This window comes from Dendrobates tinctorius, unplaced genomic scaffold (genome assembly GCF_039654945.1).
Source record: "Dendrobates tinctorius isolate UK_male_01 unplaced genomic scaffold, ASM3965494v1 ptg000116l, whole genome shotgun sequence".
Taxonomy (NCBI): Eukaryota; Metazoa; Chordata; class Amphibia; order Anura; family Dendrobatidae; genus Dendrobates; species Dendrobates tinctorius.
The window spans coordinates 48,497,928-48,570,016 of NW_027361784.1; positions in this window are offsets into that span (position 1 = coordinate 48,497,928).

The following is a 72,089-nucleotide window of genomic DNA, read 5'->3' on the forward strand; positions in this document are numbered from 1 at the left end:
GGCGCATCATGATGCGCACACACCGCGCATCATGATGACGTCAGGCCGTCAATCAACTGAACTTCCGATTCCGATGCCGAATTCCGATATTGAAAAAATATCGGAAGTCGGTATCGGAATTCCGATACAGCAAGTATCGGCCGATACCCGATACTTGCGGTATCGGAATGCTCAACACTATTCATCTCTCATCTCCATATACTGATTGACATAATACTATGGTACCAAGGGTAAACCAACTAATCTCCTACTATACATGTGGAAGAGAGAAGAACAGTCCTAACTAGCATCATCCATTATGTTACCCAACCTTCAACCTTATGTTGGGGTTGTTTATGCTATATGTGGCAATCTAGTGGTTGCATGTTCCTCTCTGTCAAAAGTTTTGCTCTCATGTTGCAACACAATATTAAATTGGTATGAAAAAAGCTTCTCGAACTTATTGGCATCTACTCTTGGGGGAGGTTTTTCATTAGACTTTAGAAAATGGCTCAACGGATACATTTCCATTCAACCCTAAGAGCATAAAGCTGGACATACACATTTAGATGGCTGTCTGGTTATGCAACCATCTCGGCCATCTCTGCCATACACAGGAGCCAGAGCTTGTGTTCTCTATGAGAAACTGCCAACAAACATCTCTGCTTGTGGCTTATGCACAGAAGAAAAAAATCGGTCAGTAGTAGAGATGAGTGAACTCGAACTGTAAAGGTTAGGGTTTGCACTGGGCCCCTTATGCCCAGTGCTGAACTCTGAGGGTGGACTTCTCCTGAAAGTCTGTTTTACAGTTTGGGATGGAGAGAGAGATTGATTTCTATGCAGTTCGGATTCAGTTTCAAGTTCGGGGACATTGCTATATTGATACTGCAGTCTTATACTCCCATCTGAAGTGGGCAAATTTTGCTGCCATCATAATACTACAATTTTTTCCAGCAGTGACACTTTATACATCATTTATGTTGCTAAAGATGTGAATCAAAGCACAAAGAAATTATTTGGCTACAAATAGCATTGCTATATTGATACTGCAGTCTAAGACATTCATCTGAAGTGGGCACATTTTCCTGCCATAGTAATACTGCAATGTTTTCTCAACAGGGATATATCATACATAATTTAAAATGGGAAAGGCGCATGCTAAAGGATGGTGAGGTGGACGTGATGCTGATGGTGAGCGCAGAAGCCGAGGCCATGGCCAAGGTGAAACTGTGCCTGCCACGGGAGCACAACAAACACACTCAAGATGTCGTCCTAGCTTCCTGTCCCACTTTGTAGTGGTGGGGGTGCAGAATACCACTATTGAAGCCAGACCAGTGTGAAAATGTTGAATGGATAGCAGATAATGCATACAGTCACTTTGCCAGAACTACCCTGTCTTACATATGGTCCAGTCTCAGTAGCCATTATTCTAGACCACATAATCCTCATCCCGATCCTCTTTCCTTCCACTTGGACACTCCGAAGAGCTGTTCACATTTCCATTTATAGATTTTAGTCTCCCGTCCTGCCTGTTTCAAGAGGGACATGAGGATTGGGAAAAAATGCTTTTCTAAGGATCCACCTTCTAGTTGAGGAGAATTTTTTTAAACCAAAAAAAGCCAGTGGGTTCTGTTAGTATATGATCTAGTGCCTTGTTGTGGGCTGTCAGGTGGCCATCACATAGGGAGTTCTCACACTGCATACAGGATTCCACAGCTGTGACAGGAGACTTTGTACAGTAAGTACAGAAGATCTTGGTCTCCTCCATATCAGGCTGAGTAGATATGAAACGCTCCACTATATTCCTCAGCAATGTTGATGAAATAACAGTCCTTGATGCTGGTGCATTAAACCGATCTCTTTTAATCAGGGCTAGTTCAAATATATTCTTTTCTCTAATAATACCACTCTTATCTGCAATTCGTCTATGGTGAGATGTTGCAATAGGGATAGTGTATGACAGGTATCTAGTCATGGATTATTGCCTTATAAATTCTAAGCCTTGCTGCTGCTTTATTTCATGGACTCATAGACTGATTAATTTTTTTATGGTGATCTGTACTCAGAAATTCATCAAAGCTTCCAGTGTTACTTGCGTTCCTCCAGACTTTGTTGCTGCCATGTACAAGATCTTTTCAGGGCCGGTACAAATACTTTATATTTTTTCCAATAATACCGCTCTTATCTGCAATTTGTTTAGGATGAGGTGTGGCAGTAGGTGTAGCGTATGATAGGCATCTAGTCATGGATTGACAAATAAATCCTAAGCTTTGCTGCTCCTTTTCCATGGACTCATTGACAGATTCATGTTTTCTTTTGCAGTGTTTTGTACACAGAAATTCATCAAAACAGGCAAAATTAACTGATTTAATGTGTCCTTTCACAGTGTCTCTCTAGCATCTGTATGTAAGAGGTAGTAGTGGGACACTTTACACCACTGGAGTTGAAATTACCACTTTTGAACTCTTGAAGGCTTTGTTTCCATCTATTTGTGGGTGATTCTTTAAATACGTTTGGGGTCATATTCCTGCTGGGAGACCCATGACCTAGGATGCAAACCTAGCTTTCAGACCCTGGGCACTACTTTACGACTCAAAATCCTTTGGGAATCTTCACATTTCATGATGCCCCAAACACAGTTAAAGCAACCAGAGCCAGAGTTAACAAAACAACCCCAAAATATCTTTGAACCTCCACCATGATTCACTGTAACTACTGTGTTCTTTTATATGTAGGCCTCAAAAAATGTGCTTTACCAAAAATCTCTATCTTAGTCTGATCTGTCCACAAGACACCTGCTGGCCCTCTATAAGCTGTGAGGGCCACCTGATTGCACTCAGACAATAGTGAAGCCCACCTGCTGGACCTCTAACAATAGTAAGGACTGCCTGATGACTCACTTACAATAGTGAGGCCCACCTGCTGGTCCTCTAACCATAGTAAAGGCCGCCTGTTGACCCTCTACCAATAATGATGGCCGCATAATGTCCCTGAACAAAATAAATAAATTAAACAGGATGTGTCTTATCATGTCTCACACACCACATGGACATAAAAGGCATTACAATGATAAAATTACATTTCCTGGTGAATGTTTTTTACACCATTGAAAGCAATGCAAATTTGCAAAAACGCAGCAAAAACACTGCGTGTGAACATCGCCCAAGGTGTGGAGGAACATTTTTTTTCCTCTTATTTTGCCTTATTTACAAGTCATTATCCTGGAATGAATATTTCTTAACATTTTTTTCCTGTCAAATCCATTTTAACTGTGGTTTTGTATAATTTATTGTCAGTCCATACAAGTGGTGTAATATTCTGACAACATTGTTCTCAGCAGCGATCTGCGAGTCAGAGATGCATCCAGTCGTCTTCCCCATGCTGTTCCCTTGCCATTTCAGTGCTGTTTCCATCATTGTCAGCAGTTTTCAGACCCCCTTCAGACCTCCTGGGGTGGCCACCGTAATAATGCTCGAGTTTCCCTTTGACTTCCATTATATTTGTTACTTGGGTCGAGCAACCGAGCATTACGATTTGCGTGACTCGAGTAACGAGTACCCGAGCATTTCAGTGCTCACTCATCACTATTGCCCATCTCCTCCGGATCTCTGCTGGACCGCATCAGTCAGAAAGATGGAATCCCAGGACCACAGCACGCACCCACCTTTACAGTGCAACCAGTTCTACGGCTATTTACTCCGTGGCCCCTCAGTGTTATCATAGGAAGAGCAAACCTCGCTGCAACCAGACAAGTAATGAGTCGGAAAATTAAGAGAATAGGGACTGATTTCTATGGTTGTCACAGGGTCAGGACACAGGCAGAAAACCTCTTCCAATAATAGGTTCTTGACCACGAAAATCTGAACCATGACCAGATTAATGAAATCCTAATACAGGTGGATTTTATGGACCTTCTGGGAATTCTCCTCTTCTGTTCTGTTTATTACTGTTCTGATTTTTCTTTCAATTTCTATTTATTGTTGAAATTAATCATTTTATAATCTCATCTCTCAATCATTATATATTGTGCAGATTATTACCTAACCGATGTCGCGCTCCTTAGAGGATATTATGTTATTTCTATATGTGGATGGATATTACACAAGGAGTGTACATGAATTACATAAATTATACATCGGCTTTAATTAGTGTTTGTTTATAGGAACGTGTCTTCTCCCTACTCTATATGCTTATTATACCTCTGGGGGTTTCATCATTTCATGAATTGTTCTAATTTCTGTAAAATAATCTAATAAAATTGTAGTTGTATATTAGTAGCAGGTTTATGATTTCCATTTACTGCTTTACATGAACTTTCAGCTGTGTGTTACACCGCTCCGCCATATTCACCCGGCCTCCGCCCCCACGCCGCAGTCGGCCTCCGCTCCCACGCCGCAGCCTCTCTCCACCTGACGGCCGCGGTGGTCACCTGAGATGGGCTCGCGACCGATGCCTTCCCTGCATGCTATGTGCATGCGCCATAGGCCGCGGCCGCGCCTCCTTCCTGCTTCTTATGCTCCGGCTGTGCCCTGACCCGGAAGCACCTTTGGACCAATGGCTGACCAGACGGGGCCATATCAGGCCGCTTCCCCCTGAGGGAGGCGCCTGATCATTGTGTTTCCTAACACTCTGGCCTCGCTTCATCGTGTGCACTCTGCTCCTGCAGTTGCAGTGTCGGCTGCTCCTCGCAGCAGCTTCTCAGTCTGGCTACCCGTGTTCCTTGTTCTCTTCCGCAGTTCTGTCTCCAGTGTTCCTGCCGTCCTGCTACAGTCCTGCCTTCAGTGTTCCTGCCATCCTACTCCAGTCCTGTCTTCAGTGTTCCTGCCATCCTACTCCAGTCCTGCCTTCAGTGTTCCTGCCGTCCTACTCCAGTCCTGCCTTCAGTGTTCCTGCTGTCCTACTCCAGTCCAGCCTCCAGTGTTCCTGCCATCCTACTCCAGTCCTGCCTTCAGTGTTCCTGCTGTCCTACTCCAGTCCTGCCTTCAGTGTTCCTGCCATCCTACTCCAGTCCAGCCTCCAGTGTTCCTGCCATCTTACTCCAGTCCTGCCTTCAGTGTTCCTGCTGTCCTACTCCAGTCCAGCCTTCAGTGTTCCTGCTGTCCTACTCCAGTCCAGCCTCCAGTGTTCCTGCCATCCTACTCCAGTCCTGCCTTCAGTGTTCCTGCTGTCCTACTCCAGTCCTGCCTTCAGTGTTCCTGCCATCCTACTCCAGTCCAGCCTCCAGTGTTCCTGCCATCTTACTCCAGTCCTGCCTTCAGTGTTCCTGCCGTCCTACTCCAGTCTCAGTCTTACTCCAGTCCATCCTGAGCCGCCCCTCTCGGTACCGGCTACCGTGGTACTCGAACCCCTGGGCCTGCTCCTAACGGTCCCTGTATAGGGGTCGGTTCCACCTGGCAGCTCGCCCGGGGACCCTCGGTGCCACGGCCCAGAGGGTCCACTCCCGGAGTTTCCTGCTCCAGGCCACCCACGCTAACACTGTTTCAGTCCTCTCTTATGTCTGACTTACCTGCCCTCCTTCCTTATTGCTGTGCTACCTGACATTTGCTTGCTGTTTTTTGGAATTATAAAGGATATTAAAATGTGGTTACCTGGAACTATTAGAAATTTACTGCTTACCTGCCTGTTGTGCCCGGCACTGATCTCCACCGGCACAGACCGCTCCTGCCAGCGATTCAGCAGCTTTTGCTGAGATTAGATTGGCAGAGCAGAGCTTCTCTTCTACTCTGCTCTGTTGACAGGGTAGGACTACAGATGTCATGCTGATTGACAGCTGCCTCCCCACTGCCTAACTGCAGGGAGATGTCTGTCAATCAGCATGATACCGGGAGTCACAAAACGTCACCAGAGCTACCTGGAAGAAGAACAGCTTCTCTGTTGAGGTGGAGCAAATGAATTGCCAGCAGGATTTGTCGGTGGTTGCTCTGTGCCGGCATTGGGTTAGTTTTTAGGCCCTTCATAAGAAAAAGTTCTTGCTAAACCTTTTAATTTATTAATTTTGTTTTGGACCGGCACACTGAGCTGTTTGGGATAGCACATGTTCTGCATAAGCTAATGAATTTGGTGAATGATAGGGCACAGTACTTGTCAGGAAATGGACACTGTTGTCCAGACAGAGCCAGTGAGACATTAGGGTATTTAGTCTGGGATTTTCCTCCATTCATGGACATTTTCATGGTGCATGGTACTCGGCAGGAAATTATGTCATTGTTCTAACTGAGCAGGTGAGATGTCGAGGTATTTAGTCTGGATTGTCCCTTCTGTCATAGTCATTCTCATGGTGCACAGTGCTTGGTAGGAAATTGACAACATTGTCCAAACAGAGTAGGTGAAATGTTAGGGTATTTAGTCTGGGCTTTCCCTCCATCCATGGTCATTCTGATCATACATGATTCTTGGCAGGAAATTGACATTGTTGTCCAGATAGAGCAGGTATTACGTTAGCGTATTTAGTCTGGATTTTCACTCTGTCCATGGTCCTTGTCATGATGCACTGTGCTCAGCTGGAAATTTGCAAGGTTGTCCAGATAGAGTAGGTGATATGTTGGGGTACTTAGTCTGGGTTTTCCCTCCATCCATCGTCATTCTCATGGTGCATATTGCTTGGCAGGAAATTGACATCGATGTCCAGACAGAGCAGGTAGAATGTTAGGGTATTAGAACATTATGTCTGGGTTTTCTCTCCATCCATGGCCAGTTGCAGAGAGGATGTAGCGTATCAAGAGTGCGAATGCTGTTTTGATGATGTGATCATATGAGGTCAGTGTAGGAGATTGTAGCAGGCAGAAGAAAATCTTCTAAATTTAACTAATTAACTGTATGATTATTGTCACGAAACAGTTGTCGGGTAACCTGAGACCAGGGTCTCCTTCCCTGTCCCTAACACTAGAAATTGCCCTAGCTCATCCTTCTCCCCAGGATACTTCCAAAGGTGAAAATGTCGGGGCCTCCACCCTTGCCTTATCTCCTGAGTCAGCCCTGTGTCTGTTCTCTTCCTCCACCCAGGGAAGAGGGGCGCTACTGTGCCCCGTAGTACACCAACCCAACAAACAGTGTAACACAAACAAAGGTTAATAAAAAATTCCACTCATACAAAATATTCACTCACATATAACAGAGGACTGAACCGGGGTGTGATGGTAGGGGAATAAACCAAAATATAGAAGATAAGGAATTATCACACATACAAACCAAGCAACAGTCACTAATATCTCCTCCAGCTCTCCTCTTAAGAACTCCTCTCCCTCCGTTAGCCATGCAGCAATAAAGCTAGCTCTGACAAGGATTTGTATCAGAGCCCAGATTATAAAGGAAAAATGAGTGGCTAACCGAGCTCAGCTGTGAGCACAGGGATTTCCAACATGGCTGATTAACCCTTGTTCTGCCAAAAGGTATAAACACATTTAAAATGAAGGAGAAGTGCGTCTTCTCAGCGCTGAAGTAGGATCAATCAGACGTGCGGTCTTCTGGCTCCACACTGTCACAATAATCCCTTGACAATTACTTTTCTGCCTGACCCCGTAGACCCCCGAAATTTAATTTTATTATGTGATTCTATCATTGTCCCTGACTGCCTAGTTTTAGTTTTGATCTTGCTAGATAGAAACATTAAAATTATCCTATATGTATTTGTGACAATAAAGCAAAAGACTAAATAATACTCCATAAAAAAGAATAGCTTTACATACGGCCAAGCAAACACTTAAAATATAAATAATTTTATTGAGAACATGATAAAAAATAAGGTAAAAAGTGAGCGAAAATACCACTGGTACAGACAAAAAGACAATTAAGTGGGTACACCCGGAAAGTGATTACCCTTAAAATCAGCACGCCCTGGACAGAACTGAACAAGTTTCTCGGGTCACCATGATGGTGCAAAGAAAACAGAGGGTCAAGAAGACCCCTTTATTGTGCTGTATTTGGAGAAAGTGAGATAGGTTCAGCAGGGCACATCTTGTTTGCAATTCTGTACAACGGACTTTACCGATTTCTTACTGAACCATCTAATGATCAACTTTCTCGATATCTCCTTCTCCAAGGTCGATGATTTTCTGTTCTCCTTGCTGCTTGTATCGAAGCTCAATACCTTTCTGATTTTACCATATTTGCCGGAGGGAAAGCCTTGAACAGATGGAAGGTGTTACTGTAATTATGTCCTTCTCTAACTACCGTCCTTAATTTAATATTAAATGATTTTCAATCTTGATGCATAATTATAACTCAGAAGAAAAAAAATGTGCAGGAAATATCAACTAATTACAAAGAGCGGTAACATTAAAGAGGACAAAATGAGGAAAGACCCTCACCTATTCCTATGTTAATACATGTTATCGCAACATGATATATTGCAACTAGTGTTGGGTGAACCCCTGGATGTTCGGGTCAGGCGGGTTCAGCCAAACAGTTAAAAAAAGTATGTTTCGGGTACCAGTACCCGAACTGAAACCCGGACCCCGACATTGGTTGTTTGCCACGCTGTCATGCAGTAAGGTCACTACCTCCGGTCAGAGAGCTGCGGTTCCCATGCTGTTAGATGACAGCATGATCCAGCAGCTCTGACCAGCGGTAAAAAGTTTACCTCCACAGAGGCATCAACTGATGAGAGAGTACTATTCCCATCAGCCTACACCTGCTGCTACTAATAACAGCGAGAGCAGGCACAACTGATGGGAGCATTAATCAGCCTGCGCCTGCGCTATAAATAAATAATAATAAAAAAATGACGTGGAGTCTTTATAGTTTTGATAACCAGCATGGCAAAACTAATAAATGTGGGCTGTAACCCTCAGCTGTTAGCTTTATCATGGCTGGTTGTCAAGAATAGAGAAGTCATCATGCCGTTTTTTTAGATAATTTAAATAAATAATTTAAAAATACATTGTGAGGTCACCCCATTTTTAACAACCAGCCAAGCTAAAGCAGAAAGCGGGGAGCTAGTATTCTCATGCTGGTAATGGGCCATGGATATTAGCCCCCCATCCTAACAATAGGCACTCGCAGCTGCCCCAGAGAAGGCACATCTATTAAATGTGCCAATTCTGGTGCTTTAACTGGCTCTTCCCACATGCCCTGTGGCGGTAGCCAGCGGGGTTCATATTTGTGTGGTTGATGTCACCTTTGACATCAAGCCCAGCAATTAGTAATGGAGAGGCATTTATATGACCTGCACCCGCAGGTATCATTTACTCGTAGATTTCCTGGAGCTTCACATAAACTTCTCCTGGGTGTCTCTAACAAAAATATGTGCCCAAACACGAAAGTGTCTATCATTTTTTTATGTCACTTTTACATATATGGAAAAGGGAAAGAGTGGAAATTATCCAGCAGGACAATTGTGCATTTCTGAGAAGGATCCTGTGTATACATCAGTCTCCAGTAGCACAAAATGTCATGTTTGACACCATGGTGGACATAGACTGCAATAACATTATGAGGGCCCTTTGCAGCTCATCATAATGCACAATTCTACCTGCCTTTGAGGTGAAAATGGGCCCCTTTACCCCATGGGCCCCTATGTGCAGGTTGCAGCAATGATTTGTCCAGTCCTTTTTGGACACACACATACAACACTTGTCCCAATTAGGAGGAAGATGACAATGGGCATCATTCATTTCTTGGAGTCCATTTACAAGAGCCAACTGAGTCCATTAAACAAGCTCCAGTCAGCAGTTGTTTTATGTCCTGTTTTAGAGATCCACCCAACTGCAAAAGCACGAAGCAAGATCATTAAAAAAGTGTTCTGTACATGTTTTCAGCAGTGCAGGAAGATATGACAGCGGTAATGATGATTTTTAACTCGGCGTAAAAAAGAATAATCACACTGGATCCTGGGCCCCTCTTGTACTTTATGGTCAATGACGTTGTGGGAGCCTGGTAATCACAAGAGGTGCCCAGGATGGCAGCATTCGAGTGCTGGCCAAGGAAGGTTAGACCGCCTGCTCCTCCCGCCATGGAGTGGACACTGGAGTATTGAGAATCTTTTACTCATCTCTACCGATGGATCAGGATGGCTACCATTTTGTAGGATTTGCACAAATCAACTCCCAAAAAATGTTCATTCGGCACACACCAAATTTTGGAAGAAATTGATTCCTTTGAAATCGATTTGATCATCTCTTGTAACTTTCTTTTAGAGACATCCTCTCCTATAGTTTATAAGCTAGCAGAAGAGGGAAGAGGATGAAGATTTGAGGCTCTGGTTTGTCCTTGTGGAAGTCACCAACTGGCCACGGAGACATTTGGACCAGGGAGTGCTTCTCGGGACTAAGAAACATCCTCTCTAGTGGCACCTATTGGAGGTGGTGACCTTATCAGTCATTGTTCAACCCTTTATCGAGATTTGCTACATGACTAAGGATACTGGGCAAATAAGAGTCTCCTCCAAAAGGAGAGTACACCCGGGGTCATCACCAGCAAAGATTAAATCGCTAGTTGATTGGATGAGGGGTCGTTGACAAAGGTCATGATTACAGGACCAGATTACACACAAGCTTTGCTTGTAACCAGATGGACACATCAGTTTGCATGAGAGCTGCTTGCACCAAACAAAAAGAAAATTTCCAAAAAAAGATGATCTTTTATTGCATTGAAGTGTAAGGAGGTGACAGAAGCCATCATATGCCTCTGCCTCTTTGGACATTGTTCATATGTATTATGTGCGGCTCCATAGCGTTTGTAAATGTTAATGTGTATGCACTTGATATGTGTTTTGCATAAGATTAGGGATAGCATAGGACCATAGTGGGATATGAATAGTGGGGGGCATACTAGAGAATGTTAGGATAGTATAGTTAACATTAGGGGTTTTCCAGATGGGAGGAGTTATAGATGAGTGCAGTACAGAGTAGTGGGATATAGTGAGGGACTTCCTGGTTTAGAGTCAGTTGAGATGCAGCAGTGGATAAGTACAGTCTGTCAGCCGTGGGGATAAGGTTGCTTTGGCAAGAAGGGGCCCCAGGCTGAGTGGCGTGCAGGTAGTTACCAACTTAAACGGAACCATTCCAAAGAGGGTCTGGGGCCTTCAGCCGGGATTAGGCGAAGATGGGACGGCGAGCCTTTTTACCTTTTCCTTTTGAAATCGGACAAGGGAAGTGGGAGGAAGCTGGTGGGCCTAAAGGCACGTACGACACAGGAAAGGGATTGTCCAGGAAGAGCATTGATTACCAGGATGGGACAGGGTATGTCCAGGAAGAGCAGTAATTGCCAGGACGGGACAGGGATTGTCCAGGAAGAGCAGTGATTGCCAGGACAGGACAGGGATTGTCCAGGAAGAGCAGAGATTGCCAGAATGGGACAGGGATTGTCCAGGAAGAACAGTGATTGCCAGGAAAACAGTGAAAACCCTAAGAATGTCACTATGTACACACTGTGCTGCATCTGCTTCTGATGAGTAAAGTTGAATTGCTAAGAATGTACATTGACTCTGGATTTGTTTGTGAGACCTGTGGATCTGGAGCTGGAATGACAGAAGTAGAGGGTATTCCATCAATAAATGTGAGTGTTCTGTTGGGTACGCTGCACATACAGCAGAAGGGACATTGTACTTCATTTGTGGGATGCCGGGGTGTGGGAACACTACAGCTCATTGCCACTACTACCACCTGGGCCTCCTTACAGAAACAATAATAATAAAATTGCAAATATATTCATACCCTTCAGATGTCATTTCATGAAGTCACTGCCTGTCTGCTTAGCATCTCCCAATTCCCTCGTGTCCTCCTCTCTCTCTGTCTCTAAGTGGCCTCTAATTAATAGGATGTAGTGTACATGAGATCTGCGGTTTTGGGTAGGTGTGAGCTCCGTGCTTCCAGGGACTCTCCATCTGTCTCCTTCTCTCCTACTGTAAAACCTCTGATTCATTAAGGTGCCATCATATTATCACAGTCCTATCGTAGGAAGTGTCTTCTAATCTTGAGAGTCAGTCATCCGTGGTTTTCTCGCTGACTGACAAGACAATTCTCGTCTGTACTAATGGCTTTAACCATAGAGCGCTGGGACCTCCCGCTCTGTTTAATTGACTGGCTATTATTTTCCTTTGACGTTACGAGGACTTCATGGAGGTTCACATTTACAGATCTCCGCTGTGCCATGAATGAAGATGTACTGGTGAAATTCTGGTGAACTGTGACACTTAGAAAGGAACTTTTGTGATAAATGTACTTTACCATGGACTCTGGTAATGTATTATGGAGTTAAATGGGGCTAAGCTGCAATGCCACACACAACCTGCGGGCAAGGGTGGCACACTAGTACTGCAGCATATACCTAAATGGGTGCAATGCCAAACACAACCTATAGGCAAGGGTGGTGCTCTAGTAGTGGAGCATATACTTAAATGAGTGTAATGCCAGACACAACCTGTGGACAAGGGTGGTGCTCTAGTACTGCAGCATATATTTAAATGAGTGTAATGCCAGATACAACCTATTGGCAAGGGGAGGCACTCTACTACTGCAGCATGCACTGAGATGGGGCTAAGAGGCGATGCCAAACACAGGCTATTTTCAAGGGTGGCACTCTAGCATTGCAGCATATACTTAAATGGGTGCAATGCCAGATACAGCCTATGGGCAAGGGTGACACTCTAGAACTGCAGCATGCACTGAGATAGGGCTAATCTGCAATGGCAGACACAGCCTATAGGTATGGGTGGCGCTCTAGCACTGCAGCATATACTTAAATTTGTGCAATGCCAGACACAAGCTTTGGGCAAGGGTGGCCCTTTGGTACTACAGCATGCACTGAGATGGGACTAAGCTGCAATTCCAGACACAACCTTTGGGCAAGGATGGCACTGTGTTACTGCATCATGCACTGAGATAGGGGTAAGCTGTATTGCCAGAGGCTGGTGCATGAGCGCAAGTGTGTCATTTACATACATGCCACCACTTGCAGAACAGACGTGCGCAGCCTCAATGCAAGTGAACTGAGTGCGGCTGAATACAGTCTAGTTGGAATATGTACAAGTCACATACTGTGGTAGCATGACCATTCATTCCTGGCACCGGTTCCGGAGAATACTCACAGTGTGCAGTACGTGCAATGTGAGGCTTAACAAGTCTGCAGTCTCATATGGTGATTGCAGACTTGTACCTAAAGATCGGACAACCCCTTTAAACAGGACTATGCTGCAATCGGAGACACAGCCAGTGCATAATGTTGGTGGTCAGATACCATAGCGTAAACGTATATGATGGTAAATGGAACTTTCATCAGCATACCTGCCAACAGTCTGGGATAATCCTGTGAACCGGAGCACAAAATCAGTGGGAATTAGCAAAAATATTCCTAGGAGTCGGCATTTGGGTGTCTTCTTTGCATCGGTGTGGGTCATATGTCAGAAAGCCCATTAGTCACTGAGCAGTGATCAGACTCTTGTGATGAGCCGTGCACCTGTGTGATTTCCCAGCTTTGAGGCCGTGTTCCCTCGTAGTGTAAATAGTATCTTTTTCCAGTGAGTTTTTGGGGCAGAAAACCTGTTGAAAACTTTTTGAGGATTGTTTGGAGCAGAAACTGATAAAAAAAACTCTCCAAATGCTCCTCAAAAATTGAAAACTGCTAACTCATTTTTCTATGAGGATTTGGAGAGATTCTACTTAGTTCCTGGTTCAAAAACTTTGTGTGAACACGGTCTAACTGTCCAAGCAAACTGAATGTCATTTCATGAAAAAAGTGCTTTCTAGGCCTGGAAAGATGTAGTTGAACTGTGCAAAGCATGAAAAAATACATGCAAAAATGCAGTTACATTTCTAAGTGTAAAATCAAAGCTTTTCTACACTACAGAAATTGCACTAAAAATGCTGCTTCAAATATGCAAAAAAAAGTCTATTAAATAAAGGAAAAATGCATAAAAAAGTTGCAAAAATACAATAAACAGAGAAGATTGCGTAATTTGGGGAAGACACCAAAATGCAGCAGTAAAAAAAAACCCACATCATTTCTGCTACATGTGAATACTGCCTGGAAGAAAGTAATGCCAGTTTTCCTTCAAGGATGAAAAGCATTTTTTTTTCAGAAGTTGAAAAATAAAGATGAAAACTCTTTTATTTCCTGACATGGAGTTAACTTTTAAGTTTTTAAAATAAAATCATTATAGGAATGAGAAACCAAGAAATTAATTATTAAAAAATATTGTTTCCTGAATCTTTAGTCTTGGAGAAGATCTGAAAACAACAAAGTTTCATTTCCGCTGATCAGACCCATTTTTGTCTGGGAGAATGTTAGAAGCCCCTCCTCTAAGCAAAAGGGGGGGAGTTTAGAGATCTTTTGTGCCACTGCAGACACCATAGAGGGGGGAGGCTTCTGCTGCAGCCACACACAGGAAGTGTGGAGGAGGAGAAGAAGTGCTCCATTGATCTACTGAGACACAAAGTGAAAACGTCTTTATTCATCAGTTTTGAATTCAGCAGGAGTCAAAATATGATGGAAAGAAATGGAATAAAATAAGAGGGGGAAGTGCTGGGAATTGTATTAATTTTTGTATCCATGTTCTATCTTTTATCTTCTATCTTCTGGATGATACTCACTATGTTTTAGCTGGCACAAAGTTTTGGGAGGATCTAAAAGTTGGGCTTATTTGTGCAGTGGCAGCTCACACTGTCAATCAGAACCCTTCTGTGTTTTCATGAGAATTTTTCCATACTCCATAAAAAATATGCACATTGAACTTCATGTCATCGACCTACAGATGGCAGTAGAGGGACAGTTTAATTATTTTGCATAATTTCCCAGAGAGCATTGCCTGTAGGACTGTGGTAATGGCCAGATTGGGGGGTGGTCCACTGCTTACCGCGCACAGACGACACAGAGACAAGACGGAGGCAGATTTTCAGGTACAACAGGTCCGAGTTTATTGGCCGTCCTCCTGACGACCGTAGCAATACACCGCAGCACCTTTACAGCTCTCCATATTCAGGCCCGGGTACCTGCACCTTCCTTCTGTCGTACTGACGTTCCTCGCGGCTCTTTCACTGGGGTTGGCCTAGTCCTATCTACCGCCAGCGCTTCACCAGTCTGAGGTCGTCGTCAATTTGGTACCCCCGGGGCCTCGTCTGTTCTGAGGTTCTTCATGTAGGGGCCATCCCCCTGACTTCTTTTCTCCTCAGTCCCCTGGTCGAGCTCTCCTCTACTGTTCATTCTCCTTCACTGTCTCTTCTCCTCCTGAGCTCCTCCCAGGACTGGAGCCCTCTGGAACCCTCTCCTGTCCTATTTATCTCCCTCCTCAGGAAATCCCCTCCTGGGTTCCTGTCTCCCCGCCCCCCATGACTAAGCGGTTTCTAAAGCCATAAGCAGCTGTCAAGTCCTGTACTCACGCTCCCCCCACCATCTTGTGGTCAAACTTAGGTACTGCACTCCTATTCCATTTTCCCCCAGCTGTTTCCCTTCTATTATTATAAACATCCATCTACAGTGCACCCAGCGTCCCTTCTTCCTACAGACAAGTCCGTCAAGTCACCTTCCCTACAGGACGTCCTACCAGATGGATCTCCACTAGTGTTGAGCGATACCTTCCGATATCGGGAAATATCGGATCGGATTGGATCGGACCAATACCCCAAAAATATCGGATATCGCCGATTCCGATACCGGAAACCCATGCAAGTCAATGGGGCACAAATATCGGAATGAAAATAAACCCTTTCTTTACTTGCACATCAAGTTCGGGAGGGGGGAAGAGTGTGGGCGGTGCGTGGGCGGAGACTGTGCGTGTGTGTGTGCAGGCGGGGTCTGTATGGGCTTCTCAGGGGTCTGTGCGGGCCTGCCGGGGGTCTGTGCGGGCCTGCTGGGGGTCTGTGCGGGCTGCCGGGGGTCTGTGCGGGCCTGCCGGGGGGCATTGCGGGATGCCGGGGGTCTGTGCGGGCCTGCTGGGGGTTGTGTGTGTGTGCAGGCATCGTCTGATGGGACTACAAGTCCCATCGGGCTATGCCTGCTACAATGACAGTGATTGACACATTAGCCAATGATGGGACAGTAGTAGTCCCATCATCCGGCTAACGTGTTGAATGGAAAAAAAAATATACATACTACATACATACTACATACATACAACATTCATACAACATACATACATACATACTTCATATATACTACATTCATACAACATACATACATACTACATAATACATACATACTACATATATACTACATTCATACAACATACATACTACATAATACATACATACTACATATATACTACATTCATAGAACATACATACATATATACTGCATACATACTACATATATACTACATTCATACAACATACATACATATATACTGCATACATACTACATATATACTACATTCATACAACATACATACATACTACATAATACATACATACTACATATATACTACATTCATAGAACATACATACATACTACATACATACTACATATATACTACATTCATACAACATACATACATATATACTGCATACATACTACATATATACTACATTCATACAACATACATACATATATACTGCATACATACTACATATATACTACATTCATACAACATACATACATACTACATACATACTTCATATATACTACATTCATACAACATGCATACTACATAATACATACATACTACATTCATACAACATACATACATACTACATACATACTTCATATATACTACATTCATACAACATACATACTACATAATACATACATACTACATTCATACAACATACATACATACTACATACATACTTCATATATACTACATTCATACAACATACATACTACATAATACATACATACTACATATACACTACATTCATACAACATACATACATACTGTGGTGTGACAGGTGATCGCGTGGTTAATGGGAGATATGTCACATGGAGGGATGCTCCCTGCGATGCAACCCGGAGTATTTTGCCTATAGTGTACATGAGCACTAAAGATGTCATTTAGTGCACTGGGTGCGGAATGTACTCCGTTTTGCCTGAAGATATGTGTATGTTCAGGACCTGTGGTGAAGTCCTGACCATGTGACCAGCTCATGTGATCCATACCTCACCTATGGGTGTGGTTACAGGGCTATGTAATTAAGGTGTTTGGCACATGTGAGGAGGTCTGGCAGAGTGTGGACAGACTTCCATGTGTCCAGGTGCGACACTACAGAGAGTGGTCTGTGTTCCAAGGAAGGAGAAGCCTTCCTGTGTCTGCGGCTGCAGATAGAGCGCTGCTCTGGACATTGCCCTGACCTGTGTGCACAGGACCTGAGGGAACACAGCCCAGCTAAGGACTGTTTATGTGCTGTCTCTGGTTTATGGAGTAATAAACCTGGTGAAATTTTAAAGGAACGTGCCTCATGTTTGACTCCCACCGCACCTAAGCGAGTCCGAATCCTTACAATTGGTGACAGACTGCGGGCAGAGATTCCCAGGAGCACAGACGGTATGGAAAATCGTGAGTAATACTGACCGAGGTCAGAGGAAATGACTGTATGGAGATTTGTGGGATGCCTATGAGGAGAAGAGGTACCCGAGAACCTGTGTGGCTGACACCAGCAGGTAACGGACAGGAATCCGTGTTGCACTGACTAGTGTCAGTGAGAGACTGTGCTTGTGGTTTTTTTTTCCCTTTTCCTCGCTTCTCTGCAAAAAAAAAAAAAAATCCTGAAAGTGCTTGCTGTGGCTCAGTACGCTCACGAAGGTCTCGCAGCGCAGGGACCTGATGTTTTTTCTTTTTGGAATCTCCTATTTGAGCATTGGTAGCAGACGCTGTCTGTCTACACCATCCTGCTGCAGCTTTATTACATATGTCTAAGCGGATACAGTAGTTGTGGCTTTACACAACTATAAAGGGTGAGTACCCTGTATTATTGCTGCATAACCCATTATACCTGCACTGGTAAGGCCCTATGGGCGCACTTTTGTGGCTTTTTTATCTTTGAGGGTGACAAGCGGCTTCCAGTAACCCGGCGGGGTTACGAAGGTGACAAGCGGCTTCCGGTGGATCGGCGGGTCCACGAAGATGGCGCAGCAGGAGCTGCAGTGACACCAGCCGCTGTGTATGTGTGTGAACAGCAGCCGGAGGTGCCGATGATCAGTGACAGCAGGAGCTGTGGTGGTGCCAGCAAGGACTTGTCTGGTATCGTGAGAGACAAACTGTGTGGTGTGAACTGTGGCCTAAGAGGTTCTGCAGGACGGACATGGGGAAATCCCAAAAGGGAGTGGTAACCCAAAAGGGGGCGGTGACCCAAAAGGGAGTGGTAATCCAAAAAGGGGTGGAGTCCCAAAAGGGGGCGGTGACCCAAATTGGAGTGGTAACCCAAAAAGGGATGGAGTTCCAAAAGGGGGCGGTGACCAAAATTGGGGTGGCAACCCAAAGCAGGGTGGTGGTCCAGAAAGGGGCCAAGTGTGAAGAAGTGACAGCACTGGGTGACTCAGTAGGTATGTCTGGAGTACCGCAGTGTATGTGCAGGTCTTTTTCAGAATGTGGAATATCCTTTCCAGGTAGTAATGATGGGCCACAGATGTGTACAGTGTTGCTGCACCGGGACAGCACTGGGTGACTCAGTAGGTATGTCTGGAGTACCGCAGTGTATGTGCAGGTCTTTTTCAGAATGTGGAATATCCTTTCCAGGTAGTAATGATGGGCCACAGATGTGTACAGTGATGCTGCACCGGGAAGGAGCCTTTGGTCGGCTGGAATCAGAGAATCAGGTGACTCTGACAGGAACTCCTCTCACTTTCTCTCTGTCCGAGAAAAACGTCAGGGTTCGCTGTAAACACGGGGTCACGGTGAACTATGCAGTAGACAGAGTAGTGTTTGAGGGGACCAAAGGTGGTGAGTGCCAAGGGGGAGGGATACCACGGGACTTAGTCTATGCCTGGGAGAGGGGCCGGGACTTTGTTTTGTTTGATGACGTTTGGTCGGACGATGGAGATGCTTCAACTGTGGGGCCAGCGGACACTAAGATAGTGACGGCTCCTGACGTAGACAGGTCAGAGGTAGAACTGACCGGAAGGAGAAGGACATCTGCCCAACTTACGGACCTGACGTCTCGTGACATGACGGATGGTGGGCTGGGAGATGAGACGACTGTGAGTAGCTCGGTCAGTGAACCAACACTACAGTGCCCCTTCTGGCTGGATGGAGAACGGGTGATGGGATTGTTAGACCCTGGGAGTCCGGTATCTGTGCTAAAAACCACTCCTGGACGTTCTGTGTCGCCTGGGACGGTGACGAGAGTGAATGGCTTTGGTGGGGACGATAAAGAACTTTTGACAGCATACCTCTACATTGACACGACTGAGAGTTCCACGTACCATGTAGTGACAGTAGACCCAGACTTACAGTCTACTATGGTAATAGGGCGGGACTTAGAAGCCCTGTGGGACTGGTGGACAAAAGGAGAAGTGTCTGTTGATATAATGTGTATGGGAGGTAATGGTGTGAAAAGTCCGCCTCCTAAAGTTGACAGGCCTAAGTTAAACATGACCAGAGAGAACAGTGCGTCGGCCCCACTTACAGACATGATGTCACCTGACGGGTACCAGAGAGAGACTGATAGTGGTGTGGTAATTAAAAAGAGTGGACCTGACACCCGAACAGAGAGCAACATGAACATTTCCCATGCGGTGGGGTGTGACACAGGTACCAGGCGTGACTGTAATATGTTATTGCCAGTAGCAACCACTAGGGCTGAAGACAGTGTTTGTCAGACAGAAGCACGAATCCAGTGTAATGACAGTTTGCACCAGGTAGAAGCGCACCTACGAGACTTGGAGCAAGGGCGCGAAGAGATGTGTCAGCAGCTGGCGAGGGAGTGTCTGAAGGTGGCGAGTCTGGAAGTCGCCAACTCCACGCAGGTGGAGCGGTTGCACCACCTAGAGTCCGAGCTCTTGGCAGGCAAAGCACTGAGACAAGTGACTGAGCACAGAGTGGATGAGCTGGAGAAGGAAGTCTCTGAGCTCAGAGGTCACCTGTCAGCGTGTAAAACCATGAACAAGACCCTGTTGGAAGATATGGAGGTGCTCAGAGAGGCCCAAGAGAAGTATCAACAGGAGATTCTCAGGAGAGAGGATGAGCGTCGCTACCTGGCAGAGGAGCGAGATAAAGTTCTGCAAGAACTCAGTGGAGTAGGAAAAGGTCTTCTACGGGAGAAGTGGATGGGCGAAGACGTACAGCAGCCGTGCCCGCCTGATAGCAAGGCAGAACTGCCAAAGCCCATCTTGGAAAAGGGTCCTGAAGACTGTAAATCTCAGGAAGATGGTGAGCCAAGGGCTGCACAAGACAGTCATCCAATCGTGACAGATATCTTGAGGGAAGTGTCCGTAGGGAACCCAGAGCCATCTGTTCAGGGTGAGAGCAAGTCCACGACCTTCAAGGTTGTAATTGATGTACCAGAAGACATGCAGGAAGCCTGTGCTGAGGAAGGTGTGCATGAGGCCTTTAGGAAGGCTATAGAAGCATGTAGTGTGATCTGGGCACCAGAGACGAAGCAGCTGGTCATACTGTCATCTAAGGAAGTCACAAGGAAGCGGGTTACTATCCTGAGGGATATGCATCTACAATGCCTCCGCACAAGGCAGATGATCCTGTTGGGAAAAAAAGAAGCCGCTCGATGTCTAGAGTGTGCGAGGAAAGTTCAAAGTCAGCAGGGCATTGCAGAAGACATCATTCAAGTGCTCGGAGGTCTGGTGAGGAAAGTCATCGGAAGGTTTGGGAAAGTGATGCAGGACATGGTGAACAGGTCTGGCGTGATGAGAGTGAGGATTCCGGCTAATGACGAAACCCAGGACAAGGGTGAAGATGGGATGGTTCCATTCCTCGTTGTCGGGTCCATGGAGAGCCTTGGGAATATCCGGATGCTCCTGGAGTATCGCGTGTCATACCTGAAAGAAGTAGAGCAGCTAAGACTTGAGAGGAAGCAGATCAGTAGAGAGCTGGAGGAAATGGAAAGAAGATGGCCGCCTCCTTCAACTCGCGGTATAGAAAGGCAAAGAGGTTCACTTAAGACTGGAAGTCCTAAAGATGGAGATAAGAGAGTACATAGAGATAAATGGAAGGGCTGCTCTCGGGACCTTATAGACCTTAGGAGAAATGGCCAGCAGAGAGAGGACAGTAGGTGGCCTGATGGAAGAGGAAGTAGTGATGCCTCAGTTAGCTCAGAGCTGAGTGACCTAGGCAGGAGACCCTGTAGAAGACGTGGTGACAAAGAGTCAGTCCAGACAAGAGGTATGGGGGCAAGGGAGTCGCAACACCATACTGACCGCCGGGGATGCGGGTGGTCTGACGTGGGCCCATCTTTATCAAAGAACAAGACTGAGTCGGATAAGGGATGTCTACTGAAGAGTTCACTAGCAGGGCCTGACTTTGATAGACGATTTGACTGGCAGAGACGACCGAGAAGGATCTCTGGTCGAGTAATAGAAAGTGCCAAGCCCCACGGCTTTAGGCAGAGGAGGGGGATATGTGGTGTGACAGGTGAACGCGTGGTTAATGGGAGATATGTCACATGGAGGGATGCTCCCTGCGATGCAACCCGGAGTATTTTGCCTATAGTGTACATGAGCACTAAAGATGTCATTTAGTGCACTGGGTGCGGAATGTACTCCGTTTTGCCTGAAGATATGTGTATGTTCAGGACATGTGGTGAAGTCCTGACCATGTGACCAGCTCATGTGATCCATACCTCACCTATGGGTGTGGTTACAGGGCTATGTAATTAAGGTGTTTGGCACATGTGAGAGAGACTGTGAGGAAGTCTGGCAGAGTGTGGACAGACTTCCATGTGTCCAGGTGGGACACTACAGAGAGTGGTCTGTGTTCCAAGGAAGGAGAAGCCTTCCTGTGTCTGCGGCTGCAGATAGAGCACTGCTCTGGACATTGCCCTGGCCTGTGTGCACAGGACCTGAGGGAACACAGCCCAGCTAAGGACTGTTTATGTGCTGTCTCTGGTTTATGGAGTAATAAACCATGTGAAATTTTAAAGGAACGTGCCTCATGTTTGACTCCCGCCGCACCTAAGCGAGTCCGAATCCTTACAATACATACTACATATATACTACATTCATACAACATACATAAATACTACATACTACATACATACTACATATATACTACATACATACATACATACATACTACATATATACTACATTCATACAACATACATACATAGTACATACTACATACATACTACATACATAAAACATGCTACAGACATACAACATACATACTACATACAATACATTCATACAATACAGACATATAGACATACAGTACATATAACATAGAGTACATACTCACCATCACTTGTCACTTTGATCAAAGAAGCCAGTGTCATCTGTAAAAAATATTAAAATAACAAACAACCAATATATTCCCTGATCTGCAGAAATCCACGAGTGTCCCACAACAATCTCCCGTGGAGAACAGCAGCATCAGCTGATGCAACCGCTCTCTAGGGGCCCCAGGAATACAATGACAGGAGGTAGGTATCCTTCCGCACTGTATTCCTCCTCCACCATTGTAAAAAAATAGTCCCTAGTCTCACTTTTGGCATTGCTGTGTGAGAAAGTTCCCACGCAGATTTTGCCATAAAGTGAGACCAGTGAACTATAGTAACCTCTCAGTGATGCACTGCAGGAGATCGTCGTGGGACACTCGTGGATTTCTGTGGATCAGGGAGTATATTGTTTGTTTGTTATTTTAATATTTTTTACAATGAGATGACACTGGCTTCAGGGATCAAAGTGACAAGTGATGGTGAGTATGTACTCTATGTTATATGTACTGTATGTCTATATGTATGTATTGTATGAATGTATTGTATGTAGTATGTATGCATGTAGTATGTATGTTGTATGTATGGAGCATGTAGTATATATAGTATGTAGTATGTATGTATGTATTGTATGAATGTAGTATATATGTAGTATGAAGTATGAATGTAGTATATGTTGTATGTATGTAGTATGTATGTATGTTGTATGATTGTAGTATATATGTAGTATGTATGTATGTTGTATGAATGTAGTATATATGTAGTATGCTTGTAGTATGTAGTATGTATGTTGTATGAATGTAGTATATGTGTAGTATGTATGTATGTTGTATGAATGTAGTATATATGTAGTATGTATGTATGTATGTTGTATGAATGTAGTATATATGTAATATGTAGTATGTATGTATATTGTATGAATGTAGTATATATGTAGTATGTATGAATGTAGTATATATATAGTATGTAGTATGTATGTTGTATGAATGTAGTATATATGTAGTATGTATGTATGTTGTATGAATGTAGTATGTAGAATGCATGTTGTATGAATGTAGCATATATGTAGTATGTATGTATGTTGCATGAATGTAGTATATATGTAGTATGTATGTATGTTGTATGAATGTAGTATGTATGTTGTATGAATGTAGCATATATGTAGTATGTATGTATGTTGCATGAATGTAGCATATATGTAGTATGTATGTATGTTGTATGAATGTAGTATATATGTAGCATGTATGTATGTTGTATGAATGTAGTATGTAGTATTTATGTATGTATGTTGTATGAATATAGTATATATGTAGTATGTTTGTAGTATGTATGTATGTTGTATGAATATAGTATATATGTAGTATGTATGTATATTGTATGAATGTAGTATGTATGTAGTAAGTATGTATATTGTATGTATGTTGTATGAATGTAGTATATATGTAGTAAGTATGTATATTGTATGAATGTAGTATGTATGTAGTATGTATGTATGTTGTATGAATGTAGTATATATGAAGTATGTATGTAGTATGTATGTATGTATGTTGTATGAATGTTGTATGTATGTAGTATGTATTTTTTTTTTTTCCATTCAACACATTAGCCGGATGATGGGACTACTACTGTTCCATCATTGGCTAATGTGTCAATCACTTTCATTGTAGCAGGCATCGCCCGATGGGACTTGTAGTCCCATCGGACGATGCCTGCACACGCACAGACCCCCCGCACAGGCCGCACAGACCCCCAGCAAGCCCGCACAGACCCCCGGCAGGCCCGCACAGACCCCCAGCAGGCCCGCACAGACCCCCGGCAGGCCCGCACAGACCGCGGATCATGATGACATCATTTCAGCAGCCAATCACAGCCATGCCATTACTAACACAACTGGCTCATTGCATTATGGGAACTTCCGATTCCGGTATCCGATATTGTAAAAATATCGGAACTCGGTATCGGAACTCCGATACAGCGAATATCGGCCGATACTCGATATTTGCAGTATCGGAATGCTCAACACTAATCTCCACAAAAAGAATCAGTACCTCTTCATGGGTCATAGTGACCAAACAACCTACACTAGCAAAATTAATTGTCCATTGCCTCCTATGTGCTATCTGGCCAGATATGAGTAAGTGGAGTAAATATGTCAGCCCAATCTCCTTTATTCTGCAGTTCCCTTCCATGATATATTTATATGGCATTCAGCTTGGAAATTGCTTTATTATTGCCAGGCTGCAAAGGGTAAAACCCATATCATGACTATAGCGTTCAGGTTCTTTATTTGCTTCCAGCACGTTCTAACCTTTTCACAATGTAGGTCATTTTATCAGGGCTCCTGAGCTTTCAATCCACATACTTCAAGGAGTGACCTCCGGATCCAGCACTTGCCTTCCCGGGAAGTAAACTCCTTTCTTGATCTCTTCTCAGAGTTTGGATTTATCTTAACTTTTCTCTAAGGAAACCTTTGTAGAAATACCAGTCCAGTTTCTCTGTGACTAGTAGGCTCTTTAAAATGATAATTAGAGGTGAACGAATCCATTCTAAATTAATTGAATTCACTACCATAAAAAATTTTGGAAATTTGATTGGCACGAATCAGAAAGAAGCTACAAAAACCCTCTTATAATAGAAGGAACAAAACGAAGAGGAAAACCAGCAACCCAATGGCTTGGTACTATAAAGATAACAGTGGAGAAGACCCTGGTGGACCTATGTAAGCTTGCACTAGATCGATCTTCCTACAAATCGTTCATCAAGTCACTATGCCAAAGACCGCTAAATAATAATAATAATACGCCTCTCTCTTTGGATTTTCCCATATCTGTTCAGCCAACACACTTCTCTTCCCTCTTCCATTTGGTCCACTTTCTTTTTCTTGTCGTCCTGGTATTCTGGTGGTCGGGTACCCTCTTCAACCCAACGTATTCATGTAGACCAAAATGGAGATAAAAATTAAAAATTAATTAACTTTCCTCCTTAACCTCACAGTAACTTTGTAGTGACACCAGACCAGTTTATCTGTGTCTAGTAGGCTCTGTAAGATGATAATTAGAGGTGAGCAAATCAATTCTAAATTATTCAGATTCACTACAATAAAAAATTTTTGGAAATTTGATTGGCGCGAATCACAAAGGATCTAAAAAAAAACATCTTGTAGTAGAAGAAACAAGGCAAAGAGGAAGACCAACAAGCCAATGGCTTGGTACTATCAAGATAACGGTGGAGAAGACCCTGGTGGACCTATCTAGGCTTACACAAGATCGATTTTCCTACAGAGTATTTATCCATCAAGCAACCATGCCGAAGACTGTTAAATAATAATAATACTCCTCTCTTTTTGGACCTTCCCATATCTATTCCGCCACTACCAATCCTCTTCATTCTTCCTTTTGGTCCTCTTCTTTTTTCTTGTCCTCCTGGTCTTCTGGTCTTCTCGCTTACCCTTATTCAGCCCCATATAGTCATGTAGACCAAAATGGAGATAACATAAATGAGCTGCACCCCGTGTGCTCCCCTGGGATCCAACACATGTCATTGACATGCATTGTACCCCACTTAACCATATAGGGTTTAATCAACAGTGGTGCCAGATGGAAGACCGGAAATAGAGGAAAAAAGAAGAGGCGCAGGTACGGGAAGACCTGAGGATAGATGGGTATGAGAGATTATTTTTCCAACTCCTCTACAGTTAATTTGATTTGGATTGAATTTTTTTAATGTCCCCTTACCCCAAATTAACAAATCTGGCAGAATTGAATTCCGGGAGATTTAAGGATAAATTATTTTAGATAAAAGATTTACATAATGTGGTCTAAAATGATTTTTCATTATTCTTGGCATGACAACATTTTTCATCTATACTATAGCAGTACTACAGTATTTATTCACAATAAGCCGGCATCCTTTGTTCATTGGAATCGGCATAGATGTCTACTAGGTAAATTCTTAAGAAATGGCTTTAAGTGGTCCTAAATGTCAATCAGTGTAAGTGCTGCTACTCGCACAGCGTTCGCTTGATAGTTGTGTGGTGAAATGCAGCAATAAGAACATCCTTTATGCATATCTGACTCCCATGGAGGTGTGAATTTATCAGTGCAGTCATTATCAAGCTTTGGCTCTCAGGGTAGGCTCTCTCTTTGCTCTCTTTGAAAAATATAGACTAAAGGCCCCTTTACGTTTAGCGATGCACCAGCGATCCCGACAACGATACGACCCGGTCAGGATCGCTGTTGCATCGCTAAATGGTCGCTAGTGAGCTGCCACACAGGCAGATCTCAAAGCGATGTAGCGATGCAGCAGCGGTCGTTACTTACCTTTCAGACGCGGCGATCCTGACGTCCTCCCGCCCACATCCACGCATCGCTAGTCGGCACCAGCAGGAAGCCCAGCAGGAAGCGCCCGACGAGAAATGGATGTGGACGATCTCGCGCGATCAGCGACAGACAGCCGGGGAGCCGGTCGGAGGTAAGTATCACACATAGCGATATCGCTAGCAATATCACTGCTGCGTCACAAAATCGGTGACGCTTTAGCGATATCGCTATGTGTAAAACCCCCTTAAGGGATGCTTTGTTTTGAGGGCCTTTTAGGAAAGTAATTTATCTACTTATTTAGTAATGTAATGTGAGTGTTACAAATGGAAAACTAAAATGCCACAAAAAAATTAGAATGTCACAAATGTAAAAACTAGAACACTACAAATTACAAAATCTATAATGCCAAAAATAATACAAAAACCTGGAATGGACAAATAAAAAAAATAGAATATCACTTGTACAAAAACTAGAATGTCACAGATGGATAAACAAAAATGTTCCAAATCAAAAATACCAGAATCACACAATTAAAAAAAAAAATGTTCGACATGAAGAAACGATGTCACAGATGTAAAAACTAAATGACACAGATGAAAAAACTAGAATGTCACAAATAAAAATAGCTAGAATGTCCCAAATAGAAAAACAAATAATTGTAAATATTAGAATTTTGAAAATGGAAAAACTAGAATGTTACAAAAGAAATAAAAAGAACCTAGAATGTCACAATTGAAAAAAATCTAGAAAGTCACAAACAAAAAAAGTAAAGCAAATACCAAACTGAACAAATGGGACAACCTTTTTTTCTATTTTCTTTTATTTAAGCTTTTTCTATAGAACTTGGCCAATTTTGGAGAATTTTACTAAACTGCATAAAAAGTTTTACTTTACAGTATTAAAAGTTCCTTCCTCTATTTGGCAGCCTAGTCTTTATGCTCTTGTGTCTGATTTACAGATGATCTTTAGCCTTCTTAAATCAGAGGTCATAAGTAGTGTTGAGCATTCCGATACTGCAAATATCAGGTATCGGCCGATATTCGCGGTATCGGAATTCCGATACTGAATTCCGATACTTTTAGCATATCGAATACCGGAATCGGAAGTTCCCATAATGCAATGAGCCAGTTTGATTTGATTCAGCCAATGAGGAATCCTAAGAAGTGTGGGCACATTCTGTTAGGCATGTAGGCATGTTAACTAATGGCATGTGTTGTGAGTTCATTTTCTCCTTCACTACTGAGGCCCGAGGAACTCCCTCTTCTGGTAAAGAAAGGTAGTGAACCTGATTATCAAACACCTGAGTCTGATGATGATGACTGGCTGAGTGGAGTTACTGACTGGATATAAGGCTGCCGACGCCCTTCTGCCCTGCGGGTGATTTCTCTGTGGGATCCTTGGAGACCAGTCTGAATTCCTGCTCCTCTAAAGCTAAGTTTTCTGCTCGGCTTTTTGCATTTGTGCTTAGACTTTGTTTTGCTTTGTTTTTCTGGATTTCTGCCATTCCCTGCTGGGGTGTGCTGAATTCCTTTAGCTCTGTCTTCTGAAAATACCTGAGTGCTGATTTAGTTTTTGAAGCCTAGCTGCTTCAGGTTCTTTTTCATTTCAGCTTGTTGGCTTATGTCTTTGATAGGGTTTTGGCAGATTGCAGACAGCAACCTTCCTTTCCTGTTCTGTTTAGCTAGCTTGGGCCCCATCGTTTGCTCAGCCTATCTTTCTATCTGTGTGAGTGTTTTTTCATCTTGCTTCACCGTCATTATATGTTGGGGGCTGCCTTTTACTTTGGGGTCTGCTCTGGGGCAGTTTAGATTTCCTTTTCTGTCTTTAGGCTATTTAGCTCTCTGGCTCTGATCGAGGGGTCTAGGGCATCGTAGGAACCCCCCACGGCTACTGCTAGTTGTGTTGATAGGTTCAGGGGTCTGCAATCTGATAGTTGCCAACTTCTCTGGTTTTCTGGACGTAGCTTCTATTTTTGTGTCTGCCTCCTACGGTTACTCAATCAAAACAGGCATGGCTGTGATTGGCTGCTGAAATGATGTCATGATGCACTATAAAAGCCGCCGCCGCCATTTTGGGTTCACTCTGCTGTGAATTCAGTTAGGGACAGGATGCTGCTCTTCTGACTCTGAGGGACAGTTAGAGATAGCGATTTTCTATATAGCGCTTTAACCAGGCTACTGTAGCAACCCCTGTGTGAAGCTTTCTTTTGCCTTGCAGCGCTGTTCACAGCTGTCTGCAAGGTCTGTGTGTGTGAGTGCAGCTCACGGTGTAGTGTGCTCTGCAGCCACCTCTGGTTGTAGGCCGCTCAGCGTGCGTCACTGTCTCATACATATTTTTTTTTTTTTTATTGCTGCTCATTTTTACTGATTTCTCCTATTAGTGTGCATCCATCCGTATCCATGTACATTGGTTGCAAACACAATATAGGAGTAGATAGCGGAGCCTTTCTGCAACCTTTCATTGCTAGTGCACAGTTCTCTGCACTGTAGTGTTCACGGCTGTCTGTGAGGTCTCTGTGTGTGAGTGCAGCTCATGCTGTAGTGTGTCCTGCAGCCACCTCTGGTTGTAGTCGGCTCAGCGTGCTTCACTGCCTCATACATTGTCCTTTTTTGCTGTAGTGCTGCTTATTTTTCCTGAATTTCTCCTATTAGTGTGCATCCATCCGTATCCATCTACGTCGGTTGGTTGCAAACACTATATAGGAGTAGATAGAGGAGACTTTTTGCTGGCTTGTGCCCTGCTTCTGCAGCCAGATTAGTATTAGCCTATTTTTTGGAACCTGATCTATTGCATTGTAGGTTACCTTCCTGCATTGTAATAGCTCCAAAAAGTTTGTGATACTATCGCTTTTACATCTTTGGTCACATCCTTTTTGTTTTTTTTGAAAAAAAAACCATGTAAATAAAGTTCACCAAACACTCCACTTTACAGTTGTGTAGGCCACATTAGCTCATATTAAAGTGTAGTCCACACACTTTATAAAATTAGTGTTTCTTATACCTGTTAGCAGCTGTTCAGGAATAAGCACACTAAGCCCTTAGTACTTTTCTGCCTATCTTTATCAGTCTACCAAGATGAAGAAGGCAGGGAGTAAGGCACGTGGTCGTGAGCGTGGAGTTTCAGTAGGGAGAGGACGTGGGGATTCTGTGCCTGCTGCGGCCACCAGTGACTCAGCATCCCCCATTTTTAACAAGGAACAGTCCTTTATGCGCAGCTTTGTAGGAGCTTGCCGTACCCCACTGCTGCGGGAGGAACAAATTGAAGCCATTGTCGGATGGATGGCAGCTAACGCATCGACTTCAATGACTTCTACATCCTCTCAGGTCCAGAGCACTGAAGGGCAACCATCTGTCTCTTCACCACCTGCCAAATTGCCCAGGCAGTCAGAGAGCCCTGGACAGGAGCCATCTCATTCTCTACTTCTGTTCTCTGAATCTCTTGGCTTGGAAAGAGGGAGCCAGCCAAGCAGCATTCTAGAATGTGAAGAAGAGGGAGTATGCAGTGATGCGCAGCAGCTTTGTCCCGCTGAATCTGAAGAGGCGGGTGGGCCATTGCCTATGGTCAGCACACCTCAGTACGCATCTGATGATGAGACTCAGGTGCCACTTTCTAGTGCATACTGTGCTGGCGAGACTACCCAGGAGAAGCAAGTGTTTGAAGAGGGTAGTGTTGATGATGAGGTCCTTGACCCATCATGGCGTGAGGAACAGGAAGGTGGTGGGAATAGCTCTGAGGAAGAGATTCCCCGAACGGCCAAGACAGGAGGGAGAGGGAGGGGGCAGACTTGGTTGCCTGTAGCCTCCACTTCAGCATCCATTAGGAGCATTCCTCTTCCAAAACCTAAAACGGGCGCTCCCAGAACTTGCAATGCGTGGTCCTTTTGCAGATGACATTTGCTTTGTCAAATGCAAGCTGTGTAATCAGAAAGTCAAAAGAGGGAAAAGTGTCAGCAACCTCAATACCACAAATATGTGAAAACTTGTGCGGACCAAGCACGTGGTGGAGTTACAAAGACACACTGAAGACGTAGGCCAACCTACAGCACCACCTACCACCTCTTCAGCTCGTGTTGTAGCCTCTTCCTCCAGCTCACATACAGCTGGTTTGGCTTCCTCACAGGATCGCCATGGAAGAACCTCTGGCACTGTTGTACAGAGACCCAGTGTAATTACACCCACAGCACCACGTTCCCTGCCATCCTCACACTCCCAAGCCACTCTACAGCCATCGGTAGCACAGGTGGGTCGCCCCGTCCCAGGGCCGTGGGGTACTCGGTATCGGGCCGGTGTCAGGGGGATGTGTCACAGCAGCAGTGACCCGGTCCGTGGCCCTGGGTGCCCAAGTAATGGGGAAATGTAATGGTGTAATGGAGTAGTTCGTGACGCCACCTGTGGTGTTTGGCAAGCAAGATGTTAAGCCAACGCTGCATGCAGATCCTCTGGGGCTGATGGTGTGTTGCAGCATAGATGGTATAGCTCCCCACAGGTGAAGCTGTAACCCCAGGGCAGTGTAATGGCAATAGATGAGAATAGGTGCAGGTGGTGTGAGGAATGTTGGTACCCAGAGATGTAGCGATGCTGGCGGTGTTGGCGCACAATTGAATGGAAGACACCAGGGCTTGTAGTTCCAAAGCTTTACTCACAGTTCATGGTACACACTGATGCCTGCCTCCGTGCCGTGTCCTCCGAGGCAGAGACTCAATCAACCTCCCGGGCAAGTCAGGCTTCTCCTCTCCAACACTCCGCCAACATGTACCTTTCCTGAACGACTCCTCTATTGCGCCTTTTAGTGTGAAGAGCTCCAGTACCATGGTACTCTGAAGTTCCTCCAGTCAGATGTTCCTAACAACTCTCCTTGTACGGCAGACAGCTGTAGCCTACTTCGGAGACTCCCTTTATCCTGAGTCCCGGCTCTCTATACAGATGCTGTTGTGCCCCAAGTCTTGGATGGGAGTAGTGCATTTACAGCCAACTACTCCACTGGTGTCTGCTTCAGAACAATAAGTGTCCATACAACCTCGGGGACCGGGCCCCGGCCTTGCGCTGAGAACCTATAGGCAGGGTTCCTCTTCCAACCCACAACTCCTCTCTGTTCTCCTACTCCTTCGTTCCACGCTGTTCCTTCTCTCTCTTATGGAAGCTTAGGTTGCAGTTCTACGTCTTTCTCCTTCTGTTCCTTTCCCGTGCCAGCTGGTTCAGATCACTGAGGCAGCTGCAGCACTCCTTCTTCTCTCTCGGACCCGTCCTCAGTCTCTCCTGACTGACTGTCCTTCTCCCGCCTGACCTCCCGTCAAACTGACCTGTATTCCTATACTTTCCCAACCTTTTATATGACTCAACTCCACCCACCTCCCAGCACATCTCGTGTTACGAAGCAAGGAACCACGACAGGTGCTCTGCTACCCTCTAAGCATGGAGCCGCAATGTGGTCAGTGCTGAACTATCCTGTGTGTGGGATACAGGGGTTGGAGTGTGGAAAGGAGTTCCCAACTTACCTAGGTGGTGGGGCACTACACCTTAGGAGAAGGTGCAGTACCTCTGTGGCGACTGAGCCTCAGGGGCGCCACACAGGCTTGGGAGAAAAGGCGGCCATACTTGGCAATCCATCCCCGAGAACAGGCTCTGAATGCTGGCATTGCAAAACTACTGGCCCTTGAAATGCTCTCATTCAGGCTGGTGGAGACTGACACCTTCCGTAACTTCATGGCATTGGCAGTCCCACAATACAATGTGCCCAGTCGCTTTTATTTCAGCAGGCAAGCCGTCCCTGCCCTGCAAAAGCATGTGGAGGGAAAAATTAAAAATGCGCTACTAAACGCCGTCAGTAGCAAGGTCCACCTGACCACCGATGCATGGACCAGTAACCATGGACAGGGACGATACCTTTCCCTCACTGCCCATTGGGTAGATGTTGTGGAGCCGGGTACAGATCTTGAGAGTGGCACTGTACGTGTTCTGCCAACTCCAAGGATTGCAGGAATCCAGTCTGTACACATTGACTCCTCTTCATACTCCAGTTCCTCAGAATCAGCGCTGCAGGAGCCGTCACGGTCTACCTCCACATGGACCCGTGAATGCTTACCTGTTACGACCGATATGAGCACAGCCGTGGCCAAACGTCAACAGGCCATTCTGAAATTAATTTCTTTGGGGAATCGAAGCCACACAGCCCAGGAGCTCTGGAATGCCATCAAGCAGGAGAGCGACGTGTGGTTTGTGCCAGCTAATCTCCAGCCATGCTTGGTAGTGTGTGACAATGGCCGAAATCTGGTGGCAGCTCTGGGCCTAGGCACCCTCACTCACATTACATGTCTGGCACATGTGCTCAACTTGGTCATGCAGAGTTTTTGAGGGACTAGCCGGATCTTGATGCACTGCTGCACAAGTTCGCATAGAGTGCGCTCACTTGCGGCGTTCCAGCATGGCAAGATCACGCATTGCAGCACTGCGGCGCCGATTCCGCCTTCTGGAACATCGCATCATGTGACCTACCCACCAGGTGGAATTCAGCGTTACATATGTTGGAGCGGTTGTGTGAGCAGTGGGTCGCCCTCGCAGGGCCGTGGGGTACTCGGTACCGGGCCGGTATCAGTGGGATGTGTCTCAGCGGCGGTGACCCGGACCGTGGCCCTGGGCGCCCAAGTAATGGGAAGATGTGAATGGTGGAATGTAATTAGATGAATAGTTCGTGACGCCACCTGTGGTGTTCGGCAAGGGAGGTGTTAAGCCGACGCTGCAGACAGATCCTCCGGGACAGATGGTGTGGTGCAGCAATGATATTATAGCCCTCCACAGGCAGGGCTGTTGTCCCAGGGCAGTGTAGATGTGGAGACACTTAGATTGTGTAGTGTTTGGCGCAGGGGGATGTAGCAGTGCCAGGCGGACGGACGCAGGAAGGAATGGAGGACACCAGGGCAGGTAGTTCCAAAGCTTTACTCACAGTCTGTAGTGCCCGCTTCTGTTTACTCCTACGTTCTGTACTTGTATTTCTCTCCTATGGAAGCTCAGGCTTCAGTTCAATGTCTTTCTCCTTCTTTCCTTTCCCGTGCCAGCTGGCTCAGAACACTGAGGCACCTGCAGCACTCCTTCCTTCTGTGCCGTGTCCTCCGGGTCAGGGACTCAGTCAACCTCCAGGCAAGATGGAATGCTCCCTTCCACACTCCGCCAACTTATGTGCCTTTTCCTGAACGTCTCCTCTATAGCGCCTTTAAGTGTGAAGATCTCGTAGTTTTGTGTTACACTGGAGTTCCTCCTGACAGATGTTCCCAAGAACTCTACTTGCACGGCAGACAGCTGTAGCCTGCTTCGGGGACTCTCTACTCCTAGTCCCGGCTCTCTTTCCGTGTTGCTGTTGTTCCCTCAAGTCTTAGATGGGAGTAGTGCATTTACAGCCCACTACTCCACCGGTGTCTGCTGCAGAACTATTAGTGTCCATACAACCTCGGGGAGCGGGCCCCGGCCTTGCGCTTAGAACTTCTAGGCAGGGGTCTTCCTCTAACCCACGTCCTCTATGTTCCCTTTTACTCCTACGTTCCGTACTTGTATTTCTCTCCTATGGAAGCTCAGGCTTCAGTTCAATGTCTTTCTCCTTCTTTCCTTTCCCGTGCCAGCTGGCTCAGAACACTGAGGCACCTGCAGCACTCCTTCCTCCATCCCTTTTCCAGGGATCCCCACTCCTCCTGAGTGGCTTCCTCTCTCAGACTCACTCACTCACTGACTGACTGACTGACTGAACTCAATCCTGGAACTGTCCCACTCATATATATATTCTGAACTCCACCCAAGTCCCAGCACGTCTAGTGTTCCAAGCAGGGAACCACCAAAGGTGCTCTGCTTCTCTTTAAGCAAGGAGCCGCAATGTGGTTTTGCTGAACTACTCTATTGTGTGGGGTGCGAGTGTTGGAGCGTGGTCAGGAGCCTCCAACTTACCTGGATGGTGGAGCACCACACCTTAGGAGAAAATGCAGTACCTCTGTGGCGACTGAGCCTCAGGGGCGCCACAGCAGCAGGCAGCAGTAATGGAGTACCAGCTGCATCAGGCGCAAACAAGTCGCACTGCGCGCCGTTCACACTTCACCACCACTGAGTGGGCCTCTATGAAGGACATCTGCCACGTTTTGCGTGCCTTCGATGATTCCATGCGGATGGCGAGTGCAGATGATGCACTAGTCAGCATGACTGTCCCCCTTATCTGCCTGCTTCAAAAAACACTGCAAGCACTAAGGGAGGAGGTTTTGGAAGAGGTGGAGAATGAGGAGTCACAAATGCCATCTGCTTCTGGACAGTCTGCGCAACGTGGTTCCTCACAAAGGCCAAGGCAGGGGACACTTTGTGAGGAGGAGGATGAGGAGGAGTCAATGGAGGAAGAAGACATCTCTCCAGAGGAGGCAGGTACACAATGCTCTAGTAGTCAGTATGTAGAACGAGGGTGGGGTGATGCAGAGCAGGCAGAGATGACGCCTCAAGCAGGGGATAGCGTTTCTTGGCCAGTTGGGAGTCTGCAGCACATGGTTGATTTCATGCTGCAGTGCCTGAAAAATGACCGCCGCATCGCCCACATTCTCAACACGGCTGATTATTGGGTGTACACCCTCCTAGATCCTCGCTACCGGGACAACTTACAAAGCCTCATAACACTGTTGAACTGGGAGCGTAAAATGCAGGAGTACCAAGAGACACTGGTGCATTCCATCATGTTCTCCATTCCACCCGAGAGCAGTGCTGCTAGTGCTTTACAAAGCAGCTCTGTGCGTCGAGGCAGTGGAGGAAGCTCTGCACAAAGAGGGAGCAGAGGCAGCGCCTCAGCACAAGGCAAGACCAGTATGGCCCAAATGTGGCAAAGTTTTGTGTGCCCGCCATAAATGTCTACACCATCACAGATGGCTCCAGTCAGCAGGAGGCAACGTTTCTGTCAAATGGTGACAGACTACATGTCTTGCACTCTCAGTGTACTCCCAGACGGCACTTCCCCCTTCAAGTTTTGGGTCTCTAAGCTGGATACATGGCCAGAGCTTAGCCAGTATGCATTGGAGGTGCTGGCTTTCCCTGCTGCTAGTGTATTATCGGAACGCGTCTTTAGTGCCACAGGTGGTGTACTAACAGACCGTCGCATGCGACTATCCTCAGATAATGTTGACCGGCTTACTTTTCTGAAAATGAACAAGGCCTGGATCTCGCTGGAATTTGCCAGTCCTCTTCCAGATTAAATAATTGGTTGGCAATAGTATCCAGGTCTCCTGTTATGTTCATGTTTCCACCACCTGAACTGTAATCCCTGTGCTCCAACACTGCCAGTTGCTGCTCAGAAGTGCCATCTGCACAGAGAAAAACACTAGCTCCTGTAGTGGGTTTCAGTAACGCCAGCTGCTCCCCTGCTGTGTGTACGGCAACATCTCCTGCTCCCTCCACATTCACACAACATCAGATATTAAACTTGCGCCAATTAGGCCTCAGCCTACGCCATGATTGACCCTGGGCTCCAACACCGCCAGTTGCTGCTCAGAAGTGCCGTGTGCACAGAGAAAAACACTAGCTCCTGTGTTAGTGGGGTTCAGTAACGCTAGCTGCTCCCCTGCTGTGTGTCCGGCAACATCTCCTGCTCCCTCCACATTCACACATCAGATATTAAACTTGCTCCAATTAGGCCTCTGGCTCCACTCTGTCTCTAGTATTTACCCTGGGCTCTAACACCGCCAGTTGCTGCTCAGAAGTGCCGTCTGCACAATCAACATTTGCTCCTGTGTTACTGGGGTTCAGAAACGTCAGCTGATCCCCTGCTGTGTGTCCGGCAATTTCTCCTGCTCTGTCCACATTCCCAGTAGTAGTGGGAATGTGGACAGAGCAGGAGAAATTGCCGGACAAACAGCAGGGGATCAGCTGACGTTACTGAACCCCAATAACACAGGAGCAAGTGTTGCCTGTGCAGATGGCACTTCTGAGCAGCAACTGGTGGTGTTGGAGCCCAAGGTAAATACTAGAGACAGAGTGGAGCCAGAGGCCTAATTGGAGCAAGTTTAAAATCAGTAGTAGTCTACAACAGATATTAATCTTGATCCAATTAGGCCTCTGCCTCCACTCTGTTTTAACTATTGACCCTGGGCTCCAACACCGCCAGTTGCTGCTCAGAAGTGCCGTCTGCACAGTCAACATATGCTCCAGTGTTATTGGGGTTCAGTAATGTCAGCTAATCCCCAGCTGTGTGTCTGGCAATTTCTCCTGCTCTGTCCACACTCACACAACTACAGATTTTAAACTTGCTCCAATTGGGCCTCTGTCTCCACTCTGTTTGTAGTATTTACCCTGGGTTCCAGCACCACTAGCTGGTTCCCGGGAGTGTCTTTGGCACGGGTACTCCCTCCTGCCCAGCCTGATTCCAGCACGCCAGCTGTTTCCGGGTAGTGTCAACGTCACTTTGCCTCCAAAACTTTGTCCTGTCGTGTTGCGGTCGGGTTAGCCGACTCTGTGGTGCCTGCAGTTTAAGTGCTTCCTATGTGGGCTGCGGGATCTGGCAATAAAGGCTGGTTCCGTGGTGCCAATAGGGCAAGCACCCCCTGTAGGACTGTTGGGTTTCGGTAACTGCGGACGGCTCGCGGCCTTGCAACTTTGTTTTTCAAGGGTACCTTCTGCTACCCATCCGGGTTCCAGTACCGTCAGCTGGTTCTCGGCAGTGCCTTTGGCTTAGGTGCCTCCATCTCGGTATCCGAGTTCCAGCAAAGTCTGCTGATCCTTGGTAGTGCTTTCTAGCACAGGTACCTCCTGCTTAGTAACCGGGTTCCAGCACTGTCAGCTGGTTCTCAGCAGTGCCATTGGTTCTTGTTCCTTCTGCTGCCCCTCCGGGTTCCAGCACCGTCAGCTGGTTGTCGGCAGTGCCTTTGGCTTAGATGCCTCCATCTCGGTATCCAAGTTCCAGCAACGTCTGCTGGTCCCTGGTAGTGCTTTCTAGCACAGGTACCTCCTGCTTAGTAACTGGGTTCCAGTACTGTCAGCTTGTTCTCGGTAGTGCCATTGGCTCTTGTTCATTCTGCTGCCCCTCCGGTTTCCAGCACCATCAGCTGGTTCTCGGCAGTGCCATTGGCTCTTGTTCCATCTGCTGCCCCTCCGTGTTCCTGCACCGTCAGCTGCTTCTCAGCAGTGTCTTTGGCACGGGTACTCCCTCCTGCCCAGTCTGGTTCCAGCACACCAGCTGTTTCCGGGAAGTGTCAACGTCACTTTGGCACCAATACGTTGTCCTGTTGTGTTGCGGTCGGGTTAGCCGACTCTATGGTGCCTGCAGTTTAGGTGCTTCCTATGTGGGCTGTGGGATTTGGCAATAAAGGCTGTTTCCGTAGTGCCAATAGGACAAGCACCCCCTGTAGGACTGTGGGTTTCGGTAACTGCAGCCGGCTCGCGGCCTTGCAACGTTGTTTTTCAGGGGTACTTTCTGCTACGCATCCGGGTTCCAGCACCGTCAGCTGGTTCTCAGCAGTGCCATTGGCTCTTGCTCCTTCTGCTGCCCCTTCAGGTTCCAGCACCGTCAGCTGCTTCTCGGCAGTGCCTTTGGCTTAGGTGCCTCCATCTTGGTATCTGAGTTCCAGCAATGTCTGCTGGTCCTTGGTAGTGCTTTCTAGCACAGGTACCCCCTGCTTAGTAACCGGGTTCCAGCACCGTCAGCTGGTTCTCAGCAGTGCCATTGGCTCTTGTTCCTTCTGCTGCCCCTCCGGGATCCAGCACCGTCAGCTGATTCTCGGCAGTGCCTTTGGCTTTGGTGCCTCCATCTCGGTATCCGAGTTCCAGCAACGTCTGCTGGTCCTTGGTAGTGCTTTCTAGCACAGGTACCTCCTGCTATGTAACCGGGTTCCAGCACCGTCAGCTGGTCCTCGGTAGTGCCATTGGCTCTTGCTCCTTCTGCTACCCATCCGGGTTCCAGTACCGTCAGCTGGTTCTTGGCAGTTCCCCAGCCTTCTTGTACCTTCTGCTACATTTTCCAAGTTAAAGCTTTTTGAAATGTTTTTTGGTAATCACTTTGGATCTCCCTGACGACGACCCTGAAGACCACCCCAAAGAAGACCAAAAAGATGACCCTGAAGAAGATGACCAAGAGGACAAAGAACATGAAGACAACCACCAAGATACAGAACAACAAGAGACAGAAGACCAAGAAGCAGAAGAACAAAAAGCAGAAGAACATAAAGCATAAGACTACAAATCAGAGCAAAAGATATTATCTAAATTATAAGCAGATGAAGACTAAGCAGTGTATGGGGGTGAGTCCGTTCCTCCTCGTGGTGCCCCTGGAAAATGCCTGCTGCTGCAGGCCAAACTGAACGTGGACAAATCCTGTTGTAAATCTTTTGTGACAGGCAGAACGGAAGGTGTAATCTTCAAACTATTATAGATAACAACTACAGGAATGCCTGTCACAAATAAGAATATGATGAAGAAGAAGAATAGGAAGAAGATGAAGTAGAATATGAAGAAGAATAATAGTTGAATAAGAAGAATATGAAGAATGTAAAAAAAAAGAATAATTGGAAGAAGGTGAAGAAGAAGAAGATGAATAAGGTGAAGAAGAAGTTGATGAAAACGATGCTGCTGCTGAGGATCATGAAGGAGAAAGTGTGGGAGAGTGAAAAAGAAGGTGAAGAGCATGGAAGTAGTGAAACATACATATCTGACAAAATATAACAAAGCTTAACATAGTCAATATCTTTGTAACTCCGAACGTCTTAAAAAAAAAATTATTCCTGCTATTCCATTTGATTGGGCTAAACCTCTATGCCTTTATTGTCTCCTCCACCTCCCCCGAAACATTCTACATTATTCTTAGTTGTTTTTCTTCATGTAGAATTAACCTACAAGGAAAGAAAGGGTTTATTTTAATTCCGATATTTCTGTCCCATTGACTTGCATTGGTTTCCGGTATCGGAATCGGCGATATCCGATACATTTTGGGTATCGGTCCGATCCAATCTGATCCGATATTTCATGATATCGGAAGGTATTGCTCTATAACACTAGTCATAAGTGATTCGTCATGTGGGCAAAACTGATATAAAATTAATTGACTTAAGCTATAGGATATAATATGCAAATAGAGGCTAAATACACAGTGAAAACAGTGTAAAGTACCGTAAAAAGTATTCATTAGGTTTATGTCTTGTATTATATTAGCGGTTGTTTCTGAGACCAGTGGTCTGAAATATCTGGAAAGCTGAGAGTGAAAACATCCTAACAATGAAGTCAATGAGCCCAATTACAAATATTTCGCTTTGCTTGTTATAGTGTTTTTCAATTCTATCCAGAGTGCACAGCTTAGAGGGAACATGGAGTCATAAAATGTAAAGCATATTTATACTAGAAAATATAGTTATTGCTTGCAAAATCATATTTGAGATGGCACAAAACACTGTGAGCCTGGTTCATGTCGGCTTTGATGTGAAGATGTGTACGGTTCTTCAAGAATCGGGAGAGTTGGCCGAGCAGCGTACAGCTAGGTGTATGCCTTACCACAAATCCAACTTCAGCTTCTGCCACGCCATCGATCCGCTCCAGCCAGAAAAGTGACATAAAGCTTTCATAATTCAGGCCCTATATGTAAGTACTTTGCTTTGTGCTCCTTTTGTGGTTGTTTTTTACTGTGCTGCTTGTCAGCACTCAGCAGACCTCAAGTCGGTCAACACAAAATGTTTATGGGAGCGTATCATGCAGGGCCGGATTATAGGAGGGGCAGGCGGGGCTTCAGCCCCGGGGCCCCCACCACAAGAGCTTCTAAGGGGGCCCGGGCGGGCCCCCACCACTGGGCAGCGACCGCCATTTTATTTTCTAAGGGGGCCCGGGCAGGCCCCCACCACTGGGCAGCGACCGCCATTTTATTAACGCAGCGCAAGGATAAATATTAGACGCCGTCACGCTGAGATGAACTAGGCATACCGGTACCGCCTCATCCTCTCCTGTCACGCCTCCTCTCCTGTCACGCCTCCTGTCCTGTGGATCTGCTCTGCCTGCTCGCCGCGTTCACGAGCATCGTGCGCCCGCCACCTGCTGTGTACGGTCCCGCCAATCAACTCTGCAGCGCCACGGTGATTAACCCCTTGCCTCCAGGCTCCAGCTAGCTATATATTTATATATAGCTCCTGTCTGTGCCGGCCGCGGCTGTGTGTGGAGACTAGTGGTGCGCACAGAGATGACGTCATCGCTGTGCTCACGTGTCCAGACCCAGCCGCGGCCGGCACAGACAGGAGGACGAGCGATGCTGCAGGGATCGTGGCCGGCTCCACACAGGTCAGCGGCGGAGATAATACAATAGAGAGCATATTGTTATACAGTAGTTAGCAACAATTGCTGCCGGTGAAAACTTTCCATTTCTGCATTTTTATTATTCCTTGGCGGTCTTAACATTGGGTTCAATAAAAAAAAATGTGAGTAACTCTTTCTGTCTATAATTGGACTGCTTTGAGTTATCCTGGACTGTATCTCTATTGTAGTACTGTAAATCTGAATGTGGCAGAACAAGAGGATAAGATTAGATTGTACATCTGAGTGTTACTGTTCGCGCTCTACTGTTATGGCTAAAATGTTAATGATATGGGGGCCCCCACCAGATTTTCTGCCCAGGGGCCCCCACCAACCTTAATCCGGCCCTGGTATCATGTCACGAACAATGGAGACTTCTGAGGATCTCAGAAAAAGAGTTGTTGAAGTTCATCTGGCTGGAAAAGGTTACTAAACCATTTCCAAAGAATGTGGACTCCTCCAGTCAGTGTGATCAATGAGTGGAACAGGCTGCCACAACAGGTGGTGAGTTCTCCTGCAATGGAAGTCTTCAGAGGCTAGACAGACATCTGTCAGAGATGGTTTAGTGAATCCTGCATTGAGCAGGGGGTTTGATATCATGACCCAGGAGGTCCCTTCCAACTCTAACATTCTATGATTCTATAATCGTCAGCCAGACAAATTGTGCACAAAGTAAGGAAATTCAAAACCATTGTTAGCCTTCCCAGGTGTGATTGACCAACAAAGAACATCCCAAGTGCAAGATATATAATAGCCCGTGAGGTCACAAAGGAACCCAAGGCAATTTCTAAGCAACTAAAGGCCCCTCTCACATTATCTAAGGTTAATATTCATGAGTCCAAAAAAGTCTGTATCCCTTGAAAGGAATTTATTCTAAAGCCAGTAGATAAAGGGAGGAACCATGTGATGCTTAAGCATCATGATAACTGTTCTATGTGTCTCAACATTCCCTCAGACAAAAGTAACTATACTATTCTACCACATGAATTTCAGAATTAACTTAGGTCACTTTTTGGTTAGTCTCTAATTCAATGCCACATTGATAAAAATGAATGATTTCCTTTATCCATTGCATCCACATGTTGCCAACTTCTATGGACTACAGAAAAGTCATAAGGGGTTAAAACCACTCAAATGTAGGCCCATTGTGTCGGGGATCAATAATGTGACACATAATTTGGGAATTTGTTTAGACAATATACTACGCCCTTTTAAGCAGGCCCTCATATCCAAAAACTTGACGGTATCACTATTGCGAGGCAGATCTCTGTAGTTTTGTAGTAACGCCTCTGTACAGCCTCATTCCACACAACTGTAGAATTGCCATTGTGCAGTTCTTCCTTGGTACAAAGACCTGTCATGGATGTGTCAGAGGCTGCAGACCGCTGCACCGCATCTGGCTGCAGAGGGTCTCAGCAGTTTTCTTTTCAGACTTCTGCCTGTTCCTTCTGATGCTAGGACCCAGTGGCAACCTCCCCCAGCTCTAATGGTGTCACCTGGATCTGGGTGCTTATAACTCCCAACTTCCTGGTGATATTTTCTATTTTCACTTTCCTGTTGAGGCTTGGAGCTGTAGCAGTCTGCTAGCATCCTCTTTGGAGTTTGGAGGACATCAGTGTCTCTCTATGAGTCTACTCAAGCTAAGTGTCTCCCTTGTTTCATTTAACTGTGCTATCTTTTAGTATTAGCAGGGTTTGACCAGCATCCACCCCTTCCTTCCCTAAGTTGGGCTTACTGCTAGGATCTGGCAGGGATTAGGTATTCTGGTCTGCAATAGGTGCGGAACCTATTTAGGATCTCTTAGGGCAGACAGGTTGACTTTAGATCTGCCTAGGTGTTTCCACTCCCTGCTTCCCCTTATCCCTTTGTCTTGCACTTAGTCTGCCCTACACTACAGGATCACACATGTCCAGGACAGTAAGAGTTTTCCTTGCAGTTCCTACAGTTTGTTCTAGCAAAAAGCTATTTTGTATTTAACTCCGATGTCCATGACTAGCTCAGGCATACATCAATGTTGCACGTACCTATGCCAGATAGCTCCTGTTCTGAGAAAAGGATGCAACACTTTTTTTCTCACACCTTATCACAATACAATCAACATTTGTCCTTTTGTGGACTCTACATCGATGACTTGCTAAGAATTATTGTTCAAGAAATTCGCGGAGACACTTAATAAGAACAACATTGGTCCCTGCTTCACCTATGAACAAGGATTGAGGGCTGGAGACTAAAGTCTTTAGGAAGTCTACATCATGTAACAATCTATGATAATGGTCCAGTCACCATCCACATCTATTATGGTTTGAAAACCATTGTGGTCAATATCTACGGATATGCAAGAATTGCTCCACATTGTGGGATTTTAGATACTAAGTTGAAATACTGAGGACCAGAATTAGAGCCAAGGGCTTGGTCCAAGCTTATGATCATGTTCTCCGCAAAGAAAGGAGGGACTTACTATATACTTGTGACAAAACAATATTCAAATTATTGTCACAAATTATATTGTGGACCCTATTGTTTCAAGGTTTATCTCTCTCTCCTCCAGATTACATACAGAAGGGACAATGATATTGGGGATCCTGTTGTTCAAAGCCAATAGGTTCCCCCTACTAAATCTGGTACTTGTCTCGATAATCCACTCAACAGGACTTTTCACCATTAAATAACCATGAGACCCACATTTTCCGATACCCTTTTTGCAAATCCTTTTCAAGAAATGTTTGCGATATGGAAAGAAAGAAAATGGGATTGGAATAAACTAGTCCTGCAAAAAGAATTCAAGTGGATCTACCGGCTGAAGACTGTAAATCCGTGTGGTTTACATGAGACCATCTTGTGGTTGTAGCTTTTTATATTCTTCCAGCCTCACCTCCTTCACTATATCCCATATACTGGTTACATCGGAGACGAAGGTGCCAAATTCAGCAACATGACGCAAAGCAGTTCGTGAACTTCTCTCAGGCCATGTGCACATGCTGCGGTTTTGCTGCGGTTTTGCTGCGGTTTTGGCCCTGCAGAACTGCAGCATTTCCGCAGACATGGTACTTTACCATGTTAGCCTATGGGTTTTCAAAACCGCAGTGCTCACGCTGCGGTTTTTTACCTGCGGAAAAGCTGCGGGTTTTTTTCCGCAGCATGTCAATTGTTTCTGCGGATTCTGCTGCAGTTTCACACCTTTAACATAGTAGAGGTAACAAAAAGCAAAAAACACAAATATCCTGAACTAAAAGTAAAAAATATACTGCAAATAAAAAATAGTAGAGGTGTGAAACCGCAGGGCAAAACCGCAGGCCAAACCGCAGCAAAACCGCAGGAAAAAACCCGCAGGTGAATCTGCAGTGTGTGCACATACCCTTAAAGTAAAAAAAAACGGTCTTTTATTGTTTTTTTTCGACTTTTGTAGGTCAGAAAGTTGCAAAAATTGCACAGAAAATTTCTAAATTACATAGAATCATTCCTGGAAGGGATAGAAATACATTTGATACAAATTGTATTACTTTTTGAATTTGGTACAAACAAGAATAAGGATCAAAACGCCAAAAATAAAATTTTTCACTCTTTGTTTCATTGCAGCCATTTGGTAAATTCAAAAAAGTTCATTTTTTCTCATTAATGTGCACTCTGCACCCCATCTTGACTGAAAAAAAACAGAAATGTAGAAATTTTTGCTAATTTATTAAAAAAGAAAAAGGCGCACACCTGTCTATAAGACCTCACAGCTCACAGTGCATGGCAGACCAAATGAGAATCATGAGGTCAAAGGAACTGGTCAAGGAGCTCAGAGACAGAATTGTGGCAAGGCACAGATCTGGCCAAGGTTAAAAAAAAGAATTTCTGCAGCACTCAAGGTTCCTAAGAGCACAGTGGCCTCCATAATCCTTAAAGGAAGAAGTTTGGGACCACCAGAAGTATAAGGCTGCAATGAAACAAAGAGTGAAAAATTTAAAGGGGTCTGAATACTTTCCGTGCCCACTGGAGATAGATAATAGATAGATAGCTAGATAGATAATAGATTGATAGACAGCTAATAGATGAATAGATAATAGATAGATAATAGATGGATGGATAGATACATAGATAATAGATGGATAGGTAATAGATGATAGTTAGATAATAGATAGATAAATAATAGGCAATAGATGTATAGATAATAGATAGATAATAGATCAATAATAGATAAATAGATAATAAATAACAGACAATAGATACATAATAGATTAATAGATAAATAGATTGTCTGCTCAAAAATAAAGGGAACACAAAAGTACAATATCCTAGATATCACTGAATGAAATATTCCATTTGCAAATCTTTATTAATTTTGTAGTGGAAGGCGTTGAGAACAATAAAATAATCAATGTAAATAATAATTAATATCTCATGGAGGTCTGAATTTGGAATGATACTCAAAACTTCAGTGGAAATGCCTCAAGACAAGGATATGATGCTCAGTAGTGTGTGTGGCCTCCACGTGCCTGTATGACCTCCCTACAATGCCTGGGCATGTTCCTGATGAGGCGGTGGATGTTCTCCTGAGGGATCTCCTCCCAGACCGGGATTAAAGCATCAGTCAACTCCTGGACAGTCTGTGGTGCAACGTGGTGTATGTTGATGGAACGACACATGATGTCCCAGATGTGCATTCAGGTCAGGGGAACGGGCAGGCTTGTCCATAGCATCAATGCCTTCATCATGCAGGATCTACTGACACTTAAGCCACATGAGGCCTAGCATTGTCATGCATGAGAAGGAACCCAGGGCCCACTGCACCTGCATATGGTCTCACAATGGATCTGACGATCTCGTCTTGATACCTAATGGCAGTCAGGGTACCTCTGGTTAACACAAGGAGGGTTGTATGACCTTGAAAAGAAATGCCTCCCCACACCATTACTGTCCCATTGCCAAACTGGTCATACTGGAGGATGTTGCAAACATCAGAACATTCTCCTCAGCGTCTCCAGACTCTGTCACGTCTGTCACATGTGCTCAATGTGAACCTGCTCTATCCGCGAAGAGCACAGGGTACCAATGTCGATTCTGCCAGTCTTGGTGTTCTCTAGCAAATGCCAGTCACCCTGCATGGTGTTCTGTAAGCGTAACACCCACTTGAGGACGTCGGGCCCTTATACTACCTTCATGGAGTCTGTTTCGGACAGTTTGAGTAGACACATGGAAGTTAGTGGCCTGCTGGAGGTCATTTTGCAGGGCTCTGGTACTGATCCTGTTGTTCCTTCTTGCACAAAGGAGAAGGTAGCGGTCCTGCTGCTGGGTTGTTGCCCTCTTACGGCCGCCTGCACGTCTCCTGGGGTACAGGCCTGTCTCCTGGTATCTGCTTCATGCTCTGTGCTGCCACTGTGCTGACAGACACAGCTACCCTTCTTGCCACAGCTCACATTGATGTGCCATCCTGGATGAGCTGCACTACCTGAGCAACTCCTGTGGGTTGTAGACAGCAACTTATGCTACTGTACTGTATCTCTAGAGGTGAGAGCAATGACAAAATGGAAAAGTGACCAAAACAACAAAAAAGGATGAGAACAGAGAAATGGTCTGTGGTCATCCTCTGCTGAACCACTGGTTTATAGGGGTTGTCTTGCTAATTGCCAATCATTTCTACCTGTTGTCCATTCCATTTGCACAACAGCAAGAAAAATGATTCTCAATCAGTGTTACTTCCTAACTGGTTGACATGAAATTACATTGTGTTGTTTAAGTGTTCCCTTTATTTTTTTGAGCAGTGTAGATAGATAGATAACAGATACATAATAGATAGATAAGAGATAGATAATAGAAAGATAATAGCTTTATAATAGATAGATAATACATAGAAAATAGAACCACTCACTTTCATATGATTCATATTCGATACATTTGTGTTCACATTCGGTATTTATATTCCTACTTTGTTTCAAATTACTTTCTGGCTTTTCATTTAACCAGCTTATTCTGTACAGCCATTCTGCATGTATAAATAATGGTCCCCAGTCACCGGGGTGCAGGTTTGTGTGATCTCCCAGATCTGCTGTCATCTCCTCCTGGTGTCCACATTTTCCATGGATTCTAGCCTCTGGGTGGCAGTCTTGCTACAGGCAAATATGTGCAGGTTCATTGCCCTCACATATGAAAAATGGAAAACATCTAAATATATGTTAATAGGAGAAAACAAAGAGAGGATGAGGCAGAGCATCAATCAATACGTGGCTCCACAAGTCTAGGACAGACACTAAATACATATAGGAGCGTGGGCCATGCCGCCTGCAAAGACATTGACAGGAATCGCATGTGTTGCCCGTGAGCTGCCAGTTTAGAATCTTCATATCTGTTTAAACAATGCCCGGGCCGGGAAATGCATTATGATTAAAAACCTGTAGATAATAGATAGTGCCTGAGCGGTCTATTATAGGGGAAAAAAGGAATGCAAATCCAAGGATCTCTGCAGGCGTATAGTATCCGGCCACAATGTAGAAGATCCAGAGTCGTAAAGTCTTTATAATGAGCTGAAAAACTGCCGGTTACTAGTTATAAATGTGATTACTGACTTTGTTTCAAGCGTATTAAGTTATGTATTCCTGTGACACAGATCTGTGCAAAGAATGCAGAAATGTCTATTCACAGAAAAATAATGTACAGCAACATTGTAGTTATGTGCTAGTACATAGGGGCAGTATTATAGTAGTTATATTCTTGTACATAGGGGCAGTATTATAGTAGTTATATTCTTGTATATAGGGGCAGTATTATAGTAGTTATATTCTTGTATATAGGGGAAGTATTATAGTAGTTATATTCTTGTACATAGGGGCAGTATTATAGTAGTTATATTCTTGTACATAGGATCAGTATTATAGTAGGTATATTCTTGTACATAGGAGCAGTATTATAGTAGTTATATTCTTGTACATAGGGGCAGTATTATAGTAGTTATATTCTTGTACATCGGAGCAGTATTATAGTAGTTATATTCTTATACATACGGGGCAGTATTATAGGAGTTATATTCTTGTACATAGGGGGCAGTATTATAGTAGTTATATTCTTGTACCTAGGAGCAGTATTATAGTAGTTATATTCTTGTACCTAGGAGCAGTATTATAGTAGTTATATTCTTATACATACGGGGCAGTATTATAGTAGTTATATTCTTGTACATAGGGGCAGTATTATAGTAGTTATATTCTTGTACATAGGGGGCAGTATTATAGTAGTTATACTCTTGTACCTAGGAGCAGTATTATAGTAGTTATATTCTTATACATACGGGGCAGTATTATAGTAGTTATATTCTTGTACCTAGGAGCAGTATTATAGTAGTTATATTCTTGTACATAGGAGCAGTAATATAGTAGTTATATTCTTGTACATTGGGGCAGTATTATAGTAGTTATATTCTTATACATACGGGGCAGTATTATAGGAGTTATATTCTTGTACATAGGGGGCAGTATTATAGTAGTTATATTCTTGTACCTAGGAGCAGTATTATAGTAGTTATATTCTTGTACCTAGGAGCAGTATTATAGTAGTTATATTCTTGTACATACGGGGCAGTATTATAGTAGTTATATTCTTGTACATAGGGGCAGTATTATAGTAGTTATATTCTTGTACATAGGGGGCAGTATTATAGTAGTTATATTCTTGTACCTAGGAGCAGTATTATAGTAGTTATATTCTTATACATACGGGGCAGTATTATAGTAGTTATATTCTTGTACCTAGGAGCAGTATTATAGTAGTTATATTCTTGTACATAGGGGGCAGTACTATAGTAGTTATATTCTTGTACATAGGGGCAGTATTATAGTAGTGATATTCTTGTACATAGGGGCAGTATTATAGTAGTGATATTCTTGTACATAGGAGCAGTATTATAGTAGTGATATTCTTGTACATAGGAGCAGTATTATAGTAGTTATATTCTTGTACATATGAGCAGTATTATAGTATTTATATTCTTGTACATAGGAGCAGTATTATAGTAGTTATATTCTTGTACATAGGGGCAGTATTATAGTGGTTATATTCTTGTACATAGGAGCAGTATTATAGTAGTTATATTCTTGTACATAGGAGCAGTATTATAGTAGTTATATTCTTGTACATAGGGGCAGTATTATAGTAGTTATATTCTTGTACATAGGGGCAGTATTATAGTAGTTATATTCTTGTACATAGGGGGCAGTATTATAGTAGTTATATTCTTGTACATAGGGGCAGTATTATAGTAGTTTTATTCTTGAACATAGGAGCAGTATTATAGTAGTTATATTCTTGTACATAGGGGCAGTATTATAGTAGATATATTCTTGTACATAGGAGCAGTATTATAGTAGTTATATTCTTGTACATATGAGCAGTATTATAGTAGTTATATTCTTGTACATAGGGGGCAGTATTATAGTAGTTATATTCTTGTACATAGGGGCAGTATTATAGTAGTGATATTCTTGTACATAGGGGCAGTATTATAGTAGTGATATTGTACATAGGATCAGTATTATAGTAGTTATATTCTTGTACATAGGGGGCAGTATTATAGTAGTTATATTCTTGTACATAGGGGCAGTATTATAGTAGTTATATTCTTGTACATAGGAGCAGTATTATAGAAGTTATATTCTTGTACATAGGAGCAGTATTATAGTAGTGATATTCTTGTACATAGGGGCAGTATTATAGTAGTGATATTCTTGTACATAGGAGCAGTATTATAGTAGTTATATTCTTGTACATAGGGGCAGTATTATAGTAGTTATATTCTTGTACATAGGGGCAGTATTATAGTAGTGATATTCTTGTACATAGGAGCAGTATTATAGTAGTTATATTGCTGTACATAGGGGGCAGTATTAGAGCACCCAAAATAGTATTATGGCAGTTATTTTAGATAATGAGTAGTAGTTTCCTTTTGGTATGTAGTAGTCGGTATAGCGTCTTTCATAGACAGTATAAATTTATATCAGTATCTTTAGAAAGCATCTAGTTGCATTTCATCCCTTACATGGACTTTGTTGCCAAAAATAACTTTTTGTGACTTGATATCAGTGGACAAGGTTTAATTTTTACTTGTTGTCAGAATTGCCCTTTATTGTATCTTTTTTTGTTGCTGAGATTATGTGTGACATTTCATACAACTTTTGTGCTAAATAACTAGTTGAATTATTGGATAATTTGTTATTCCAAGCTGAGTGTGCATTTTGCTTCTCTGGTTAATTTGTTTCTAAGAAGAAAAAGACGAGTTTATTACTTTCAGCCTGAGAAAATAGATTATAACAAGCAAGTATGACTTGTAATGGGAGTTAATATAAATGTAACTACTTAATGGGAAGACTGAAAATGATCTCTCCCCCAGAAGGGAGAACACTGACTCCGCCAGGGGCGGGCTGGGCCAGGTGGCAGGGAGGCACATGCCCCCCGGGCCGCTCCCCCAGCAGCTGTGCAGGGCCGGCCGCCTGATGGCCCTGCACAGTGAACTGCGTGCGGCCGACTGGCTGCTGTGCTGAGATGTGACACGGCAGTGCACATCACACTGTGTCTCAGTCTCACAAGTTTTGGCTGAGACATCAGCCTATTCTGAGTGGTACACTGACTGATGACGTCATTGTCTCGCGCCGCTCCAGTTCTCTACAGGCCAGAAGAGGACACAGAGGCCGCGGTGCCAGGAATCAAGATGAGGTGCGTATAAACTTTATTATTTTTTATATGAACGGGCTGTGGGCAGGGGCTGGCTGGCACTTTTCAGCCTGGGGGGCAATCACAAGGCAGTGGCCCTCCAGTTGCGGTGCTTTTGCCCTGCTTATCTCTGGCCACGGCATTAAAGAAGCAGAGATAACAGGCTTTAAAAACAGGGTGGTACATAGATATGGGAACAGAACGGAGCTTACTGCCTACATAGATACTGTAACAGAAGCAAGCTGACTACAGAGACACGAGACCGGAACCAAGATTGTTAAGTAGATAAGGAAATGGACTGGAGCTTACTACAGAGATATGGGAGGAGAACCGAGCTTACTACAGAGATATGGGAGCAGAACAGAGCTTACTACAGAGATATGAGAGCAGAACCAGGCTTACTACAGAGATACGGGAGCAGAACCGAGCTTACTATAGAGAAATGGGAAAAGAGCGGAGCTTACTACAGAGATATGGGAGCAGAACAGAGCTTACTACAGAGATATGGGAGCAGAACCGAGCTTACTACAGAGATACGGGAGCAGAACTGAGCTTACTATAGAGGAATGGGAAAAGAACGGAGCTTACTACAGAGATATGGGAGCTGAACCGAGCTTACTATAGAGGAATGGGAAAAGAACGGAGCTTACTACAGAGATATGGGAGCAGAACCGAGCTTACTACAAAGATCTGGGAGCAGAACCGAGCTTACTACAGAGATACGGGAGCAGAACCAAGCTTACTACAGAGATATGGGAGCAGAACCGAGCTTACTATAGAGAAATGGGAAAAGAGTGGAGCTTACTACAGAGATATGGGAGCAGAACAGAGCTTACTACAGAGATATGGGAGCAGAACCGAGCTTACTACAGAGATATGGGAGCAGAACCAAGCTTACTACAAAGATATGGGAGCAGAACTGAGCTTACTATAGAGAAATGGGAAAAGAGCGAAGCTTACTACAGAGATAAGGGAGCAGAACAGAGCTTACTACAGAGATATGGGAGCAGAATCGAGCTTTCTACAGAGATATGGGAGCAGAACAGAGCTTATTACAGAGATATGGGAGCAGAACCGAGCTTACTACAGCGATATGGGAGCAGAACAGAGCTTAATACAGAAATATGGGAGTAGAACCGAGCTTACTACAGAGATATGGAAGCAAAGCAGAGGTTACTACAGAGATATGGGAGCAGAACAGAGCTTACTACAGCGATATGGGAGCAGAACCGAGCTTACTACAGAGATATGGGTGCAGAACAGAGCTTACTACAGAGATACGGGAGCAGAACAAAGCTTACTACAGAGATATGGAAGCAGAACAGAGGTTACTACAGAGATATGGGAGCAGAACCGGGCTTACTAAAGAGTTATGGGAGCAGAATGGAGCTTACTGCAGAGATATGGGAGCAGAACCGAGCTTATTACAGAGATTTGGGAGCAGAACCAAGCTTACAGTGGAGATATAGATCAGAATGGAGAAAACTCCAGAGATATGGGAGCAGAAAGGAGCATACTACAGAGATATAGGAGCAAAACCGAGCTTACTACAGAGATATAGGAGCAGAACTGAGCTTACTATAGAGATATGGGAGCAGAACCAAGCTTACTCCAGAGATATTGGAGCAGAACCAAGCTTACTATAGAGATATGGGAGCAGAACCGAGCTTACTACAGAGATATGAGAGCAGAACCAAGCTTACTATATTGATATGGGAGCAGAACCGAGCTTACTACAGAGATATGGGAGCAGAACCGAGCTTACTACAGAGATATGGGAGCAGAACCAAGCTTACTACAGAGATATGGGAGCAGAACCGAGCTTACTCCAGAGATATGGAAGCAGAACCGAGCTTACTACAGAGATATTGCAGCAGAACAGAGCTTACTACAGAGATATGGGAACAGAATCGAGCTTACTCCAGAGATATGGAAGCAGAACCGAGCTTACTACAGAGATATGGTAGCAGAAAAGAGCTTTCTACAGAGATATGGGAGCAGAACCGAGCTTACTATAGAAGTATAGGAGCAGAACTGAGCTTACTACAGAGATATTGGAGGAGAACCAAGCTTACTACAGAGATATGGGAGCAGAACCGAGCCCTAAGAAAAAATAATGGAACCTGGGTGCCCATATCACTAACTAATAATGTCCCCATTTATAACAAATAATGTCCTCTCAGTGCCCACAAAGCTCTGAATATACAGAACGATGGCCCTACATACCACAAAACACAATACGATGGTCCCCAAAGCCCTTTTGTCATGATCCAGTTTTGGATCTGGCGGTTTTAAAAGCACAGAGTGAACTTTTTTTCCTTTTGGCAAGTTGCCAAGGTGACTTGACTGTCCCCGGTGGTGGTTAGTGGTATCGCACCTTAGGTTTTCAGTTTAAAGTTCTCTGTAATTATGATTCAGGTGTGGGGCTCTATAAATGAGTCTCAGGGTGTGCAATCACTGCTGGTGATAGTTATTCATTCTTTCAGTAATTCTGAGTTGGTGGGAGCCTGGTGGAAGGATGGAGCTGAGGAAGAGTCCTGTGCAGCTTAGCCAGGGGGGACGTGTGTCAGCTATGGTGTCTGGACGAAGGGCTGGCATGGTGTGGTGGGGTCGCAGTGATGGTGTCAGCAGGAAGTGTCTGCATGGACTGGTGGAGTGGCTACTATGGAGAGTGGCACTCACCATGTGGGACTTGGCTGCTGAGCTGGACTCAAGCATGCTTGACTTCGTGGCAGAAGCTGAACTCATCCTTGGGACTCTGTTACTAAGCAGCAGCAACTGGTGGTGGACTCTGCTCCAAGGCTGCACTATGGTGAAGGATCCTGTTATGGTGATGGATCCGGGTGGAGGAGAAGACGCACGCAGGTGGAGGGCTCTGTTGCAGGAGCATAAGCACAGAGCATAAAGCTAAGTGCTGTCCCCCTGTATTGTCTCTTTCCCTCATGTGTGTTATTAGTGCAGTGGTGGGTTTAGTTTCCACACCGACCAATTCCCTAGTGAGGGTTTAGGGTCAGGGCGAGCAAGGGCTTTGAGGTACGCGTGCGGCGCCCGGTGCGGAACCGGCATAGGAACGTTAGGAGTGCAGGGACACTGGCTCAGGGGAGCTCAGGAGGTCTCCACTTTCCTATTCCCTATCGCAGGGCCCACCATTGTTAATGTTTCCCAGGTCCCCCTTATTATTTAAATTTGCCGTACTGGAGGCGGGGTTTCCAGAATTTATATTAACGTGTAATACCTAAATTCGCCAGGTGGAGGCGGTGTATCCATCTGCACGTATTATTATTTAAATTCGCCACTGGAGGCGCTGTATCCAGGGTCACGTGTGTTATGGGTCCGCCTTGCGGTAACCGCTGCGTCCAGACACACGTGGCCGTGACACCTTTATTATACATTAAGGACCCCAGATCTCCCTATATATGGTAAAATGGCTACATAGCCCCTATATAAAATAAGATGTTCCCATTGCCCCTAAATATAGTATGATGGTCCCCACTGCCCCTATATGCAGCAAGAAGGTCCCCCTGCCCCCTATATATAATATGAAGGTCCCCACTGCTCCCTGTATATAGTATGAAATTCCCACTGCCCCCTACGTATATACAGTTGAAACCAGAAGTTTACATCCACTATATACTGTATAAAAATACAAATCTGCATGTTTTTCTCTATCTGACATGAAATCAGAATAAATCTTTCTCGTTTTAGGTCATATGTGTCTTTTTATATAGTGTATGGGAACTTCTGGTTTCAACTGTATAGTATGATGGCCCCACTGCCCTGTATATACAGTATAAAGGTCCCCACTGCACCAAATAAATAGTTTGGTGGCCCCAGTTGCCCCGATGTATATAGTAGGATGGTCCCAGTTCCCCATTATATATAGTATGATGACCCCAGTTCTCTCATATATAAAGTATGATGGCCCCACAGCCCCATATATATAGTGTGAAGGCACCAGTTCTCCCCATATAAATAGTATGATATCCTCAGCTCACCCCATATATATGATGACCCCTGACACAGGGAAATATGACTGCTGCACCTGACACAGATGTGACCTCTGCACCTGACACAGGGCAATATGACCTCTGCATCTGACACACAGCAATGCGACTTCTGCACCTGATAAACAGCAATGCGACCTCTGCACCTGACACAGGGAAATAAGACCGCTGCACCTGACACAGATGTGACCTCTGTACCTGACACATATATAACCTCTGTTTCTGACAGGGAGAGATATTACCTCTGCACCTGACACATAGCATTATATTTATGCATCATATTTATGCAGGTCACATTGCTCTTTGTCAGGTGCAGAGGTCACATTGCTCTTTGTCAGGTGCAGAGGTCACATTGCTCTGTGTCAGGTGCAAAGGTCACATTGCTCTGTGTCAAGTGCAGAGATCACATTGCACTGTGTCAGGTGCAGAGATCACATTGCTCTGTGTCAGGTGCAGAGGTCACATTGCTCTGTGTCAGGTGCAGAGATCACATTGCACTGTGTCAGGTGCAGAGATCACATTGCACTGTGTCAGGTGCAGAGGTCACATTGCTCTGTGTCAGGTGCAGAGGTCACATTGCTCTGTGTCAGGTGCAAAGGTCACATTGCTCTGTGTCAGTTGCAGAGGTCACATTGCTCTGTGTCAGGTGCAGAGGTCACATTGCTCTGTGTCAGGTGCAGAGGTCACATTGCTCTGTGTCAGGTGCAGAGGTCACATTGCACTGTGTCAGGTGCAGAGGTCACATTGCTCTGTGTCAGGTGCATAAGTCACATTGCTCTGTGTCAAGTGCAGAGGTCACATTGCACTGTGTCAGGTGCAAAGGTCACATTGCACTGTGTCAGGTGCAGAGGTCACATTGCTCTGTGTCAGGTGCAGAGGTCACATTGCTCTGTGTCAGGTGCAGAGGTCACATTGCTCTGTGTCAGGTGCAGAGGTCACATTGCACTGTGTCAGGTGCAGAGGTCACATTGCTCTGTGTCAGGTGCAGAGATCACATTGCTCTGTGTCAGGTGCAGAGGTCACATTGCTCTGTGTCAGGTGCAGAGGTCACATTGCTCTGTGTCAGGTGCAGAGGTCACATTGCACTGTGTCAGGTGCAGAGGTCACATTGCACTGTGTCAGGTGCAGAGATCACATTGCACTGTGTCAGGTGCAGAGGTCACATTGCTCTGTGTCAGGTGCAGAGGTCACATTGCTCTGTGTCAGGTACAGAGGTCACATTGCTCTGTGTCAGGTGCAGAGGTCACATTGCTCTGTGTCAGGTGCAGAGGTCACATTGCTCTGTGTCAGGTGCAGAGGTCACATTGCTCTGTGTCAGGTGCAGAGGTCACATTGCTCTGTGTCAGGTGCAGAGATCACATTGCTCTGTGTCAGGTGCAGAGGTCACATTGCTCTGTGTCAGGTGCAGAGGTCACATTGCACTGTGTCAGGTGCAGAGGTCACATTGCACTGTGTCAGGTGCAGAGGTCACATTGCTCTGTGTCAGGTGCAGAGGTCACATTGCTCTGTGTCAGGTGCAGAGGTCACATTGCTCTGTGTCAGGTGCAGAGGTCACATTGCTCTGTGTCAGGTGCAGAGATCACATTGCTCTGTGTCAGGTGCAGAGATCACATTGCTCTGTGTCAGGTGCAGAGATCACATTGCTCTGTGTCAGGTGCAGAGGTCACATTGCTCTGTGTCAGGTGCAGAGGTCACATTGCTCTGTGTCAGGTGCAGAGGTCACATTGCTCTGTGTCAGGTGCAGAGGTCACATTGCTCTGTGTCAGGTGCAGAGGTCACATTGCTCTGTGTCAGGTGCAGAGGTCACATTGCACTGTGTCAGGTGCAGAGGTCACATTGCTCTGTGTCAGATGCAGAGGTCACATTGCTCTGTGTCAGATGCAGAGGTCACATTGCTCTGTGTCAGATGCAGAGGTCACATTGCTCTGTGTCAGGTGCAGAGGTCACATTGCTCTGTGTCAGGTGCAGAGATCACATTGCTCTGTGTCAGGTGCAGAGATCACATTGCTCTGTGTCAGGTGCAGAGATCACATTGCTCTGTGTCAGGTGCAGAGGTCACATTGCTCTGTGTCAGGTGCAGAGGTCACATTGCACTGTGTCAGGTGCAGAGATCACATTGCTCTGTGTCAGGTGCAGAGGTCACATTGCTCTGTGTCAAGTGCAGAGGTCACATTGCTCTGTGTCAGGTACAGAGGTCACATTGCTCTGTGTCAAGTGCAGAGGTCACATTGCTCTGTGTCAGGTGCAAAGGTCACATTGCACTGTGTCAGGTGCATAAGTCACATTGCTCTGTGTCAAGTGCAGAGGTCACATTGCTCTGTGTCAGGTGCAGAGGTCACATCGCTTCTTGTCAGGTGCAGAGGTCACATTGCTATGTGTCAGGTGCAGAGGTCACATTGCTCTGTATCAGGTGCAGAGGTCACATCGCTCCCTGTCAGGTGCAGAGGTCACATCTGTGTCAGGTGCAGCGGTCTTATTTTCCTGTGTCAGGTGCAGAGGTCACATTGCTCTGTGTCAGGTGCAGAAGTCACATTGCTCTGTGTCAGGTGCAGAGGTCACATTGCTCTGTGTCAGGTGCAGAGGTCACATTGCTCTGTGTCAGGTGCAGAGATCACATTGCTCTGTGTCAGGTGCAGAGATCACATTGCTCTGTGTCAGGTGCAGAGATCACATTGCTCTGTGTCAGGTGCAGAGATCACATTGCTCTGTGTCAGGTGCAGAGGTCACATTGCTCTGTGTCAGGTGCAGAGGTCACATTGCACTGTGTCAGGTGCAGAGATCACATTGCTCTGTGTCAGGTGCAGAGGTCACATTGCTCTGTGTCAAGTGCAGAGGTAACATTGCTCTGTGTCAGGTACAGAGGTCACATTGCTCTGTGTCAAGTGCAGAGGTCACATTGCTCTGTGTCAGGTGCAAAGGTCACATTGCACTGTGTCAGGTGCATAAGTCACATTGCTCTGTGTCAAGTGCAGAGGTCACATTGCTCTGTGTCAGGTGCAGAGGTCACATCGCTTCTTGTCAGGTGCAGAGGTCACATTGCTATGTGTCAGGTGCAGAGGTCACATTGCTCTGTATCAGGTGCAGAGGTCACATCGCTCCCTGTCAGGTGCAGAGGTCACATCTGTGTCAGGTGCAGCGGTCTTATTTTCCTGTGTCAGGTGCAGAGGTCACATTGCTCTGTGTCAGGTGCAGAAGTCACATTGCTCTGTGTCAGGTGCAGAGGTCACATTGCTCTGTGTCAGGTGCAGAGGTCACATTGCTCTGTGTCAGGTGCAGAGGTCACATCGCTCTGTTTCAGGTGCAGAGGTCACATCGCTCCCTGTCAGGTGCAGAGGTCACATCTGTGTCAGGTGCAGCGGTCTTATTTCCCTGTGTCAGGTGCAGAGGTCATATTGCTCCCTGTCAGGTGCAGAGGTCACATCTGTGTCAGGTGCAGCGGTCTTATTTTCCTGTGTCAGGTGCAGAGGTCACATTGCTCTGTGTCAGGTGCAGAAGTCACATTGCTCTGTGTCAGGTGCAGAGGTCACATTGCTCTGTGTCAGGTGCAGAAGTCACATTGCTCTGTGTCAGGTGCAGAAGTCACATTGCTCTGTGTCAGGTGCAGAAGTCACATTGCTCTGTGTCAGGTGCAGAAGTCACATTGCTCTGTGTCAGGTGCAGAGGTCACATTGCACTGTGTCAGGTGCAGAGGTCACATTGCTCTGTGTCAGGTGCAGAAGTCACATTGCTCTGTGTCAGGTGCAGAGATCACATTGCTCTGTGTCAGGTGCAGAGGTCACATTGCACTGTGTCAGGTGCAGAGGTCACATTGCTCTGTGTCAGGTGCAGAGGTCACATTGCTCTGTGTCAGGTACAGAGGTCACATTGCACTGTGTCAGGTGCAGAGGTCACATTGCTCTGTGTCAGGTGCAGAGATCACATTGCACTGTGTCAGGTGCAGAGGTCACATTGCTCTGTGTCAGGTGCAGAAGTCACATTGCTCTGTGTCAGGTGCAGAGGTCACATTGCTCTGTGTCAGGTGCAGAGGTCACATTGCTCTGTGTCAGGTGCAGAAGTCACATTGCTCTGTGTCAGGTGCAGAGGTCACATTGCACTGTGTCAGGTGCAGAAGTCACATTGCTCTGTGTCAGGTGCAGAAGTCACATTGCTCTGTGTCAGGTGCAGAAGTCACATTGCTCTGTGTCAGGTGCAGAGGTCACATCGCTCTGTGTCAGGTGCAGAGGTCACATCGCTCCCTGTCAGGTGCAGAGGTCACATCTGTGTCAGGTGCAGCGGTCTTATTTTCCTGTGTCAGGTGCAGAGGTCACATTGCTCTGTGTCAGGTGCAGAAGTCACATTGCTCTGTGTCAGGTGCAGTGGTCACATTGCTCCCTGTCAGGTACAGAGGTTATATCTGTGTCAGGAGCAGAGGTCACATTTCAAAGAGGGAAGAGTAGCACATTATCTGCCATTTTATTTACTATAAAGAATCTACGTTTTGTACAACCCTAGGATGAGAGGGATTTGACAGTCCGGAGTGTGTACAGAACAAGCAAAGTGACTGCTTCCTGTGCACTCCTTATACAGTAGCTGCACTACTGCTGACGGGTAACACAACGATGCCAGATTTCTTTGCTTATTTTTTTAAACATTAATAGTGTCATGAAAAATGTAAACCACACCTAAGATCTTAAAACAAAAAATATTTTAAACATTTAAAAATGTATTTTTTTTAACAAGAGATTCCTTGCAAAGTACCCTGAAACGCCTTTATTGTCAAGGCAGCAAGATGGTTTATCTAATTAATTTTGATATGTATAGTTTAGCAGAAAATAACAATGACAATCGTTTGTGGGATTAAATGAGCCGGGCATTTGTAGCATGAAGACAAAAACTGAAATTTCAGCAATTTTTATGGTCAATTCATAGAAAAAAAGAATAATTAGATGATATGAAACCAGAATGATTTCACAAATGTCCAGAATGTTTGTCATTTACCAGCCACTGTGAGATTTTACTAAAGGGCAATATGGCTTACTTGTCCCTTCACCCAAAACCAGGGGAAGAGCATGGACTTGTATCTCTTTCGTTGCTTTTGGTGCTTATACCAGATTAATATGTCCAGTATCTGACCTGATTCTCATGCTTGGAAACTTGCAATCCATCGTTTTTGAGTTGGTGGTTCCTCCTCATCAGTATTCTTCCTGCACTATATGCGATGGAACATCCTTTGTCTTATTTCCCAGCATACATTGTTCGTGCCATTGTAAAATGGATTAATAGCTCACCTCATTGTTATGACTATATTCAGTTTGACTGTAAGAATTGCAGGGAAAAAGACCCATCTCACATTACTAAAGGAAAATGAAGACCCAATCCTACTCCCTTTTGAGAGGCAAAGACCTATCACTACTTCCTGTAAAAACTAAGACCCACCCTTGCTTCATTTTGAGCCGAAGACCCACCCCTGCTCCCTGTAGAAAGCCAAAGACCCTTCCCACTTCCTCTAGAGAAACAAAGACCTGACTCTGTCTTTTGAAGAGACAAAGACCTGCCCCTGCTTTCTTTTCAAAGACAGACCCGCCCCTGCTTAATGTAGCTTTATAAAGTCCATCCTTGCATCCTGTCGAGACACAAAGATCTACCCTTGCCTTTTGTAGATAGAAAGACCCGCCCCTGCTTTCTCTAGACACAAAGACCCACCCCCGCTTCTTGTAATGAGACAAGGACCCGCCCCTGCTTTCTGTAGACACATAGACCCACCCCCGCTTCTTGTGAGGAGACAAGGACCCGCCCCTGCTTTCTGTAGATGCAAAGACCCACCCCCGCTTCTTGTAAAGAGACAAGGACCCACCTCCGCTTCCTGTAATCCATCTCAGTGTCTTTGTTGCTATACCTATAATATACCTATAATTAAAATCCTATAATTTTTAGGTCTTAAAGTATAAGCAATATAGACACCAAAAAGAATTTATTTCAAATGTAGACCAAATTAAAGAATAAAATCACTTTTTATTAAACAAACCATAAAAACATATACTGTACATGACATAATATATCTGTTAAAAGAGAGGAAAAATCAGAGATGAGGCGACTTGGTGGAAAGCCCGGACCAAATATAATATATACCGTAGTCAATTTACAAAATATGGCAAATACTGTAAGTATAAGTAGTGCAAGAGTATTGGAAACTGGCAATAATAAAGACAAAGTATGCCTTATAATAATGTCCATACAAGACATAGGTGAGAAGTCTGGTAAACCTAGTATTATACCACTCCCATATTGTTACGTCCGGTCCTGGTCCTGCTGCACACGGTCCTGCTGCCCCCGGCCCTATACCTCAGCGGGGTCCCCATCAGGACTCCCATTCTGTTCTGGCCTCGCTCCGTCTTGCCGCAGCCTCTGCTCCTTCCCTCCCCTCTGCTTTCTGGCGCGCTGTCAGCAGATCCCCGGGGACAGTGCTTAGGTCGCACACGCGCGTGCTCCCGGTCTCTTAAAGAGACAGCGCGCATTTTTCAAAAATGTCTCTGACCAATGGCGTGGTACTGATTACTATTTCTGGCCCCTCCACCATAGGGAGGGTGCTGGAGCAACAAGTATCTTCTGTTGCTAGCTTCCGGTTCTGCTGCTGTTGTACTTGTGCGCCTGCAGTGTTCTACCAAGTATTTTGCTTATACTCAGTGGCGTAACTACCGGGGTAGCAGCCGAAGCGGTTGCTTTGGGGCCCGGCCCATATAGGGGCCCGGGTCCCTGGCTCCAATCGGCTCTACCCGGGTAGTGCAATTAACTACAACTCCTCCCCTAGCAATGCATGTCTCTTGCACTTGCAGCCCCCGGCGGTGCTTATTCCATCTTCAGTTCTCCGATGTTCTTCCTGCTTTCAGCGTCTGCTCATTACCTATGCGCATAAGTAATCATAAGTAATGAGCGGCTCATTACATATTCGCATATGTAATGAGCGGCACCACGTGGACGCTGAAAGCAGGAAGAACACTGCTGAGATGAGAAGATGGAACAAGCACCGGCCGGGGTCTGCAAGAGACAGAGAGAGAGGTGACTGAGTATAACGGAGGGAGGCTCAGGGGCAGGCTCTGTCTTGCCTGGTGGGCTACTGGGTAAATATACACCATGTGGTGCTGGGCGCTATATACCATGTGGTGCTGGGTGCTATATACCATGTGGTGCAGGGTGCTATATACCATGTGGTGCTGGGCGCTATATACCTCATGTGGTGCTGGGTGCTATATACCATGTGGTGCTGGGTGCTATATACCATGTGGTGCTGGGTGTTATATACCATGTGGTGCTGGGCGCTATATACACCATGTGGTGGTGGGTGCTATATACCATGTGGTGCTGGGCGATATATATATATACCATGTGGTGCTGGGCGCTATATACCATGTGGTGCTGGGTGTTATATACCATGTGGTGCTGGGTGCTATATACCATGTGGTGCTGGGTGTTATATACCATGTGGTGCTGGGCGCTATATACACCATGTGGTGCTGGGTGCTATATACCATGTGGTGCTGGGCGCTATAGACCATGTGGTGCTGGGTGCTATATACCATGTGGTGCTGGGCGCTATATACACCATGTGGTGGTGGGTGCTATATACCATGTGGTGCTGGGCGATATATATATATATATATATACCATGTGGTGCTGGGCGCTATATACCATGTGGTGCTGGGTGTTATATACCATGTGGTGCTGGGCGCTATATACCATGTGATGCTGGGCGCTATATACCATGTGGTGCTGGGTGTTATATACCATGTGGTGCTGGGCGCTATATACCATGTGATGCTGGGCGCTATATACACCATGTGGTGCTGGGTGCTATATACCATGTGGTGCTGGGTGCTATATACCATGTGGTTCTGGGTGTTATATACCATGTGGTGCTGGGCGCTATATACACCATGTGGTGCTGGGTGCTATATACCACGTGGTGCTGGGCACTATATATATATACCATGTGGTGCTAGGCACTATATACCATGTGGTGCTGGGTGTTATATACCATGTGGTGCTGGGCGCTATATGCCATGTGGTGCTGGGCGCTATATACCATGTGGTGCTGGGCTCTATATACCATGTGGTGCTGGGTACTATATACCATGTGGTGCTGAGTGTTATATACCATGTGGTGCTGGGTGCTATATATATACCGGGTGGTGCTGGGTGCTATATACCATGTGGTGCTGGGCTCTATATACCATGTGGTGCTGGGTGCTATATACCATGTGGTGCTGGGTGTTATATACCATGTGGTGCTGGGTGCTATATACACCATGTGGTGCTGGGTGCTATATACCATGTGGTGCTGGGTGCTATATACCATGTGGTGCTGGGTGTTATATACCATGTGGTGCTGGGTGCTATATACACCATGTGGTGCTGGGTGCTATATACCATGTGGTGCTGGGTGCTATATACCATGTGGTGCTGGGCGCTATATACCAGGTGGTGCTGGGTGCTATATACCATGTGGTGCTGGGCGCTATATATATATATATATATATATCATGTGGTGCTGGGTGTGATATGCCATGTGGTGCTAGGCGCTATATACACCATGTGGTGCTGGGCGCTATATACCATGTGGTGCTGGGTGTTATATACCATGTGGTGCTGGGTGCTATATACCGTGTGGTGCTGGGTGCTATATACCGTGTGGTGCTGGGTGCTATATACCATGTGGTGCTGGGCGCTATATATACCATGTGGTGCTGGGCGCTATACTGTATACACCATGTGGTGCTGGGTGCTATATACACCATGTGGTGCTGGGCGCTATATACCATGTGGTGCTGGGCGCTATATACCATGTGGTGCTGGGCTCTATATACCATGTGGTGCTGGGTACTATATACCATTTGGTGCTGAGTGTTATATACCATGTGGTGCTGGGTGCTATATATATACCGGGTGGTGCTGGGCTCTATATATATACCAGGTGGGCGCTATACTGTATACACCATGTGGTGCTGGGTGTTATATACCATGTGGTGCTGGGCGCTATATACACTGTGATGCTGGGTACTATATACACCATGTGATGCTGGGTGCTATATACACCATGTGATGCTCGGTGCTATATACACCATGTGGTGCTGGGCGCTATATACCATGTGGTGCTGGGCGCTATATACCTGGTGGTGCTGGGCGCTATATACCATGTGGTACTGGGTGTTATATACCATGTGGTGCTGGGCGCTATATACACCATGTGGTGCTGGGCGCTATATATATATACCAGGTGGTGCTGGGTGCTATATACCATGTGGTGCTGGGTGTTATATACCATGTGGTGTTGGACGCTATATACACCATGTGGTGCTGGGCGCTATATACCAGGTGGTGCTGGGCGCTATATACCATGTGGTGCTGGGTGTTATATACCATGTGGTGCTGGGCGCTATATACACCATGTGGTGCTGGGCGCTATATATATACCATGTGGTGCTGGGTGTTATATACCACGTGGTGCTGGCCGCTATATATATATATATATATATATATATATATATACTGTATATATATATACCATGTGGTGCTGGGTGTTATATACCATGTGGTGCTGGGTGTTATATACCATGTGGTGCTGGGTGCTATATACACCATGTGGTGCTGGGTGCTATATACACCATGTGGTGCTGGTTGTTATATACCATGTGGTGCTGGGCGCTATATACACCATGTGGTGCTGGGTGCTATATACACCATGTGGTGCTGGATGCTATATACCAGGTGATGCTGGGCGCTATATACCAGGTGGTGCTGGGCGCTATATACCAGGTGGTGCTGGGCGCTATATACCATGTCTTGCTGGGTGCTGGGTGCTGTATACCATGTGGTGTTGGGTCAGCAACTTAAAATATAAAATTATCAATGCTTAACTAATTTGATTGTATTGACTGAGTTACAGGATTAGGAATAATTGTGTTACATTATTTCTAATTCTGTTACTTAATGTGACTCTAGTATGCATTATCAGTAAGGGGTGTGTCTTGAAGGGGGTGTGGCTTTGAGGGGGTGTGTCTTTAAGGGGGCCCCGTTTAAAAGTTTGCTATGGGGCCCAATCAGTTCTAGTTACGCCCCTGCTTATACTGTTTGTCTCCGCAAACTGTCCGTTACCTGTTATCCGGCTGTCCAGGATGACGTCTGTACCGTCTATGCCAGTTCCATCCCGCTCCGCCACTCAGCCATCCGAACCACCGGAAAACGCCTATGCCAGCTTATACCCGTGTACCCAGAACCCACCGGTCGGCTCCACCATTTCTGTTAACCCTGTTTATCTGTCTGTCCCACTAGGACAGCTGCCATGTGTCCGGGGTCCAACTGAAGGTAGCACCTGTGTTCTCCAGACATTCCATTCTGACTCTGTTCAAGGGGACTTACTACGGGTGTCTGGGGCTCACTTAGTCACGCCCCCTTCGGAGCCCCCTGGACCGTGGTCCCAAGGTTCCACATATTGCAATAAACAACGAGTGTGAACTTCACCACCTATGCCTCCATTTCCATTCGTGAAACATATGTCTTGTAAGGAATAAAATAAATGTAGAGTGACAATTAGTGTTGAGCAGTCCGATACTGCAAATATCGGGTATCGGCCGATATTCGCTGTATCGGAGTTCCGATACCGAGTACCGATATTTTTACAATATCGAATACCGGAATCGGAAGTTCCCATAATGCAATGAGCCAGTTGTGTTAGCCATGTTAACTAATGGCATGGCTGTGATTGGCTGCTGAAATGATGTCATCATGATGCGCGGAATGTGCGGGGCCTGCCGGGGGTCTGTGTGGGCCTGCCGGGGGTCTGTGTGGGCCTGCCGGGGGTCTGTGCGGGCCTGCCGGGGGTCTGTGCGGGCCTGCCGGGGGTCTGTGCGGGCCTGCCGGGGGTCTGTACGGGCCTGCCGGGGGTCTGTGCGGGCCTGCCGGGGGTTGTGTGTGTGCAGGCATCGTCCGATAGGACTACAAGTCCCATCAGGCAATGCCTGCTACAATGACAGTGATTGACACATTAGCCAATGATGGGACAGTAGTAGTCCCATCATCCGTGTCACGGGGTCCTTCTCTGGTATCACACAATCAACAGAGCAAGCGAAGAGTGAACAATTCCAAGACCTTTATTCAGGCAAAAATACGAAAAGGTCCATATTCAGTCCACCACACAAAGGATAAGATAGTCCAGAATAAGAATGCAGTCCAGTATCAGGATAAAATGTCCAGGGAAACAAGATTCCAAAACACTCTAGCACCAGAGGATAAAAATGGGTCCTTCTCTCTGAAATGCAGCCTTTTCACCATCTTGTCTCTACCGGAACTGACTTGTCCAGCTGCCGTTCTTCCACCCACCCCCTTCCTTGTCCAGGGTTAGTCAAACAAGTTACCTCCCAGAGGAGAACAAAAGGCCTTAGGGATTAATGCACTACAGGGGGTCATCAAAAGACAGATACAGTGAGGCTGTAGACTTACAATGTAATAAGAAAAACACTATGAAAATAACTGGAATTGTTAAAAATAGGAATATACAAAAAATGACATCCACATAACATATCACACCATCACAACCTCTCCCCCCCATAATAAGTGAGCACGCCATGAGGTCTACACAGACCTCTGGCCTGCTCACTTTAGTCCACATTGCTCAGTTATTTATAATTCCTTGTACAGTGGCAGGGGTAGGTCGGCCTGGGGAGCCTATGGTTCTTCTTGTCGAGACAGTCCATTGGCGTTGTGGTGTTGGCTTCCTCGCTTGTATTGGATGGAGAAGCTGTAGGGTTGTAAGGACAAGCTCCACCGCAGCAATCTTCCATTGTCCCCTGATACGCGATTCAGCCATGTGAGGGGGTTGTGGTCTGTAACTATTGTAAAGTCTCTGCCATACAAGTAGGGCTGCAATTTTTTTAGCGCCAATACGATGACAAGGCACTCCTTTTCAATAGTGGCATAGGCAACTTCCTGATCCAGTAGTTTCCGACTGGCAAAAGCAACAGGATGTTCTTCTCCGGCGGCGTTCACTTGGCTAAGTACTGCCCCAATCCCAAAGGTGGATGCATCTGTCTGCACGAGGAACCTGCGTTTATAATCCGGGGCCGCCAAGACAGGAACAGTGATGAGGGCAGTGTTTAACGCTGAAAAGGCATCCTCGCATGCCATCGTCCACGTCACATTCCTAGGCATGTTCTTGCGGGTCAGGTCGGTTAGGGGCTTGGCCAAGGTGCTGAAATTAGAAACAAATTTGCGATAGTAACCAGCAGTTCCTAAAAACGCAAGTACCTGCTTTTTAGTCTGGGGTCTACACCAGTTGCTAATGGCTTCCACCTTGGCAGGCTCAGGCCTTAGTGTCCCACCCCCTACTCTATGCCCGAGGTACTGCACCTCAGCCATCCCTATTTGGCACTTATCAGGGCGAATGGTCAGTCCTGCAGTAAGGATACAGTCCAGCACTATGCCCAAGTGTTTAAGATGTTCCTCCCAGGTTGTGCTAAAAATGGTGATGTCGTCTAAGTAAGCACAGGCAAAGTCCTGACATTGTTGTAACAGTCGATCCACCAGTCTCTGGAAAGTAGCGGGGGCAGTTTTCATCCCAAAGGGCTTTCCCAGGAACTCATAACGCCCAAATGGAGTAATGAAGGCTGAGAACTCCCGAGCATCCTCCGTTAGGGGTATCTGCCAGTACCCCTTGCTCAAGTCTAACGTGGTCACAAATTGGGCACTGGCCAGACTCCAATAGATCATCAATCCTGGGCATGGGATAAGCATCACTCTTGGTGGCATCATTTAGTCGTCTGTAATCAATGCAGAATCGTGTTGTACCATCCTTCTTGGGGACCAGGACGACAGGAGAGGCCCAAGAACTGTGAGATGGCTGAATAACTCCCAGTTGTTTCATCTCCTCCAGTTCGTTCTTTATCATGCCTTGAACAGCCTCTGGAATCCGTTAGGCAGCCTGCTGGATGGGGCGTTGTCCGGGGGTTTCCACATGGTGACTGGTGATAGTAGTCTTCCCCGGCTTTGAGGAGAAAGCAGCAGCCCTCGGCCTTAGTACGGCGACAATATCGTCCTTTTGTATATCCGATAAATGGGAGCCCAGGGGCACTTGTTCCAGTGATCCTCCCGCTTGGGCAACTTGGAGGAGATCTGGGAGATACTCGTCAACGGCGGTATCACTAGGGGGGTGGCAGACAGCTAGAAAGGCAGAGATCGGTCGTGGTAGTCTTTCAGCATGTTAATGTGGACGGTTTTCTGTCATCGACCACTAGAGTCCAGGGCAATAACATAGTTAGTGTCATTAATTTTCTTGACAACCTGGTAAGGGCCTTCCCACACTGCTTGAAGCTTGTTGGCAGGGGAAGCAGTAATCATGAGCACTTGCTGTCCTTCCATAAATTCCCGGTTACTGGCATTACGGTCATACCAGGTTTTTTGTCTGGACTGGGCCATTAGCAGATGTTCTTTAGCGAAGGTAGCTAGCTGGGCGAGATGGTCTCTGAGCTCTAGAACATAGGGAACGATGGGCATTCCGGTATCTGAGATGTCTCCCTCCAAATGGTCTTTCAGAAGAGTGAGAGGCACACGGACCTTCCGGCTAAACAGTAGTTCGAAGGGAGAGAACCCTATGAACTCTTGGGGAACCTCCCGATAGGCGAAAAGGAGATGTGGCAGGTACATTTCCCAGTCTTTTTCAACGTCAACAAAAGCCCTCAGCATATTTTTTAGGGTTCCATTAAAGCGTTCACATAGTCCGTTGGTCTGCGGGTGGTATGGGGTGGTGCGAATGGCTCGAACACCACAGGTATGCCATAGGGACTGGACCAGATCTGACATGAACTGAGTGCCTTGATCCGACAATATTTCACTAGGAAACCCTACCCGGGTAAAGATGGTAACAAGGGCCTCGGCTACCTTTACTGCTTTAATACTGGACAGGGCCACAGCTTCAGGATACCTAGTGGCATAATCCACCACGGTCAGGATATATTTTTTCCCTGACCTGCTGGGGTGCACCAGAGGACCTATGATGTCGACGGCTACACGTTGAAATGGTTCCTCAATTATGGGCAGGGATTGCAGGGGTACCTTATGTCGAGCTCCTGGATGCCGCATTCGCTGGCACACATCACAGGTGCGGCAATAATGGGCTACCGACTGTGAGACGCCCGGCCAGTAAGAACTTTGGGTCAGTCTCTTTTCAGTCCTTTTTCTGTCATGGGCCAGTTGGAGTAGCTGTGCCCTGTACTTCTGAGGGACAATGAGTTGCCTGGTCGTTGCGTCAGGGTTGCCCTGGTCACTGCCCTTTGTTACACGATAATACAGTCCGTTTTCTCGAGTGAAGCCATCCCCATTATCTCCCATGTGCCCAGTTTCTGCCTTTCGCCTAAGGGCTGCTAATGTAGTGTCACCCTCTATTTCTCTCCTAAACTCCTCTCTGTCCCAAGACTCTCCCAATGTAGTAGCAGCGAAAGTATTGCTTACCGACTCTGATGCGGTTCGTGGTGGTTGCTCCCCGGTGGGGTCCGGATGACATAGTGCTTGAAGGGCCTGTAGTCTGGTGACTGCTCCCACAAATTGGCACTGTAACTCCCCAATGTCATTCCCAAGGAGGATATCTGCAGGAAGTCCTCCCATAACTCCAATCCAACACAGTTTTTCTCCACAACCATAATCCAAACGCACAGAAACTCGCTGTATATATTTGCGATTCCCCTGTGGTGCATGGGAGGTCTCGGAACTTTGCCCTATATGAGTCTGGGGTGATAGCATGGTAATCCAGGATAGTCCGCTTTACAATGTTATAATCCTGATTACGCAGTGCATCAATGGTTCGGTAAGCCTCCGCCAAGCTTCCGTTCAGGAGCCCCACTAACAAACGCATCCAGCTAGAGTGGGGCACCTCCATCACAGCACACTGCTGCTCAAAGTCTTTGAAGAACCCCTCCACATCTCCAGAAGCCTCATGAAATGGCTTAAACTCTGTCTGGGTGATCCGTACAGGCTCCCGGATTGTTGGGGTTACTCTCCACATTGCGTTATTCCCTTTTTCACGCTCCATTGCTTCCTGTCTCCGCTGTGCCCGGCGGGCAGCCTCCTCCTTGTATTCCTGAGAGACGCCGGGGCCCAGAACCGCCATCTCTTCTTCATACCACCCCAACCACTGGCTTTTCTGGATGGGGATCCCTGTCTCCAGTGCTCGTCCTTCAGACATCTGGGAGGAGGTGGCCGGGCTAGCGCCCACCAGTAGATCGATTAAGGCCTCTTTAGTCAGTCCCTGGTAGTTCAGGCCCAGGTCTCTGGCTCTCTCCTGTAAACTGCATACAGTCCAATTTCTGTACTCACTCTGTGGGTGGTTCTCCATTGGGTGACGCTCTGTTGATCCCACTGCTGCCACCAGTTGTCACGGGGTCCTTCTCTGGTATCACACAATCAACAGAGCAAGCGAAGAGTGAACAATTCCAAGCCCTTTATTCAGGCAAAAATACGAAAAGGTCCATATTCAGTCCACCACAAAGGATAAGATAGTCCAGAATAAGAATGCAATCCAGTATCAGGATAAAATGTCCAGGGAAACGAGCTTCAAAAACATTCTAGCACCAGAGGATAAAAATGGGTCCTTCTCTCTGAAATGCAGCCTTTTCACCATCTTGTCTCTACCAGAACTGACTTGTCCAGCTGCCGTTCTTCCCCCCACCCCCTTCCTTGTCCAGGGTTAGTCAAACAAGTTACCTCCCAGAGGAGAACAAAAGGCCTTAGGGATTAATGCACTACAGGGGGTCATCAAGAGACAGATACAGTGAGGCTGTAGACTTACAATGTAATAAGAAAAACACTATGAAAATAACTGGAATTGTTAAAAATAGGAATATACAAAAAATGACATCCACATAACATATCACACATTCACAACCCGGCTTATGTGTTGAATGTAAAAAAAAACCCACAAACTACATACATACATTCTACATACTACATACATACTACATTCATACAACATACATACATACTACATTCACACAACATACATACATACTACATACATACTACATATATGCTACATTCATACAGCATACATACTACATAAAACATACATACTACATATATACTACATTCATACAACATACACACATACAATATACATACTACATATATAGTACATTCATACAACATACATACATACTACATTCATACAACATACATACTTACTACATACATACTACATATATGCTACATTCATACAGCATACATACTACATAATACATACATGCTACATATATACTACATTCATACAACATACATACATACTACTTACATACTTCATATATACTACATTCATACAACATACATACATGCTACATACATACTATACATACTACATTCATACAACATACAAAAATACTACATAATACATACATACTACATATATACTACATTCTTACAACACACATACATACTACGTGAAAGACCGGAGAAAAATAGAGTCTAGGCTAGTTAGCAAACAATTAACAAATATTTTATTGATCATAAAAAATGACACAAGAATGTCAATATATGCAGAAAAACATACTGAACACAGTATGTAAGTGAGCAGGCAATATGAAAAAGTAATTCTAATATAGTTAATAGTGACCTCAAAACCCTAGAGAGTGGCATGAGAATCCTGGAGTCACGCTAAGTGCATATAGGGCAATGTAAGTACGTATATATACTGCCACCAGTCACAGTGGTCTAAATAAACAGAAATGGTCCCAAATATAGCAAACATGATACTTAAACCCAGATACCGGAGTTCCTCCTCTTACAATCAATGTCATGGGAAAATGAATCCAGCAATACTACAATAATATGGAGGGGCCCTGGATACTGAGACATGTAAAGGGACTACAAATCCATCACTAGTAAGGAATATAAGGGGCAGAGCGGTGGGAAAAAGTAACCCAACCAAATCACATTACTAATGTATAGTTACCCATCATGCTGCCAAGCGTGAAAGCAGGAGAATGAACCCCAACGCACGTTTCGATGTGTAGATCTTCCTCAGGGGGCGTGGCCTTAACATGCCTAGGTTCCCATTTAAATACCCCACTCGTTTATAAAATGGCCAATAAGAATGTAGTAGAGCGCATAAATATCAATGTAACCGCCCATAACAGTCTTTTCATACACTATATCTGTGATGTAGATACAAGATTGCAAATTGTTTTATTTATTTTTGCTTAATGCCAAAATTCTTATCAGTTCATGTTATCTTCAATTCCATCTGTCCATACTTGAGTGGAGCGGTTCTTATGTTTATTTTTATGTTATTATCCTTCACATCATTATTTCCGCAAGTTATTTGATAATGGTTGCCGTATCTATATGTCCATGTGTCACCCTCAACACATTTTTATTTTTATTTTTACCGCTGGATGTTCTCGGTGCGTCCCTTCCGTTTTCTGCTTGGCTGCGTTGCCTGGTGACGGCCAGGCGCCGGCCGTCCCACGTGACGTAGCGGCAGAGCGGTGGTGACGTGCGGGCTCATCAGCAGCATGCCCGCCCCCTGTGCTGCCGCTTGCCGCCCCACACTAAGGGCGGAAGTGACGCGTGTGTATTG